At 31.5% G+C, this 71417-nt stretch overlaps 3 protein-coding genes and 1 pseudogene across 3 annotated transcripts; 3 read left to right on the forward strand and 1 right to left on the reverse strand.

Annotated features, from left to right (window-relative positions):
* Positions 1-2613: 2613 nt before the first annotated feature.
* LOC143042192 (uncharacterized) lies at positions 2614-18803 on the forward strand. The gene is made up of 12 exons (XM_076214461.1): positions 2614-2771; positions 3608-3814; positions 4961-5125; positions 5357-5422; positions 6450-6650; positions 8488-8652; positions 9208-9273; positions 9696-9905; positions 10157-10321; positions 10738-10827; positions 11950-12046; positions 17301-18803. Exons 1-12 carry the CDS (start codon positions 2714-2716, stop codon positions 17518-17520), a joined length of 1710 nt encoding a protein of 569 aa, XP_076070576.1. The 5' UTR covers positions 2614-2713; the 3' UTR covers positions 17521-18803.
* A 12375-nt stretch (positions 18804-31178) lies between these two features.
* LOC143043708 (oncoprotein-induced transcript 3 protein-like) lies at positions 31179-34185 on the forward strand. The gene is made up of 5 exons (XM_076215889.1): positions 31179-31182; positions 31895-32095; positions 32837-33025; positions 33368-33430; positions 33806-34185. Exons 1-5 carry the CDS (start codon positions 31179-31181, stop codon positions 34183-34185), a joined length of 837 nt encoding a protein of 278 aa, XP_076072004.1.
* A 1435-nt stretch (positions 34186-35620) lies between these two features.
* LOC143042190 (von Willebrand factor D and EGF domain-containing protein-like) lies at positions 35621-46444 on the forward strand. The gene is made up of 13 exons (XM_076214459.1): positions 35621-35930; positions 36285-36370; positions 36990-37068; positions 38301-38498; positions 39261-39463; positions 39896-40232; positions 40646-40801; positions 41073-41268; positions 42736-42926; positions 43775-44035; positions 44714-44738; positions 45349-45466; positions 46157-46444. Exons 1-13 carry the CDS (start codon positions 35808-35810, stop codon positions 46314-46316), a joined length of 2133 nt encoding a protein of 710 aa, XP_076070574.1. The 5' UTR covers positions 35621-35807; the 3' UTR covers positions 46317-46444.
* Positions 46445-49859: 3415 nt separating this feature from the next.
* On the reverse strand, positions 49860-50827 carry LOC143043709 (integrase/recombinase xerD homolog; annotated as a pseudogene).
* Between the last annotated feature and the right edge of the window lie 20590 nt (positions 50828-71417).

Consider the following 71417-nt stretch of genomic DNA (forward strand, 5'->3'; position numbering starts at 1 on the left):
TAACTATAACTATAACGTATTTCAAAATTAACATAACACGATTACAATTCCAAAATTCGCAGATATTTTTCAAAATCTACATACTTTTTATACCTCATTATCGCTTTAGGTGTTTCTTTATAGTAATCTAAACGAACTTAAACGTTTTTATAAAATATGCAATAGTTATTGATTTTTAGTCAGTTAATTGCAAAGCACCATCCATTTAAGAGCACATACGTTATATACCCTTATATACCTATATGGAGTTATTTTCTTTCAGAACGACAGGTCATTCTTTTTCAGAATCAACCTGGACGATACCATGTTTCAATGATATATGCTCCAAGGCATAAAATAATGACCTGTGTGATAAACATGCAATCTATGATTTACTTCAAAACTTTATTCGTCTAATAGTTTTTTGTTGCCGATTTGGAAATTGATTTTTTTAAGTTCAATCGATGATAGGTGTAAAAGAAACCGTCATTGCAGTCCCGCATTTTAATTTTAGAAACAAATAACGTGGAGTTTTGTTAATTTATCGCTACGATAAAGAAACATTATCATATATGTCAGATGAATTTTTATGTAGACTTTCATAAAATAAGTCCAGATTTAACATTTTCGTGTGTAAGATTTTGAAAATCTTATTGGGTCAAACTGAATAGGTTGATTGATTTTTGGTTGCTTGCTTAACGTCCAGTGGCAAATATTTCATGCATGTTTAAACGATACACACTGAATATGAAATCATACTGTGACCTACATGTATTTATATTCGTTTTCGTGTTAGTTCTTAACTTTTTAAAATTTATGTATACCTTTTACTCTATCAAATGATCAACTAATAAGATAATCTTATATTCTATTGAATAACATTAACGTAACTCACGAAAGGGTCGGGTGTGGAGGGTATATAATTACATCCTGATTATCTTTTAATAAAATGTATTGCTATTCAAAAGACAATCTTTCTGAATTTTTCATTCGATTCAAGTAAAATTGTTAAAAAAATAACCACTTTTCCGCGATAGAAATAACATAACAAATAGAAGAAAAAAAAACATACCCCCTCCCCCTTTTCCATAAGCTAAGTGGTACAATAAATTACTTACAATGTGTCTTGTATTTGTCATACACCGTTATCGTATGGTAACAATACACTTGTGTCTTACTTCATGCATTTACAGTAATATTTTTTTATTGTGTATGGATAATAATTTTTAAAAGGTTTATATCTAAATTATTTAGTGAGTTTAATTTCACATTCTAAATGAGCCACAGGACGTATTAAAACCTGAACGCATTAGAAAGGAATATCCCACTTTAGTGTTGTCGGTAAAATAGGATACTAAATTTCACAAATCTTTATAAAATTAATATTTGTTTACGCTATATAAGTCAGATAATGCATATTTTAAGGTTTTTCTTGTCGTAGAACACACCTCGGGGTGTCAGGATTGTTCGAAGAAAGACCTCCCTCCGGTTGGTCTTTCATTTGACCAATCGTGACACCCCTCGGTGTGTTCTACGACAAGAAAAACCTTAAAATATGCATTATCTATAACACACATTATTATCAAATACAAGACTAAACGTAACATCACTGTTTCTATCATAAATCCTAAAATTCTAAATTGAATACTATCTCGAATACTTTTTTACTGTTTTATTTATCACACGTAAATAAGTGTGAATGTTTTTAATTGGATAATTGTACAGGCACTTATAACCATGGCTGATCAACTTAAAAGACCCTCGACGTCTGCTTTCTGTTAGTGTTGCTCTTGCTTAAGTTAGTCTGTTAAGTGTAATGTTTAGTAAGATATTTTGTTTGTGTTTGTCTGAATTCATTTACATGTAATAACAAGTTGTTCTAATGCATATATTTGGCCAACTTTTCTGTTTCACGTCTAGAAAAATACACCAAAAGGACTTTTTTACCTTTTTTTAAATAGTGATTTTCACTTGTAATTTCTAACTAATAAATAGTTATCAAAAGTACCAGGATTATATTATAATAAACATTTCCGTAAGACAGTTTGAAAAAAATATAAATAATTATTTTTCATTTGTCATCGTCTATTGTGTGCATATGGACAAAAAAGTATACTTTGTACAAAATTTAACTAAATATTTGAAGACTTTTTTGTTTTTGTAATTCTATTATAAAGATTAAACCACATAAAGGACAGCCTTTGAAATGCATCCAAGATTGTAGAAAATTTCCAGTGGTATTAATAGACATTGTGCTTTATACCACTAAAGCATGATAAGAGGAAACATTGTAACCACCCAATATAGATATTAAATGACCCTGAATTATTCATCACTTATACATTGATAATTCTAAACATGTTGAAAAATAATCATAAAATTACAGGTATATGCATCATTATGCATTACGACAAACAAGATCATTATAATAGAAAAACTGAGAAGAAAATTTGATATGGTTTATCGATTTTAAAGAACATATCGGAAAATTGTTATTGCTGGTGATCATGAAATCAATATACGTCCTTGCCAAAAGATGATGTTGATACGTTTTACCTTTTAAAAGATTTGGCTCATATTTCACATGCATAATCAATAGATTCTTTGTTTGGATTTTAAACCAATCACGTGACAAATATTAATCAGGAAGTATATGAGGACAATCAAACAAAATGTCAGACTTTAATGCAGTAGAAGTAACATAATGTGAAAGGAAAATAACTATACAGATACAATGGAGAAAATTTTAACACTATTTTTGATACTTTTCATTCGTGTTTTAACGATTAATTGTAAGTATCTATTGATAGTTTTTTTTTTACTTAATTTAAATAAAATATATAAATGGTGGTTTAAATATTACAAAATTCAGGTAAACTTCAATTTTAGTGTAAAGACATATCATTAAATTGTTCTATGTGATTCTATTTTGTATTAGATATAGGTAGATTTTGTTTAGATTTATTTCTAGGTCGAATCTTTTAATTTTATAATACATAGCTTAATAATACAAATTTAAGATAAACTATTTTTTTCCGTCAAGAAATATACAAGTATACATTGCCTAAGAATACATATATGTAACACTTATTGAAATTCATATTCATGGTTATAATTCGGAAGTTATAATGGTTTTTATTATAAATTTTTGATTGTTCTTAATGTTATAAAATTGTAATAAAAATTAAAAAAAAAGTCACCAAACATTTCATTTATTAATATGACAGAAACATTTAAACAATACGTGGAAATCTTTGTTAGAATTTATATATTATTTAGAAGATTCATTAACCCTAGAAATTAGATAATGATATTTTTTAATCGAATATGATGCGACTGTCGTACAAGTGAGGGTTTTAGCGCTTCAAAACCAGAATATGAGAGTTGTCTTTCCGTTTGATGTAATTTATCATTTGATTTTGTCATTTGATGAGACTTTCCGTTTTTGATATTTCTCGAGTTCATTTTTTTTTGTGATATTACTTTTTAATTAACTACTAATTTAGTGATAATCTGTTTAATCCTCAACCACATGTATTATTATTAATAATGAAAGTGAGTTGAAATGAAAAGAAAAAATGTTGATAACGTGATATATTAGGCGATTAATTTAATTATTTATTTCAAGGTGATCCATGCCTTACATATAAAGTTTTGGATACACCAAATGAAGACGCTAGGTCCGTAGCAAATGCAGCCTTACCGTCCGCAATATGCGACAATACATTAGAAGCTGGCTGGTATCGTGTCACTAGCTATGCGGGAGAAAGAATGCCAACAGAATGCGTTTATGGTGGAATGAGGTGTGGAACATCTATGTCAATATGGATGAATGGTAATTTATTCCTTCTTTATATGCTTGAGATATAAAGTAAATCTACAATTGTTGTTACAAGAGACGACAATATTTTTTGTATTAGATAACCCTCTTTTTAAGATTATACACAACGTGTAGTTTGAACTTAAGAATAAGATACAGGAAATTATTTCAACCATTATACATGTATGTCTCCTTTCTGTGGGTTAAAACATAGCCTGGTAACTTTGAATATGCATCAAACTAGGTAAATATAAAAAAAAAATATATGGTATAATTGCAAATGAGGCAACTCTCTAAAAGAGCCCAAATGACACAGACATTAACAAATTTAGTTCACCGTTCGGCCTTTAACGAGGAGCAAAGTCCATGTTGCATAGTCTGCTATACAGACTTGTGATTAAAGGTAGAATGTAAGCCATTTATCTATTCTAGTTCATTTTATGTCTCATGTCTTGTTATCGTACAAAAATGAGAACATTTATAGCTAACTTTTGTTATTTGTATGATATATGCATTCACACAGAACGTATGTCCTAACATAATCAGATGATAATTTGACATTGAGATATTTTAGTATAATATACACTTTTTTCATTAGTTTCGTTTTAGTATAAATAATGTTTCAGTTGATATATATATCGTAACAAGCCATGAAATACATGTCATTATATTACATAAACTCTCTTGTATGTAAAAGTAAAAATTTAAAAAGATATCAAATCAAAAAGGGATCATTATATTGATATATTAACGATTAAATATATTAAACAATCTGTCAGTCATTATGACATGGATTGAAAAATTGAGGGATATTATAGACAAACGCATATGCAATATAAATATCTGCCATTGTTGCAAAGTAAATCAGATATAAATTTGACAGAATGGTTAAAAAGTGTATGACTTGACTAAAATTATATATTTTGTCTGCTGAGTATTGAGTTGAATCCACTGATGGTCGATAATTTTTCTTATATATTATATATATGTGTGTGTGTGTGTCTGTTTGTCTGTTTGTCTGTCTTTATTCCTTTTTATCGTTTTATATCTTTTTTCATTTGTTTTTCTTCTAAAGTTTAGGTATTTCAGTTGTTTGTAAACATTGCACTACATTATATAGACGCCTATTTTTATATTTCATTCATTTTCATTTTTCACTAGGAGCGTACCCAGACGCAGGAGATGTGAAGACAGTTCAAGCATGCGCAGCACATTATGATGGAGATTGTTGTAAACACTCTTATGACATAGAGGTCAAGAACTGCACAGATTACCTTGTGTACAATTTGGTGCCAGTGTCATCATGCTATCAGGCGTATTGCTTTGGTACGTTATCACAATTAGTTTTAATTAAAGTATGATGTGAGAATGAAGAAAATATTCATTAAGTTATATGATATTCTTTTAATGTCATATATCTATGTTATAAAGATATCATTTAAAATTATCTATTCTCATCAATAGAATAGAAGCATTTGGAATATATATCTTAGTAAGATATCTCTTTGTTTGTTCTTTTTTTCGATTATGATTGTTTATAAAAAATTGTCTTTATAGGTTCCGAATTGGCATGCCCTGCAGGTGAAACATCAGACAACAACGGGTTTACCCCTGGATGTAGATGTAAGTTCTGAATCAATTGTTATACATGTTATGTCATTCATTTTGAACCATAGTCTAACTAGGGTCAATTTTGGCATCGCACTCCTTGTAAATTTAAGACGTACCCTTCCGATTCATCTTTAAATCGGTTTTGATAATACAGTTGATTGGTTCAATCACCATAAGAATGCACAGAATGACTATCAAACCATCCATTAGACATTACTTGGAGTTTACTTACGTATCATTCAAAATCATTTAGATCGATTGTTTTTACTGTACACTTAATTCTTATGTATAAAGATTTTAAACTACAAGATATGGGTTAAAATCTTTTCGATATAGTGCTGCACAATTAAGGAATAAGGCAGGACAAATCCTCTAAACCAATTTTTTAATTTAATACAGAACTGTTTTGGCAGCTTATGCCAATGTAATGCATGCCATTAGTGCTTTGTGATTTGAGCTTAGCTTGACTTTTTTCTTGTTTTTATACTAAAATCAGCAAGCTTAGATTTTATGTTTTATCTACATGAACAATATTATTTTATTTGCTTATGTCATATATATGCTTGATGTTATTTATATCCTGCTGTAATGTATGTATGCTTGTTTTGTGTGTGTCTTGTTTGCATGTGTTTTGCTTGTGTTTAATTTATCTTATTATCATGTCGAGTTTGAAGGCTCACTAGAACCTGTGTTACTTTGTTTACTATGTATCGACAATAAATAAAACCTCGATTTGATTTGATTTTGATTTGAAAGCTATGTTTAATTCTTTTTTATGTGGTATATATATTCTAATAATATTATTAAGCATGCTATTAAAAAACTAAAATAAACATTTCAAAATATAGTAATAAAGGAGAGCAAATGATTCAGCTGGACTTACTTTTATAAAAACAAAACTTTCGGAAAACATCAAGTAGTCTTAAGAAGAGGATCGTTTCTAATTTCACTCGTGTGTATTTGTAGTCAATAGAAACCTGAGTTTTGCTGCTAGTTTGAATCACCAAAAACATCCAATTCATTTAGAATTATTTTGTAGATGAGCCATGCCTTGAGGAAAACCATCTAACTTTAGATCATTGGGAGCGATCAGTTAGCAATACAGAAATAGGAAATTTGTGTGACAATGTTCTGACACCAGGATGGTACCGTCCTATAAGTGCCGTAGGAAATACAATGCCAACAGAATGTCCAGTAGGTGGTTACAAATGCGGAACCAGTTCTCCAATATGGTTGAATGGTAGGAACTTATTTCTTTTAAATTAATCAATAGGCTCTTTGGTCACATACCAACGCAATATATACACTGCGCCAAAAGTTAAGCAACACCTGATAATTTTCCAGAATCGTTTTTTACTGAATCCATAACTTATCGAATGAATGATACAATGAACTGAATTTGTGTTTTTATAAGAAAACATATATAATGTTAATTGAAAAGTGAAAGTTTGGACTGTTTTCATGATTGAACTTTTTACTGTTTCATTTTGGGCAAATGGTTTTAAAATGGCAAAATAAAATACAAGATAAAGTTTCAACTTTAACTGAAGTATTTAAAAAGTTTGCTCTGCACTATACACACTATTCCTTTCAAAACTCGAGAGTGACAATTTGTTAATAAATTAAAGAACAATTTAGGTCACTAGCGATTGTATCCTCCACGCGTCCGGAAACAATCAGCCACACGTCGTCTCGTGCTTTGAACTAAGTGTCGTAATGTTCTAACAGAAATTATTTGCCATTCATCAACCAAGGCTGCTTGTAATTCCTGTAAATTATTACTAGCTTGAACCCTGTTGTTGACTTTTTGAGCAATATCATCTCAAACATGCTAAATGGAAACCATATCCAGTGGTATGGGTGGCAAAGGAATCGTGTCAATTGCCTTCTGAAGTAAATAATCGGATACTATGCGTTCTTTATGTGGTCTAGCAATATAGTCCATGAATATCAGTCTAGTTACAAGATTGTTATTGTCAAAATGTGGCACAACGATATCTCGGATGATTTTATCGCGATATTTTTAACCCGTTATAGCCTCGCCTCATCCGGACCATAAAGGTCAATTTTTCAGTCGAACACAAATCGTACCCAAACTGTCAAACCCCTAACAACCAAACGCTGTATTTAAAAGGATGTTATGTTGTTGTATGTTGTATCCAGAGGACGACATACGCACATGTGCCCATCCATATGATTAAGAATGAATCTGCACTCGTCAGACCAATGGCCTTGACGTCATTGTCTTAAAGTCCAATTACGGTGATCACGTGACCACTGATGTCGAGCCTGACGATGCCTACGAGTCAGCAATGGTCTTTGACTGGTCTACAGGCACGGAAATAGGCACAATTTAGTCTGCGGTTAACAGTTACATTTCATTGCAATAAAGTTGGAAGGAAAAAACGTGTATGTAACTTTCGAAAACCCGTTTTTTAACGTACATAGGAATACAATTCAGACCTGAATTTTTACCGAACAATAAAACAATAGATTAAGAAAATATATGAAAACAAAGCAGTATCAAATTTAATTGTAAAACAAAAAGTAGAAGCAAAAATATTTAGGTGTTGCTTAACTTTTGGCGAGGTGTATATATTTTAATGGAAAAACATGTCAACAGCTAATTCTATTTTAAAATGGTCATTCATCAGCAAATGCAACACATAGTTCTCATCCTGAAAATGAAAACAAACATTAAAAGATCTTTAAAAAAGATAAAGCACTTTGTTATCCAATAAAACTATGTTATTATGGATATTTATAATGTTACTAAAAGAACGACTCATTTTTGTAGTTTGTTGTATGCTAATAATGTTTTTAAATGCCACAGCCGAAGTTTTCTTTTTTTTTGCTTTGACAATGAGTATGTTTGAAGCTAATTGACCATAAAATAATTTGTGATTTCATGTGTATCCTTGCAATATAACGACAAAAAAAGCAATAAATAATCGAGTGAATTTGAATTGATAAATTTGAAACACTAATAGAGATTTGGAACCGTTGCTGAAAATATAAGTATGCTTTACGTAGCCATCTTTTTCTTTACTACAAACGGTTGTACAATATATTTGCAGGATCCTACCCGTCTTCTGGCGAAATTACAAATGTTACGGCATGTGTTGGAAATTATAACGGAGGATGTTGTACTAGTTCTTATGACATCAAGGTTAAGAACTGTGACGAATTTTACATATACAACTTGCAACCTACAAGTGGATGCTACCAAGCATATTGCTTCGGTGAGAAAATTTAATTTTTGTTCTTTCAAACTGTTCGAAAAAGTATTTCATCAAAATACTGTTAAGCGATATTTTAACACAGACCATCAACAAAAGAATTTATGAAAAGCAACACTTTAAATCAATTTAAGAGGCGACTGTTGTTTAACAACGACGGTATCGGTAGTTCATTTAAACTATACCATATCCGTTATTACTACTATGAGGTGACAACGAGTGTATTGACAGAGAAAGCAGGGTCTGATATGCATTAACTCAAGGGGTAACTCGACATAATTAAAACATTTTCATGCATAATGGGAAAATTGGAAAACAAGGGGTATATCAGACACCGGTACTGATACACTGAGATCATTTGAACAGGAATTAATCGATACATTGCTAATGATAGACCAATGACATCTTTTCGTCGAAGAATGGACGAACAGTTTAATTCAAGAAATTCTTTAAACTACCAGCCACATCTAAAAAACACAATTCTCCTGACATGTATAATTATTTTACTCTGATACTTGTTTTGAATGACTTATATTATGCTATTAATGATTTTCCTAGGTACTGAGATAAAATGTCCAGTTGGAGAAACTTCTGATAACGAAGGATTTACACCAGGATGTGAATGTATGTATTACGTTTTCGTGTCCTCAAATCAATTCAGTTCGATTCTCTTTCATACATGCAATGAACAATGTATATACGTATATTTTTTGTACACTCTAAATATTCAAAAAAAAATTGTAACCAAGCTTATACATGTGTACTTCAGATGTGCCCCTTCTACAAACAAATATTAAAATATGCGCTCGAATAAAAAAGTGGAAGTCTAATAAACATTCGAAGTTAACTTTCATTGAATGGTGTTGCTCAATGCAGCTAAATTAATCAAAGTCTGCCTAAGAATCAGACTGAATATTTACAAAACAAAAGTGATTAAAAGTGTAAACCGAATTAATGCCTTGATAACCTGATAACAAGGAAAACATAGATTTATATCATATGCGGAATTAAAAAAGTTCAATAAAAAAGTTATGTAATTGTTTTAGTCGACCCATGTCATAGCAGTAACTACGGCATACTCGAAGGGGAAATGAAACGGTCATCGAACTATACACTACAGTCCGATGACGTGGCGATAGAGGACAGTCGGTTAACAACAGGATGGTACAAGATCGATAGTGTAACCGGAAATGACATAGTCAATGAAACCGTTGGTATGATGCAGTGTGGAACTTTATATCCGCTATGGATGGAAGGTGAATATTTTTTATTCAAAACTGGTGTATTGAGGACCGTTGTGTATGTTTGTATTCTATTAGTATTAACTGTTTGGTAGGTATATAAATAAGGTAATTATATGCTACGAATAGATACTTTATAATACATCTTTGTTATTACATTCATGTTAATTAATGAATATTCTAAAATCTGTGTAATAAACTGTTATTTGGTAACTAATCAGATTTAGCATATTTAAGCGATCAACATTAAAGATCTTATATTTTAGGAAGCTTACCTGATGTTTCTGACAAAACCGTTGACAGAAAAGTATGCCAATCAGGAGTATCTACCACATGTGACCAGAAGTATGATATTAAAGTTAGAAATTGTGGTAACTACAGGACCTATTACTTGACACAGTTAAATGTTGATAAATCAGCCTACTGCTTTGGTAAGTTTAGGTTCTGTATGTAAATAAATGTAATGTTCTGACTTGTTTATATTTGAATTTCTGATATTTATTATTAAATTCAAAGGGAAACAATCGTAACTTTAACTTACACAATGGTCAGGTTAATAGCACTAGTCATTTTATTTTAAACACACTAACGGGTACATACCTGTGCTAAAATATGTTGTGATAGGATTTCAAACAATCGATAATTTCTTATTCTTGTTTAAAACATTCAGCAAATCATAGCTATATTGCTTATATTAGTTTTGTTATGGATTTCTTTTGATTTTGTGAGAGGTTGAGAGGTTATACTTGCTAACTTATTGTGCGATCATATCTCTAAGATGAAAATAGTTTTGATCAAACATTGATATGAGTAATAACATTATTTTATCATTCGTTTTATATTTAAGGTACATTCCCTGTTCCTGACCCTACAACCACCACACCCACAATCACCACTACAAGGAGACCACCACCTGTAGACCACAATCCATCGAAAGGTATCGACAGTTTTTAATGATTACTTGATACATCTTAGTGTCATTTAAATGATTTGTTTTTCATTTTGAGCAATGACGTTGTCATATTTTTTTTAATTTTGAGCCACGACGTTTCCAGTTTATTTTCGATTTACGAGTTTGACTGTTCCTCTGGTATTTATCGCCCCTCTTCTAGTGTTATTACAAATAATAAACAATAATGTGTCCAAAGTACACGGATGCCCTATCCGCACTATTATTCTCTATGTTCAGTGGACCATGAAAATGGGATAAAATCTCTAATTTAGCATTAGAATCAGACAGATCATATCATAGGAAACATGTTTACTAAGTTTCAAGTTGACTGAACTTCAACTTCATCAAAAACTACCTCAACCGAAAACTTTAACCCGAGGCGGGACAGACGGACGAACGGAAAAACGAACGGACCCACAGATCAGAAAACATAAAGCCCATAAATGGAGCATTAAAAAAAAGTGAAATTCGCTCATTGAACATGTAGAAATCGAACATATACAATGTACAATAAATAATTTTATGAACCATGGTCAAACCCTGTTTTATTTATTCAAATTAGTTGATGTAAAAGTAATTTAATCATATAATTGTCAAATGTCGGCAACTCTTGTCATTATTCTGACAAAGACATACATTTACAGTGCAAAAGTCGAATATCGACGGCTCAAAGACGGCAGGCAAATTATCTGCCAACGGTCAACAGGGAAGTCCTTTAAAGCTTATATGTCTCCGATTGGCAATCTCTATACTGTCTTAAACCTGTGTGTGAGTAAAATATACCACGTTAATGCCAACAACTGCGTTTTTTGATAATCTATTCTTAAATACCATTTTTCTTTATATTTGTTGTGTTTTCATATACTTGATATAGCTAATGTTACGTCTTAACCATGTTAAAAGGCCAAATATATACTCTTGCAAAGGTTTAATCCGTTATCTCACGATACTTATCGTAGCTTTAAGCATTTAAAAAAAACTTAGGCATGCCTAACTTTTTCCTTTATGTACTGTACATATGGTCTTTACTTTTACTCAATTTGATTTGGACAGAATACTGCATCTTTGAAATGATATTTTTAAAAGGAATTTCACTTGCTTTTATAGATGATGAGGACGAGAAAGATGACAAGCCCTATATATGGGTCATTGTTGGTATGCTTGCAGTACTTTCCACAATATTGCTGGCTATACTTCTTGTAAAGTAAGTGTTAGCTAAGTATAGAAACAAGCCGTATCCTAAAGCTTAGTTGTAAAAAAAAACTAAAACTAAACTGACGTTATTAAACAAACAGATTAAGTATGTGCGCGGTATAAAACTTAAATTTTCATCGATCTTTTTGCAAAATGGTAGTTGTATTAAAACATTTGAGATACAGATGGGTGCACTCCTAACCTGTACAGCAAGTTAACTTGATAACCAGTCATTTGGACTGGTCAAAGTTAACCTGTGACCGAATATAGGACTGCTCTGACCAGTCCTAGGACCAAAATCTAGTTAACTTGAAAAGCGGACTTGGACCTAGGACTGTTTTTATGTCTGCCAAAAAGTTAACTTAGAAACAGGTCCGCTATTGATATAAGTTAACTTCGAACCAGTCCTGTCATAAGTTAACATAAGTTAACTTCGGAACCAGTCCTGTCATAAAGTTAACATAAGTTAACTTGGAAACCGGTCCTGCCACAAAGTTAACTTCTGCTTGAACAAATCCGATCAAAACCAGACCTGTTCCCAAGTTAACTTTTGACTGGTCTGGTCAACACTAAGTTAACTTGTAACCAGGACCGCTCTTCGTTGATTTAAAAAAAAAATATTTTTAATATCTTTGTTTCGTAGTATAAACATCGAAAATAAAGTAATTTGAAAATTAATACTTCCGTTTTATGAACAGGATTAAACACAAATAATTGAAAATAAGTATGCACAGAACGTAACACAAATTTATCTGTGATCTGACAATCTATCTATTATAAAAACGATCTCGGTTACAATGATAACAGGCACTGAATATATATATATATATATTCCGAGATCAAATTCAATCATATTATGTATATTTTTGAAAAGAAGTATATTTGATGTTAGGTGTATACGTCCTTGTTAGTTATACATCCTTGAACTATGCAGCCACAATCAGCAATAGTTTAATTCATTTAAATAATGACTACAAATTTTTGTTCGCCTAAATTAAGGGTGCCAGCATGTCTTCTTTTTACTCAAAATACTGATACGTAACAAAATTTCAGTAGTTTTGATGCCTCCAGTTGACTTGTACAACAAAATTATTTGACCGCATCCACCAAAACTGACCATATATGCACTTTAATTTGTAAATCTATATACCCGCATAGTAAATCAGCAATATTTTTTATGTCAGGATTCAATGTATAATACAATCATGACAATGGACAGCAAAATTGCAATATAATAACAAAAAATTTTGGTTCGCATAAATTTAGGATACCAGCATGTCCTCATTTTATTCAAAATATTGATACGTAACAAAATTTCAGTAGTTTTGATACCTCCAGCTGACTTGTACAACAAAATTATTTGACCGCATTACCAAAACTGACCATATGTGAACTTTAAATTGTAAATCTATATACCTGCATAGTAAATCAGCCTTATTTTTAATGTCAGGATTCAATGTATAATACAATCATGACAATGTACAGCAATATTGCAATATAATAACAACAAATTTCTGTTCGCCTAAATTAAGGGTGCCAGCATGTCCTCTTTTTACTTAAAATACTGATACGTAACAAAATTTCAGTAGTTTTGATGCCTCCAGTTGACTTGTACAACCAAATTATTTGACCGCATCCACCAAAACTGACCATATATGCACTTTAATTTGTAAATCTATATACCCGCATAGTAAATCAGCCATATTTTTTATGTCAGGATTCAATGTATAATACAATCATGACAATGGACAGCAATATTGCAATATAATAACAACAAATTTTTGTTCGCATAAATTTAGGATACCAGCATGTCCTCATTTTATTCAAAATATTGATACGTAACAAAATTTCAGTAGTTTTGATACCTCCAGTTGACTTGTACAACAAAATTATTTGACCGCATCCACCAAAACTGACCATATGTGCACTTTAATTTGTAAATCTATATACCCGCATAGTAAATCAGCCATATTTTTTATGTCAGGATTCAATGTATAATACACTTTAATTTGTAAATCTATATACCCGCATAGTAAATCAGCCATATTTTTTATGTCAGGATTCAATGTATAATACAATCATGACAATGGACAGCAATATTGCAATATAATAACAACAAATTTTTGTTCGCATAAATTTAGGATACCAGCATGTCCTCATTTTATTCAAAATATTGATACGTAACAAAATTTCAGTAGTTTTGATACCTCCAGTTGACTTGTACAACAAAATTATTTGACCGCATCCACCAAAACTGACCATATGTGCACTTTAATTTGTAAATCTATATACCCGCATAGTTAATCAGCCATATTTTTTATGTCAGGATTCAATGTATTATACAATCATGACAATGGACAGCAAAATTGCAATATAATAACAAAAAATTTTGGTTCGCATAAATTTAGGATACCAGCATGTCCTCATTTTATTCAAAATATTGATACGTAACAAAATTTCAGTAGTTTTGATACCTCCAGCTGACTTGTACAACAAAATTATTTGACCACATTACCAAAACTGACCATATGTGAACTTTAAATTGTAAATCTATATACCCGCATAGTTAATCAGCCATATTTTTTATGTCAGGATTCAATGTATAATACAATCATGACAATGGACAGCAATATTGCAATATAATAACAACAAATTTTTGTTCGCCTAAATTAAGGGTACCAGCATGTCCTCTTTTAACTTAAAATATTGATACGTAACAAAATTTCAGTAGTTTTGATACCTCCAGTTGACTTGTACAACAAAATTATTTGACCGCATCCACCAAAAGTTCAAAACTGACCATATGTGCACTTTAATTTGTAAATCTATATACCCGCATAGTAAATCAGCCACATTTTTGATGTCAGGATTCAATGTATAATACAATCATGACAATGGACAGCAATATTGCAAAATAATAACAACAAATTTTTGTTCGCATAAATTTAGGATACCAGCATGTCCTCATTTTATTCAAAATATTGATCATAACAAAATTTCAGTAGTTTTGATACCTCCAGTTGACTTGTACAACAAAATTATTTGACCGCATCCACCAAAACTGACCATTTGTGCACTTTAATTTGTAAATCTATATACCCGCATAGTTAATCAGCCATATTTTTTATGCCAGAATCAATGTATAATACAATCATGACAATGGACAGCAATATTGCAATATAATAACAACAAATTTTTGTTCACATAAATTTAGGATACCAGCATGTCCTCATTTTATTCAAAATATTGATACGTAACAAAATTTCAGTAGTTTTGATACCTCCAGCTGACTTGTACAACAAAATTATTTGACCGCATTACCAAAACTGACCATATGTGCACTTTAATTTGTAAATCTATATACACCATGATGAACCCGCATAGTATTAATCAGCCATATTTTTTATGTCAGGAATCATTGTATAATATAATCATGACAATGGACAGCAATATTGCAATTTAATAACAACAAATTTTTGTTCGCATAAATTTAGGATACCAGCGTGTCCTCCTTTTATTCAAAATATTGATACGTAACAAAATTTCAGTAGTTTTAATACCTCATGCTGACTTGGAAAACAAAACTATTTGACCAAAACTGATCATATGTGCACTTTTATTTGCAAATCTATATACCCGCATACCATTGTACTGAGGGCCTTAATGTCTTCTCCTGGCGCTCCTGTTCACATTTTAGTAGGACCGTAAATGTACACGTAATCAATAATATTGGAAAACCATTAATGCAAAAAATATTCTGAATAAATTGAGAATGTCAGAATTTCATCTCTTTATTTATAATAACAGTCACATCATATATAGGAGTTCATGATGGTGTACGTGTAAAACAAAACTATTATGCCACATCATCAAAGTACCAACACTGACATGTCTGAATTTATTTGTACTGTTTACAATGATTTAATAAAAAAAAGTATACGAGGTTCTCTTCTTGGAATCTATTATGTCGGTTGATTGATTTTGTTTATAGTTAAACGTCAAGTGGCAACTATTTCATTAAAGTGCGCATTGAGTATAATTTTAGGACGTCCCATATAAATATCGGCAATGACAAATCTCTCGATAAATCTGACGAATTTGACGAGATTGTTGATAGTTTTACCACATCGTATGCTTACGGACACTGTACAATTTCTGTTAGAATATTCTGCGGGAAATAGAATAGTAAATCCAATGCAAACAAGTTGAATATCAATGAAATATCCATGCAAGTATAAATTTATGCATAAAGTAAAATTTAGGAAGGGACAGGTAAACAACGGGGAACGAAGTAACGTAGACAATGTTGCCGATATCCCGTGATATAAGAATATTGTTCCGATGCGTTGGATAACCTTTCTATCCGCCTTCTAATAAAAAAAAACTCTGTGTGATCGTATAGCCATTTTTTATTTATATAAAAATACATGTATATCAAATAAAAGAGAGCATTTGTATAATATCTAGTAGAGTCTAGCGAGTAAATAATAAATGATATCTAAGGAAAAACAATGCGAATGTTGTTTACATATTTTAATGAAAGCTCAAGTCTGATATGAAAACTCTTATAACGATAATCTGTCATAAGCAGACCTGTCCTCAGGTCTGGTCAATAGCAGACGTGTCCACAGGTCTGGTCAAAAGCAGACCTGTCCTCAGGTCTGGTCAGGAGCAGACCTGTCCACAGGTCTGGTCTGAGGCAGACCTGTCCTTAGGACTGGTCAAAAGCAGACTTGTCCACAGGTCTGGTCTGGGGCAGACCTGTCCTCAGGACTGGTCAAAAGCAGACTTGTCCACAGGTCTGGTCTGGAGCAGACTTGTCGATAGGTCTGCAGCAGTCCTAAAAAAGCAGACCGTAGGTCTGGTCCACCAACAACGAAGTTAACTTGCTTGACTGCTTAAAAATTCTCAAGTTAACTTAGAAAGCAGTCAACAAGTTAACTCTAAGTTAACTTTTGTCAAGGTTAGGACCGCACCCATCTGTATTTTGATGTTCTGATGGCTTATTTGCTTATTTGTTTTCATTCATTACTATACATGTGATCGAAAAGTTTTATGCCATGAAACTGAGCTAATAACTCAGTGTATAGATGTAAAATCTTGACACTTGTTTTTGAATGTTTAAATGAGCAGTCACCCTGATTCCTTCCGATGTAATGTATATTTGAGTGTATTAAACATTTTTTTGTCACGGAAGACATTTTAACATAGAGGTAAATATGAAAAATATCCTGTTACTGTGATTAATATGGTTTTTTTTCCAGATTCTTCTTACAAAGAACCGTATCTAAGCGCGCGGTCAGCTTTGTCGATGTGAAGGGAAAGCTTCCAACTTATGACGAGGCGATACTACAAAACGAAAAAAATAATGGGTTGCAGATGGTTCAAACAGTAACTCCAAGCAACCCTGCGAATCAGTTTATAGGAAGCATGACATCAGTTCCACCAAATAGTACAAAGTTTGGACAAATGAAATTATATTAAATACTACAAGAGAAATTAATTGAAATGACTAGAGAGAACTGCTTCAAGGACACCAAATTAAATGTTATTCTCTGTAAAATGTTCTGAATTCAAAAGAAAATTCGTTTTGTGGATTGTATATTTCTGTTTCCCAACAGATCAATCGCATAACATGTCTGTTGTAATATAATCGCATAATCGTCGATTAGTGAATACTGTTTTTTTTTTAGATATTAGAAGTGTTTACAAATATGCATATTCATAAATTAAATATCCATGTCATTCAAAGGACTCGTTAAAGTAATTGATGTATTTCAATTTAATAACAAATATTTGTTTTGCATTTTGTTGTACATTACTTTAGTTTTATTCATCGAGAACTTCTACTGTGTTTCCTTTTTATAATAATACCTCTTTAAGATCCACAATGTATGATACCGTCCACACAGTTTTTGTTATGTTTGCGCGTTCCTATTGTATACTGTTAACATGATAGATGCATTTATGTGTTGTTTTAAAATATCTCAAATTGTCAAACCTGTCTTTGGTGATCTATAAGAGATAGGTATGATAACAAACAATGATGATGACTGGTTGAGTTGAGTTTATGTTTTACGAGTTGTTCATTCCTGACAAATATAGAAATGATGTAATCATTGTTTTTTAAGATTGATGATTTGCTGACTCAACATCAAGGTTAATTAAAATATGTAATCACATGTCATATCGTGTTGGTTTTGATACCTGGAAAGCTACCTATATAATGCCAATAAGATATTTGGCTTTTTATGAATAGTCAGTGTCATAAATAGGTTATCATAAAATGCATAAATACAAATGGAAGTTTGCATGAATAAATAATTCTATTGCCACTACACTAAATGTGTATTGGCACACAATTATTACGAATAATTCAAGATGAAGTTTTATATAACTGAATCAAAATTTTGCTCTTGATTTACACCGTTTGAATTTTGGATAAATATATTATGAATTAGTTTAAAGAATATAATAGAAAGAAGCTTCTGTTTTTTCTGCAAATCAGTGGAAGCGCGACATTTATTTTTGGTAGTTATGTAATGTTCCTGAATTTTCATCTGAATTAAAAAACAAAAAAGTATATCTACATTTAACTGTACCAAAGTTGATACGCCTTAAAGGATATAATCCGTTTTAATATTTACTGAGCTATTCTTTTCATTGTATGGTCATTATTAAAACGATGTACAGGTACAATACTGTATAAGATTAGACAGGTCTGAAATCATGACAATGTTGTTTTAATAAAACATTTGGTTAAATTGTGTTTGTTTTATTTATTTATAAGAACTAAACTTTAAGCAAATTGAAGTACAACATCAATTAGACATCATAAACACACATAACGGATTATGCTTCTTAAGAAAGACCTTGATTTGATACCATACTTTGTTTTGTTTACTTTTGTTATTACTATTATTAGTATACAGATCTTACCACTAGCAATTATGGCATTCCTGTGTTTGTTATATTTAAGAACAAACCACTTCAATCGGCACACAATACAAATGATCTGGAGACGAAATACAATAACAAAAGTTGAGTATGAATATGTGCAGAAATACAACTGATATTACATAGTGTGAATCTGGAAAGTAGGAGGATCTGTTCCACTGTCTTGTTGCAATTAACATGATTAACACAATACGTTGTCAAATGTCGGCATTAAACGTGTTAAACATTATTTTGAAACTCAGCTTCCTTTTTAATCTGGAAGAGAGGTGAACTAGCACAATTTTAGAAGAAACTTAAAACATCAATGACAATAGGCTAACTGTGAACACTCGATACGAGCTACAGGACTATATTATATAAAAAACATTAAACATGACGCATCAAAATAAGAGTACTAGCAGTTACTGAAAGCTAGACTAAAGCCAAATACAACGTTTAACTAAATCGTGTTTTATCAGTCTAAATTATCATTTAGTACACATCTAAAGGATTTTGTTTACAGACGTAATAAACAGTGTGAGAAACGCATGACCTTCTGTTCTACCAAAACATCGATGAGCACTATCTAGGTGAATGAGTTTAGTTAGGATAAAGACCATTAGGCACTAAATTAAAAAATAAAACAAGACTTACAAACTTTAAGGTCAAAGGCTCTTATGAGACAAACGTAAAAACGCGTCGGGGTAAAAGATGTTAAGTGCTATCCATTCCTCCCTCTATACCTTTATCCAAATTGAACGTAGAAAAAAGTTCTTTTGATTCGTTTGTGTGTTTTAGGTTTTCACATTTAATAACCTGATCACGTCTATTTATTCATTACATTGGCCAATATTTAAATATTTAAGTAATTGGAGTGCAATTAAAGTATCCGTCGGCAAACTTCCTGTTTAAATTTAAATACGTTAATTGGCCCAGTAAATTTAATATATCGACATTGTTTAAATTAAATTATACAAACAAATCATAATTCATCTCCTTATCAACGAAAACAAAACCAATAAAACAACAAGTAATCCTGTTTTGGGATGCTAACACAAAAGTCGCAAAAACGGACCCCAAATCATTGTTCTGCGGTATCTATGATGCCATATAACATGTTTGTAAAGTTTCATTAAATTTGAAGAATTTTGATTTTTGTTTTACATTTCAGTCTTTTCCATGGTAACGGCGGCCATTTCTGAAATTCCAAATTCAAAAGTCAAGTCCAGATATCAAAGGCAATATTTGTTTTAAGTTTCGTGAATTTAGAAGCATTTTGAAATGTTTCACATTTTAGCAGTTTCCATGGTAACGGTGGCCATTTTAGAAATTCAAAATACAAAAGTCAAGTCTTCATAATCTAAGCAACATTTGTTATAAGTTTCTTTAAATTTGAAGCATTTTAATGTTTTTCATATTGTTTGCTGTGTCCATGGTAACGGCGGCCATTTTAAATATTCCATAGTGAAATTACTGCTGCAACTTGTTCTCTCCTTAATTATATACTATCATATAACATTAAATGTCTCTAGAATTAATATAACATTGATGTTCTGGAATGTTCCCTGAAAATTCACTCCCCCCCTTAAATTATGCCATGAAGACCTCCTACTGAAATAAAAAAAGTTCCATGTTGTAGCAGACATGTGTCTCTTAATATTCATAGAAGTAATCGTAATCACATCTACTCTACACACAGTAGAAAATTTAAGAAATATAAAAAAAATGACTGTTCACCCTGTACTAATATATTATTCAACTATATTTATAACGAATATAACGAATTGCTTACAATTTATTTTAGAAAAGTATCGATTATCAAACAATGTATTATCATAATTATCATATTTTTCTGGTTGGTCTAGGTAAACACGGTATGAGTGTGAATGTGTTGTTACACTCTTAAAATATATGCAGAAGTAGAAAAAAAACCACTCTGTTAAGATTACTTAATTAGTTTTTGTGTTTTAATTTTCGACTTAAAAATATGATAAACTAATCAGTCTATTTATAAATAGTGATATTGACCTAAATTTGCACAACCGATCTCTAGCCTTTAAATAATGCAATTCTAAAGCTTGAAGTGTATCTATAGTATCTGTTTACAACTTCCTGTTTAAATCTTTAAACGCTGTCCCAATAACATCACTATTTAGTCATTGTCACTTAAAACTAGTAATTAATGTTCTTATTCGGTACTCGATCACAATCTTTGTGTCAGCGGGAAAAAAACTGGAAAACAAGATTTGTTTAGTATGAACTATTATGGATAAACATACTAAAAGTTGCCTTTAATTGCCTACTACAACTTCATTTGAAATTTGGTTGATAGTTGTCTCGATCTCATTGGCAATAACAACACATCTTCTTTTATCATATACAATTAATATATAATTTTGGTGACAAATAAACCTCTGCAAAAACGAAAGCACGATCTGATTTAATTTTTGAAAAGTTGTGAATGGATAATGGGTCAAATGAGCTTTTCTTATTACTTGGCGTCTTCCGTCCGTCTTCCGTCGTTCGTCATCGGCACCCTTTGCTGTCGTCGTTATCCGTTAACTTTTACAAGAGTTTTCCACTTTGCAACTACTAGGCCAAATTCAACCAGACTTTGACACAATAATAATTTGGGTATATATTTCCAACAATGTGTCTGACGATCCTGCTTGCCAAGCAACATAACCGATATCGCTTAAAATATAACAGGCAGATTTGTGCTTATAAGAAGCTTAGAGAAGGCGCAAACATGTTCTTCAGGTTTATATCTATTCGCCTTAAATTGTCAGTCGAATCAGATTACCAAGTGTTGGTTTTATCTCCCAGAATTACTAGTTTTAAGGATTTTAAGCATTTTTTAGCACAATCTTGAATATCATTAGAGATAAACTATATAAAGCAATAACATGAATAATGTTCACTTAACTGAGATCTTCATTCAAGTCAACCATGAACAAATGATCAATTGTCTCTAAGGAGGTATTGCCATTTATAGTAAATTTGTTTACAATTGTTTTATTTTTTTTTGTATTTATTGTCATCGTCAGTCGCAGTTGCATCTTCTAACCCTGTATGCTAACATTCCCATGAAAATTTTAAAATTGTTTGTACGTACATTGAACGACAAATTTATGTGACGTATAAAATTTTCTAACGTCAGACACTCAAATCAATAAATGTGTTCGTAGATAGTAGATGTTTTTGTGTTCTGTTAAATTGTTCCTTTTAAAATTGTTAAACGATGATGACTGATGTACCCATATTTTGACTATGATATTTATTGTGTCTGTTTATTTAACGCATCAATGTAAAAATATCGGAAATTGATGAGACTGTCATTAAAGTGAGAGGGTTAGTGCCAGGTTTAATCCACCATTTTCTACATTTGAAAATGCCTGTACCAAGTCAGGAATATGACAGTTTTTGTCCATTCGTTTTTGATGCGTTTTGTTATTTGATTTTGCCATGTGATTATGGACTTTCCCAATTGATCTTCCTCTAAGTTGCGTATTTTTGTGATTTTACTTTTTTTCTTTTCTGAAACTACTTAGACAAACAAATTGACTACAATCATAATTAGTATATCTTATTTTAATATTTGTCCGATGATCCCGCATACAAAACAAAGTGGCTGACAGATAGAATAGAACATAGGAGTGAATTGCAAGTTTAGTCTATCATTTTTGAATCGTCAAAAATAGAGAAAATCTGAAAGGAGTAAAAATGTTCAGAATAATATTCTTTCCAAATTGTCTTAATAATTGAAGAATGAGTTATTGTCCGTAAACATGATAAATGACAAATTTTACTATTTTGCTTTCACTTTTGCCAATAATCACAAAAATTATGATTTTTCGAGAGAAACTTTTTTGTCCTAATACAATTTAAGATATATAAGATAAATAAATCACACAAATGATCAACTAGGCCATGTAGGCAGATCTGTTTTTAAAAAGATAAAAGTTTTGCAATATATTTAGTAGACTATCATTCTTTTTGAAGTGTTTGCCTTACAATGAGCCTTTAAATCTTCCTGTTTATTTGGGGGAAAAAATAAAGAAGATAGTGATGATCAAAACGCTCAGTAATAAAATACCAACATACGTAATGTCTATTCTCGTCTACAATGTTGGAGGGTGTCCTTTGTCCTTTGCATAATATGCACATAGACCAAGGTAACGACACATGCTCTTTAGGGCCTCTCGTTTTAAATATATAATTAATTTTAGCTGTCAAAATGTAGTTTGTTTTCCTTTTGCACACTATACGGAAAAACCTCATAGGATTTTTAAACGTTAAACACTAGTGTTTTTATTTTGATTATATTTAGTTTTCAAGGAAGATTAAACACTAATGTTATTGACTGAAGTTCGCTTTGTTTGTTTAAAACAAACTCTTCCCGGTTCCTTTATGTGTTTAAAGAACTCGACCCGAATAACATGATCATGATGACAATTAAACTTTTATTAGCTAAATTAAATTTAAATTATAATAATGCATACATGTAACAAAATACGATTGCAGTTTTCAATGATTTATAGCTTTTATACAAATCTTCAATACAAATTTAAGTTGGTAAATGAAAGCGAATTGAAAACAAATAGGTAAAGCAATATTGTTCTTTCAAAAAACAGAAGCACATTTTTATCAATAAAGACGTGTACAAAACAAAATATAAACAAGAAACGATATAAAAAAAAATGGAGAGTTTGTTGTTTGTATTGTTGCTGTTATTTTTTATTTTTTGTATGCTCATATGCATGGCATTCTATTATTTGTTAAAATTCTTTATTTTGAAATCTATAAATACCTCTTGACAGAAAACACATTAGAAAGAAATACGTTACTTCAAGTTTAAAATATTGATTTTCTTAGGAAATAGATACACATATATTAATGAAGCTATAGTTGTCGAAAAATTTGTTACCTTATGTTTATAGGAAGGAATTCACATTTTTGAATGAAGGTTTACGCATCAAGCCATCACGAGTTGGTTGACCGTTATGACATAACCGTTTCACAAATGATATTGGATATGTTCCTTACGTCGTAACTTCAATTCCCTTCCCTTTCATGAATGTGACCTACAGAATAAGATTATTTATCGGATTTCTTGTAAAATAAGCAACGCGACGGGTACCAGATGTGGAGCAGGATCTGCCTACCCTTCCGGAGCACCTGAGATCACCCTAGTTTTTTAATAGTTGATTATTCTTTAGTTTTCTATGTTGTGTTTACAATTGTTTGTCTGTTTGTCTTTTTCATTTTTAGTTAGCCTTTGCGTTGTCAGATTATTTTCGATTTATGAGTTCGACTGTCCCTTTGGTTTTTTTCGTCCCTATTTTACGTCTTCTTACATGTTTTACACATAACCAAATACTATTGAAATCATTCATTTTATTTAAATTCCCAACAACAGGAATAAGGTTTTCCAAACATAATTTTCAGTGTTTAGATTATTATGTTAATATTATTCTTGAAGAGGTTTTGTTGTTACTCGCTTCAAATAATGAAATTCACAAACATCGTCAATACCGATGAGGTATACGTATTGTTTATATAAATGGTGACAGTGGCATAAACATGATAACAGTTATGTCAATTTAAATTGTTCTTGTTGACGAACAGATATTACTCCGATATGGGAATACACATATACATATACTTAATAAAACCTTGGCAGATATTAACTTGGACAGTAAAGAATTCTATAAAAACAACTCTCATATTTTAAGTACATTGCATTTTTTACCCCCCTCCCTCTTCCAAAAATAAAAAGAAGAAAAACTTAAACAAAACAAAACAAACTTACAAAAACAGATAAATGAACAAATTGATATAAAAAAAAAACTGAAATTATTATTTTTTTACAAATTGTTGTACTGGATCCTTCAATCTATATCACTTAATATTTTTTTGTTAAATCGACAAATATGTTGTTCATCAAAATGACAACTTAAAATTGTCTGAGGCGCTTTTGTGTATTTTTTATCAATCGTGACTACTGCAAATCAAAGTCAACGCTTCATTGGAACCTTGAAGAACAAATCCAACTGACAAGGAGTAACATACACAATCTTCCAATTGAGTACTTGAAACAGTAGTTTAAACATTTTCTAAATTCATAATTATATTAAATATGTTATAAATCATGATCGTTACAAGCTGTTTATGACAGTGTACATGCAAGTTTCTTTCACCAGTAATGTAAAAGAGGGGCGAACGATACCAGAGGGACAGTCAAACTCATAATTCGAAAATAAACTGAAAACGCCATGACTAAAAATGAAAAAGACAAACATGTAACACTCGTAGTATATTTATTCTATCGTCTGACGCTTTCATTATTTCAAGCTCAAAATCATCTTGAAATGGTTTACATAAAATTAAGCTGAAACAATGAAGTAGAAAGATTTTACTTTGGACCTAAATGATATGTTAGACAATAAAACGCTTATTTCAAAAAGGTTAGGCTATAAAATTGAACATGTATGTTAAAGTCCAAAGTACTTATTATGAAAGATACTATTGTATACATAGATCATAAGAAAAGACATAAAAAAAGATTATTATTATCAATTGAAAAGTTATACTCAACATTTGATCAGTTAAAATAGTATTTTCTTGATAAACAATAATATTTTGGTAATTAATGTTCAGTACAACAATAATTTTAAAATTAATCTAATAAACATCTTCAGGTACGTCAGGGTTAAATGACATAAAACATGAAGAATATCTAGTCCAATTGTTTGAATCTATCTTTAACGGTATTCAATTGACATGTTTCCAACTTCCTGATACATTTCTAAAAACAACTAAATAATTTATAACATAAATTGCATGATTGCACATTGTGTGTGTTTTCCGGAAAGTGTTAATTTCAACACTTGATATCATAATCATTATCAACAAAAACCTATATTTTTATCCGTTACTTTTAAAGTCTAATAACTATATTGACTTTGACATTTTTTTGTGTTTCGTTTACATCTATTTATAGTGGTGTAAGATTAAAAGTATTTAACGGATATCAAATCGTTTACCGTGATAAAGCATATAACTATAATTGATAGCTATTAAAAACGAAAAAAATAAGCAAAATTTCTCTTTTGTCCACCTTGAGACTAATGAGTTGTCCAATTCATTCAACATATCAAAACACAAACTAGCAGAATCGAAAAAATACTCATATAAGTGTTTTTTGTTCCTCTGCATGGTTAAAAAAAGGGAAAAACAACCGATGTTACCCACAATTCAATGGAAACCTAAATTTTAAACAACAAAGAAACAACGAAAACAAATAAAAATGTCAGCAGAAAGATAAACAGAATAATTAGTTATCAAAGGTACCAGGATTATAATTTAATACTATAAAAATGAAAGTGACAACGGTGAATGTGTAAACGAAGCAATTTGGAACTAACTGATTTTAAGATAGCAATGCAATGGAAACTAATTGAAAAATTAATAAGTAGCTTCTTTTTCAACAATAGTAAAGACCAATGTAAATTACTAAAACCAATGCACTTTATTGTGTATATTTGATAATGCGAAAACAAGGACATTTTAAATGGATATACACAAAATCTAAATTAGTCATGTGACAAGCTACTGAAAATTTTCGAAACAATGTAGTATTAACTATGTTTATATTTTGGTCTTAATGTTCCTTATATCATATTACAGGAATATTTGATCAGTTTAGATTTTTTTTTCAAATTTAAGAACAATTCATATTGATATACTGCCCAACGCGACGATAACTTTAAATTCTATCTTTTAAACATCTATTACTACTTTTTGTCTCAATTGTGCATATATAATGAATAACTAGACTTATCATTTGACACTACGTGTATCTGCTTACATGTTTCCAACTTCCTGATTTGTTTCGGAAAAAAGGAATTAAATCCAAAAACAGATCAGCATTTTTATGAATTGAAATAACTACTGTAAATGTACTGATTTAAAGACGAAACCCCTATATCCTGTCAAAAAATAGAGGATTTTATCCAAGTAGTTTTTATTGTCAGTATATTTTATGATGGTTGTAAATACAATGAAATGTATGGTTTCGTTAATTGAGACAGCAATTTAACAACAACATGCATATGGAATATGTAAAATATCTGAAAATGGCAAATGCATTTGTACGAGTAATAACAATTGGAAGAAAAACGAGGTTCGGCTTATATTGATTTGATACACCTGCTTACCTGTATTTGTATCGTGAAATGGTCGATTGCAGGATAAAACATGTATCAAGTGAGGCAATATTGGACAACGTTTGTATTTAAATATGACACAGCATTCTATGCAGATGACACAATAACAATAACATGTAGATTTTTACTTGCAGTCTTCAACATAACAACAACTTTCTTTCTTTTGATTTTTTCCTACCGGTGATACCACCATAACCATTTGTCTTGACGGTAGTATTTAAGAATTCAACACAATACACAATGCACGGCCTACGTGCTTTTAACTGACAGGTGAGCATTTTAACCTGCTCATGACTGAGTTCTTTAACAATGTAAACAATTAGTGTTTGGAACAAAGTCTGGCATCTCAGGCAAACAAACAGCCAATATTATTGGTCTTATCAAGTTAAAAACCCATCTTTGCTTTGAGAAAAAGAGGGACGAAAGATACCAGAGGGACAGTCAAACTCATAGATTGACAATAAACTGACATGGTTAAAAATTAGAAGACAAACAGAAAAACAGACAAACAGACAAACAAAAGTACAGAAGACACAACATAGAAAACTAAGGACTAAGCAGAAGGAACCCCACTAAAAACTGGGGGTGATCTCAGATGTTCCGGAAGGGTAAGCATATCCTGTCACAGGTGGCACCCGGTATTGTAGTAACGTCATACGAAACATATTCGATATCATTTGTGAAACGGTTATTCCATAACGGTCAATAACTAAATGCGGTTTCGGTTATGTCATCAGTGTTGGTAGTACATGTATTGCAAGACATAACTTATACATATATACCTTGTTGATTTGTTTTAGAACGACAGGTTATTATTTTAATGAAAAGGGAAAATTACAAAAATACCACTGTCATATTTCTGACTTGGTGCAGCTATTTTCTTAATATGTAGAAATGGTGGGTTGAACCTGATTTTATACCTTTTTTGAATATTGGGTCATCAATGCTCTTCAACTTTGTACTTGTTTGGCTTATGATTATTTTGATCTGAGCGTCCCTGATGAGTCTTACATAGACAAAAGCTTTTATAAGTATTTATAGCTAGCTAACATCTAGCTTGTATGACAGTCGCATCAAATTCCATTATATTAACAACGATGCGTGAACAAAACTAACAGACAAAATAGATAAAAATATCAAAAATAGGGATACAGCAGTCTATCATGTCTATTGTGTTGTAATGTTAATCAATATAAAAACAAACAAATATGAAACAAAGAAGCACACAAAGACATTTATCAAATTAAACAAACTCGTTCGTAGCATTTTTGTTAAACGATTATAGAAACCTACCCGGTGATATGAAATGAAAAAGGCATAGAAGAACGACTTATGTTTTATCGTTGTTTTTTTTTCTTACAACTCTGACAATCGTTGACTCAGTGTTTTAATTTGATTGAATGAAAGAATATTTTATTTGCGAAAGTATAAATAACATTCTATGGCAATACATAAACAAGTATATACAATGTAAGAAAACATCAGGTTTCGGAGAACAATACATTACATAATAAAAGTACAATCAATTCACAATGCATGATCACATTGTTCAAGCATATTTCATATAATTACATAGTTCAATTATGATTAATGTCAATTTATCTTGAAGCAAATGAAAAAATTAAAACTTATTTGGACAAGAACAATAATATTTTAGTACATGTTCTAGTCGCACAGTTCTGTAGGCTGTACATATACATTTATTTGATATATGTGATAAGTATTGTGTTTTTTGTCAATTATGGTGTTACTTTCCAATATTCAATTTTGATTTGTTTTATCAGAAACAATACTTTCCTTCTTATATAAACTGAAATTCAGGAAGACGCCGTTAACGATATTAACTTTCGAAACTAAAAGGTTTTGTTAATTTTATTGCCGACTATAAGTGACATTTTCAGAGATTTATTTATAACACAAAAGTGTTTTTCATAACACTTTAAAATTAAGCCAACCTGAATCTCTTTCATGTGTCGAGTTTGAATAAACAAGAGTATAACACTATTCATTATCTTGTTTTAACTTTATCTTACCGCGGTTTTTTATCAATAGATGTTTGATTTTCGTGTAACATGTTTTTTACAATTTTACAGGTGCCAGTTTTTGATTGGTTTTACTTTCAACTCCATCAAAAGACCTATTATTCTTATTGTTATAAAGGAACAGCCACGTACCTGGTAATTTTGTTTTGGAGAGGGGATTAAATTTTATCCAGATTGCCGATGATCGAGAACAACACTGTATTGCTAGTCAAAAGAATTTGAAAAAATGAAAAATAATCTGCTTTCCCGCGGTCGAAGCATCTAGTACATGTATACATATTTTGATTCTTTTTTATGGTTAATTAGTCAATTTACATAAAAGTTGTGATGAATAAATATGTAAATATAAAAAAGAAGATGTGGTATGATTGCCAATGAGACAACTATCCACAAAAGACCAAAATGACACAGACATTAACAACTATAGGTCACCGTACGGCCTTCAACAATGAACAAAGCCCATACCGCATAGTCAGCTATAATAGGCCTAGATAAGACAATGTAAAACATTAAATAGACATTTAAATTAAAGAACTGTTCCAAATCTTTACATGTATGTACAGTATCGATTGATCTTATTGGTTGTCCATGAATGAATAGGTGCTATTTAAGAACATGTTTATAATCATAATAATACCTTAAGTCATGGCTGCATATCACACCTGAGAAGGAATATTCATTTCTAAAAACAATGTGGAGTACAAGTGCACATACAGTTGTTATCACAGCAATAATTTATCTTCCACAAGTAAATACAGGCAAGTAAACAATCATTACCATACTATCTGTATCATATATCATAAATTATCTATTTTGACTTTTAACACACACCAGCTGTTCATTTCAAAGTATTTTGAAAAAAGTAAGTTGTCCGAAACTAATTTGATTAGTTTGTAAAATCCGGACCTTTAACCTATAATATTTTCTTTTGATTTGTTTCGAATACGAATAGTGTTATCATAATAATTATACTTTCGTATATTTAACTCAAAACATTCATTAAATATTATATAGTGCAAAGCTAGTCTTAGATAGCCCGGGCTAATGAGATACAGTAAAACACAAAACTGTTCATAGGCATTGTGTCCTTTTATAAATTCATTTCGTACAGAGATCGGAATTAAAACATAGTATATTTTGAAGTTCAACTTTGACTGAATGTTGTCAAAGTGTAAAATAAATAGAAATTAACAAATTTGATTAGAAAAAATGATTGAAAAGAGTTTAAAAATGTTTTTTTCTTTATGCCTGTTATAATGTTGTCTATTAATATCAAGCCAACGATATGATGAATGCATTTCTAAATTAATACGTTAATCAAAATAAGAAAAAATTATATTAAAAATCAAAGCAATATAAATGAGACACAGCGCCCAATAAACATGTTCAATACAATTTTAGTACATATGGATCCTTCTTAAATCATTTTGGATGGGTCATGTTTAATCTGAAAAGGTAAGAATTATCTGTTTCACTCTTTCCCTTAGAACCTCTGAGATTGTGTTTTGATACTTTCTCATTTATTTCTACAGCCGATGCCTCTTTCGTGAGTGTAATATTTGTTCATCAACATATCGATAAGATAGTTGTAAATGAAATCTATATAAGACTTTTTGCCCTGGGTTTGTTTTCCTGTTATTGCATCTCATTTGTTTGAAAGAAATCATACACAAATGTTGTTATTTCGCAGGATGATGAGTTTGTCAAATTTAATAGAAGATGAGAAAGATTATTCTTATTTGATATATTTTCCCATCGCTATACATCGTACATGTCTAATATAATTTGGGTTTACTGAGAGCCCATCGTTACACATATACTGATGATTTGAGATCATAGAGCCATAACTTTGGAATTCTAAATGTTAACCTTGGTTATAATAACATATCTTCTGATAATAAAATAATGGCGGATATAAAAGAATAATTGCGAAACGATGGGTTATTTGCGGTAACTACGAGGGCGTTTATTTTTTTGTTTGATTCGTGTTCCACATACGTAAATGTTCGATGTTGTGTTTTGTGGACATATTATCACTGATCTAGTACATATTTTAGTTTAGCGGTCAGATAAAGCACGACAACGGTTGTGGGATTTTTTCATTTGGTTAAAGATCGATTGGTGGCTTTCGACTGCTATTTTTGGTCGGGTTGTTTTCTCTTTCACACATTCTCCATTTTCATTTTCAATTTTATTGATTGTCCATCAAAAAAGAGGGAGGAAAGATACTAGAGGCACATTTAATCTCATAGATCGAAAATAAACATGACAACGCCATGGCTTAAAGAAATAGTAAAGCAGACAAATAAAAGTACACAAGACACAACATAGTTGTTATTCATTCTTTTCAATGGCGCTGTTTGTTTCTCTCTAACTTTTAAAGTTCATAATGTCCCTTTAGTACATTGAAGCACCATCGTCTCCTTTTCATAACAAAAACATGTGTAGCATCTTTCGTATTTAAAATGAGAATGATGAGTTTTATGAACGTTTAGTATTCTATTCGGAATCAAGTTAAAGTTTATGTTTAAGCTGTCAACAACTGGGTAACGGTGTCAGTTTGGTATTGACATATGAGTTTTAATGTCCCATTGCATTGGTATCTTTCGCCTTTGAGTTACAGTTAACGAAGAACGTTCATTTATTTTGTAGCTGATCCATGTGACACAACAGAACATATAACAGACTGGCAGCGATCTGTAGCATTTGCAACTGATACTACACAGATATGTGATAATATTCTTGCTGAAGGATGGTATAGAGTTATAAGTGGTGCAGGAGAGTTGATGCCAACAGAATGTCCAGTAGGCGGATTACGATGTAATACCGCCAAACCAATCTATCTATATACTGGTGAGATGATAAAGCTGTAATAAAAATGATAATCATTTAGCGATTAGTTTATAAAATAATACTCAAATCTAGAAATAACATAGATATAGGAATATGTAGTATAAGTGCCAATGAGACAACTCTCTATCAAATTAACAATTTATATACGAAATGTTCATTTGATCATACTATTTGATGCCTGGCTTTCTTCGTGAATTTCCGATTTCTAATCGAGCCACAATGATGAGATTTATGTTAACAGTACACTTATACATCGTGTCATATAATATACTTGAGAATTCTTAAGCTGATATCCAGAAAACATAGTCTGGAGCAATACCGAAACAGACCTGGTCTTTACCAAGCTATTAGTCCGCATTTTACATGTTTAAGGAGTTATTTGTATTAACTATTAAAGTAGTATTTTTTGTAATTTTTTTTTGGAAAGACTTATAATGTGATACCTACCTCATAGATTACCGTAGCCATATTCAATACAGGTAAAAAATCACTTCTTTTGTTTTCAAGGCTCTAAAGGTTCAAACTTCAATTTGGACGTCCAGTAAATGTTTGCAAGCTAAATAGATGAGTCGCATAAGGACGAAACACCAATCTGCCGTAACAAATGATACACCTGATGCATTTGATGAGTTTTATAGACTCTTTCTAATCAATGATTGGCTGAAATTTTCATTAAGCACTACATAAATATCTTTATAGTTGGCATCCTTAATTCAAGAATATATGTATTCATGTTTTAAGATGATTTACCTGCTGGAGAGAAAGCCTACCCAGCTGTTGGTGTAACAGTTACAAGAACAGCATTTGCTTCCAACTATGATGGTAATTGTAAGCATACCGAATACGAGATCCAAATAAAGAACTGTGATGGGTACTATGTCTATTTCCTCAAAAGTATAACGGGTGGATGTACGTCAGCCTACTGTTTTGGTAAGAATTATTATGCATTTTGTTAAACTGATTTCTCAAAATAACTCTTGAAATTGTTATCAATATAAACTACAATTTTTAATTACACTTTCCTTATCTCCTTCCCGGCAGTTGAGGTTCCGTTATAAATTGAATAACCGAGGACATTTGGTTTTCGATGACAGGCAAGAGGAACTATTTCAAATTGTTATTCAAAAGCTTCTAAACGAATTAACGTATTGTGTTATTGTTCGTTTTTATCACTAAAACAAATCATTTGTGTTTACCTCTTTGAATTCACTTTAGAACAGTGTCCATACTTATAAATGTTAACTGTCATACTTTTTTTTTATTATATTTTAGGTAAAGAACTTCCATGCGAAAATGGCACGACATCTGAAAACGGATTTTCACCAGGATGTGATAGTATGTACATATAACAAGTTTGATTAGTTAAAAATGTAGCGTTTTTGTAACACCCTATAAGCGTTCTCAATTGTAAATATAGAGAAATTATTTTCTTTAATTGACATGTGTGTGCTAAAACTTTTTTTTTTAATTTCTTTGTAAATCTGCGTTTAGCAACGATTTTAAACTATGTTTTTTACTGAACATGTTTTTCGATTTCACTGGCTCACCCCCGGTTTTGCATTATGACTTAATTTGTTTTTGGCCTTGTTCATCATTTCGTCATCATCAGTTTTCTTCAATGGCAATATCTTATTTTTCACTTGTGAGTTTTGAAGGTCCATTTGGTATATTCTTTTGTGTTGACGAATGTGATCATTATTTTCTGTTTAGCGTTTCCCGATGTAGATGTGACACCGTTTGTTAAAGCTACACTTACTGAGACAGAGGCTGATAGTGGGTTTGGGGTATTAATGGTTTACAGTAAGGCAACTTTTGAATGTCATGCAAATGACTTAACAGATGGATACAAATATAAAACACGATGGTATATCAATGATATTGAGATGACAGACGCCGTTGTGGAAGGATTGTCAAAAACAGATGTAGAGGCAGGTTTAGGTCGTATGTTAGAAGAACACTGGACATCGGCTTATAAGCCTAATATGATAGTCAAGTGTGCTATACAAGTAGGAGGAGACGGATTTGGAACATATGGACCACAACACAATTCAGACGTGTTTTTTGCAGGTTTAAAGGTTTGCATAATTTGAAATTAGTTGAAATTAAAGTTTTCAATAAACATTTGAAATATATGTAGTTTAGAAAAAAGAAAGAAACAAAAAACGGAAGAAAACGAAAAAAAAACCGAGCTCTTAAGAAAATTAGAAACGATATAAGTCCTTAATGAAATGGCAAAATCAAAAGCTCATACACTTCAAACGATTTGAAACAACTCTTGAATCTGATAATAGCATTTTGGTATTAATCATTGTAACGTTACAATTTTTTAGGACCAACAGAAGCACAATTACCTAGAAATGAAAAGGGAGTAAATTTATAATATGCTATTTTTATATATACATTTGTACATGTTTATATGGAAACCCATGTCTACAAATGCGAGCACATCATTCCACATGTAAGGTATATTTTTACATAACATCGTGATTAATACTATTCAATAAATTGCTTTAATTGTTTAGATCGACCCATCATCCTCCAGAGATTATCAAGTGTTTGAGGGAGAAGAGTTACATATTCCAGCAGAACTTACCATGCCTTTATCATGCTCCTGGCCTAAAAATGCGTATGTCTAATAATTAACATAAAATTTCAACACGAGGAAAAGATGAATAATCAAATTAATCTGTATCAATTATTGTGAAAAGTAGGCTAAAAGCAGAATCGACGGTATAAAATTATAAAAAAATGAACTATAAAATATTTTAATTAAAGATTTCAAGACTAAGGAACAATTATGAACAATTATGAATTGTAAATTCGATTTTAGGGCACGTATTTCCCTCAAAACAGTCCATATTTATAAATTAAAAACTTACAGGCTAACATGAAATATCCCGTTTATGGTACTTTGGGATATATACACAACTAGCAGATATCTAACTATTAAAAAAGTGAAGAAACAGATGGCTTTGGCTAACTGTTTCACAGCGATTAGACCTTTTTGTTTTCAATCGTCTATACCAAATTTGTGTTGAATAGCCAATTCACTGTTTCGATTGGATTCCCACCGATAATTCTGTTGTTCAAAAAGGATACACGTCTTTCAGATTTTAAGAAAAAGACGATACTTATCTAATGAAAATCAAATTCAATATAAAAAAGAAGATGTGGTATGATTGCCAATGAGACAACTATCCACAAAAGACTAAAATGACACAGACATTAACAACTATAGGTCACCGTACGGCCTTGAACAATGAGCAAAGCCCATACCGCATAGTCAGCTATAAAAGGCCCCTATAAGACAATGTAAAACAATTCAAACGAGAAAACTAACGGCCGTATTTACATAAAAAAAATGAACCAAAAACAAATATGTAACCCATAAACAAACGACAACCATCGAATAACAAGCTCCTGACTCAAGTACACTATAGAAATAAGTTGTTTCTCTAATTTTTTTCTTAACTTTACGTGTCTTTCTGTTCTATTTGATTTTTATCTACACAATTGCAGACCCCTAGATATAATAGATAATATCAAACAGAACGATTGTGTATTGGTTCTCTTAAATGGTGTACCAGATTATCAACTAAATGGGGAGGAGTGTATTAATGGGATAACAAAAGACGGAATAATATTCAACTCCGAAACATGTGGTATCAAGTTTTCTCACAGTAACTGGCAGGAACAACAAATTATCAAAATAATGGGTCAAACAGATCAAATGGTTAATGTTGCTGACAGAATAGTGTTGTTACGACTTTACAACTCAGATGAAGTAGTACCTCACACATTTTATTGGAAAAATATTCACCTTCCAGATATTAAGGTAAAGTATCTTTTCCTGTTCATCACCTACAACCTTGTTTTCATAACATGATCAATATTCTTATAAATTCGTAATAAAGAAATGATGTATAACACAAAAGACGAATAGGTCACTGCTGTTGAAATCTCGTAAATCTATTTCGATTCATTTTCAAACTATGGTGAGAAAGCTGAGAAAATAAGAAATGGTTAAATGCTAAACCTGATTGTTTATATACTAGTAGTAGATACACACACAAAACAAACTCAGAAAGAATAAAAACAAACTTGGTTTTATATTGGACAAATTCCATCTATCCAGTCTGCATTCGATTCATTAATGATATTATATTTGGGTATTTTTTTATAAATTAAGGTGTATGTCAAAGACAACGATATTGTGACATTAGGTAGAAGCTGTTACTCACATAACGATCCCCATATGAGAACCTTCGATCAGAAGTAAGTGTAGATTAAATAATGTATTTTTATACTCCAACATATAATTATACAATTATGTCAACATGGCGCATTCTGAATCGTGGCGAAGGGTATGGTAGTATGTTTTCCTTTCCATGTTTTGTTTATATAAAGATTGTACTTAATCTACAGAAATTAATTGATACATAGTATTTTATTTTTGAAAGTCATGACCCGCCTATGATAGTAAGCTGCAGGTGCTCTGCTCTTTCGCCCAGTTCGCCAACATTGTTTTAATTAACGTTCTGGGTAATGGCATCTTAAATTAAGTCCCGATCATATCCACTTAGAATTAACAACGATATGAACATAACAAGTAAGCCAAATAAGGTACAACTACTGGCTATGTTATTTAATTGACATTTTATTTTCTTTTCAAATATATTGCATTTTTTCATAAAGCACCAAAAACAGTGTTTCTTCACCTTTATTGGACACGTGTATCCCAACAGCTATAATAAAGACTTAAATCATCATCAGTGATAAGCCTTATCATTAGGAGGGACAGGAAATATTCTAGTGCTACGTATATTGAAAGCATGATAAAATACTTTACCGCAAGCATTTTCTGTACATTATATAAATATATACTCATTTTTAGAAAATATGAACTCCAGCTCCACCAAGGACTAACAGAAGGTGAATACATTATGTACAAGCACGACCGCTTGCCACTTCAGGTATTTTAAAAGAATACTATAGAGTACTGCAAGTACGCTTTGACCACTTGGTAACAATAAATAAATTTAAAAACAATATTGTGTCAAGCGGATATAAGGCTTATACGTAAGAAAAGGGAAAATATTAAGATGCATAACGTTAATAAATGATGGTAAATAGCAATGTTTGAAAAGTTTTGAATATAAATTGAAATATATCAGATATTTTATATACATGATTGATGAAAATTATAAAATGAATGGCAACGTTTATAAAGATAGTACGTCTGATTAAAAGATCCATTGCTTAAATGTTTTTGCATTAAATGATGTTCCTTTGATAGCACAAACTATCAAAAATGCAAATCAAGTACACAACTGTTGACACATATTCTTTTTCATAAATGCTAATTGATAATATCATAAATCAGCATTTTCATTCTGAATCAACAATGCACCCCCAAGTACAAAACTGTTGACACATACATTCTTTTTCATAATTGCAATTTGATAATAGAATAAATCAGAATTTTCAGTCTTAATTGTATTCATTTTTTGGAACAATGTATAAATCTGATAAATATAATCTGCATTGGTTTGCTTGATATGTAAAAGAATACTTAAACTTGAAAGCATATAAAAGAAATGTTTTATTGATTATTTTTTGTTTTTTTTTCAATTTTTAAATATATCCGCCAAATTCAATAAAGCAGACAAATAGTCCTGATATAAAATGAATTGACATGAACAGATTCGGTTTGGTTTCTTGCATTCAATCCGATTATCTTGATCAACTTCCATCCATAACGCCCAATAAGAAACACCTAAAAGTCACGGATGTATAATTACGTGAAAACGTAAGGAAAAGAATTTCCCATATAAGGATCTAGAAAAAAATCAAAATAAATTTTATCCGATTAAATTGAAACCTTGGATCTTTGATAATTGCGAAGAAATGATGAGGCAAATATTTCAGCCTAGAATATGATGAATTCTTAGACTGAAATATTCTTATGGCATCATTACAAATATTTTTTTTCTGACAGATAGAAATTCCATAACTGTGAGTTTGGTGCCATTGTTTTATGATGTATATACTAGGCAGATACATGCACGAAAAAGTAGAATATCATAAATACAGAACTTTTGGGGAAATTCTAAACGAATACTTCCTAGGTAAATGGATTTTTGTTTTAATCGTAAACGGGTTGATTCAATATTTTTTTCTGAATTTGTTGCTATTGAATTGATAGGTTAGCGCCTACTTTAAGAAGTGCTATAATACGATTCTCTGTAACTGTGGAATTGCCGTTAGAAGTGGTGACAGTCTTTTCGTTGCTAACTACTGTGAAACAAATTATAAAGGCCACAGAAAGACGAATCGATACATGACCCAAAGATTATGTGACGACCAAAGTCTTACAGTATCAAAAACGGGAACTACATTTTCGGTAAGAATAAATAAAGGACAATAGTTTTGTTTATTATGACATTATTTATTACTAAATGTATTGATAAGATGTATGATAAAATTATTGTATACAGTTGAAACATATGTAGTTTAACTTCACACAATTTTTTAATGTAATGTGTAATTATACTGGTTATAAAAAAATTAAATTTATATTAATCATTCATTTTATTTGACACGCGGCATTTGTTATATTTACTAAGCCCAGTCTATCCATAGCAACATGTAATGACGGTAGCAAATGGTGTTAATGTATTGAATGTACATCCGCCTGTTCCTGTTGCCAAATCAGAACAATAAACGTACGCAACGACTGAGGTTTACCGATTTTTATCTTTACATCATTTCTGTTGTGTTGCTGTTGTACATTGTTAACTATCTTAATTTATGAATTTATTTGTTTTACAATAGTCTTTCTGATAACATAGTGCACACTTAAATTATAAGGCATTTATCATAATAGAAAACAGACTGCCCCTGAATAAAGTTGTTCGGTGATTAAAACTCTTTGTTTTCCCTCGTGTGTTTATCTCTAAAACCATCATCCAAGGAATAACGTTAAGGTATAAGTTTATGTCTACAGACGACTATATATATTTTTAAAGATTTATAGAAAAAAAGAATCTAGGTTTCCACGTTGTATTTCCCGAAAATGACCAATAATTAATTAACTACTTGTGTTTTGATTTTGCTGTTTATATTGCCTATATTTTGTTTTCAAGATTTATTGTTTATTACACAGATAACTCTCCCTACTGGAACAAAAGTCACATTCAATTATGGTTCTAGCTATGTAGATGGCATCAACATTATACCGTCAGTATTAGATACGGGTATGACAAAAGGGCTGTGTGGTATTTACAATGGTAATTCGAACGACGATTTTATACCTAGAGATGAGCTAGCTCCAGTAACAGATATCAAAACGTTTGCTTCGTCATGGCAGTAAGTATTGATTGGTTTAAACAATACCTATTATCTATTGTACAATATGTAATGTGTACAGAAATTGTATTTTTTATATCATTCCATTATCTAGATGATAATAAATATAAAAAAAAGATACATTAAATTTCATGAGTTGATGATATTTAGACAACGCACAGGCAAAGGTGATTTCAGTTTTTTTTTAACAAAAGGTGTATGAAGAATAAACATATATTGGTAGAAATACACTCCAAATAAGTCGACGATGCATGGATGAGGTTAAAATAATGAATATAGATAAATTCAGAAAGTATTTTTTACAATTTTTATGACTATTTATTGTGTAAAGTTTATGTGTCATGTGTAGAGTAAATTAATATTTACATTTCAAATAAAAAAACTAAAAAAAGCAATGATATTTTATGAAATTACCAATTTATGATACTGCAGGGTTAAAGGAGCTTATGCTGACGAGACTTTGTTTGACCCCGAAGGAGAGTTAAAAGAGACAATATATAATGGTCAGCAGTATTGCACATGTGTATCCCCCGATGATGTCTATCCACATGGTAGTCCAGAATTCAATTGTGAATTGACAGCAGCCATGAAACCATGTAGAGATACAAAAACGCCCTTAGGCGTTTTTACAGCTGATTGTGCAACAGTAGCAGCTCGGAAAAAGAGGTCCGCCTCTTATAAAGGAAAAGCAGCCAGGCAAAAGAGATCTACCTCTGATTATGAACCTCCTTCTTATCCTATGGTATCTGACGATGAGCCTTCAGTAACAGTAAGATACTTTGCTATTATTTTGTTCCTTAGTTGAGGTCAAAAAGGTAAATCAATATATAGTTTTTAAATTTGTTTTTGAATATATATATAATATCTTTACTTTGGGATAGTTATCTGTACTGTAAGACAATGATACATATATATACAGCTGTTTAGGTTTCGATCTACATACACACCTACCCTCTCAGTTTATAATTATTTTAAATTATAAAATAACATACATAATTATTCTTTCTCCAAACATATATAATATTTTCACTTTTTGTAGAAGTATTGTGTATATAAAACTTTTTAAAATTCTCCTTGAATTAAATCTTAGTATTGTACGACAACTATTTCTCCTTTATCATTCAATGTTATAAATGTATTTTCAAATCATCAAAATGATATGTTGTTGCTTTAAATTCATAGATGACAGAAGAATGGAAAAATGATTGGACGGAAGCATTAGCAGAACAACATTGTATTTATCATTTTGAAAAGGCGCCGGCTTTCAATGTTTGCTCTGAGTATGTTCCTTATGTAGATAAAACTCCATTTATCAACGGATGTGTCAAAGATATAAAGGTAACTGCTAAATTAACCTGCAAATAGTGTAAAACCTAACTTTGGTTACACGCAAATGTTTAAAACGTCAAGAATGACCTCAAATGTTTACTGTGGTATAGACAAATTGGTATCTGAAAATTAAACACCTTTACTCTATTAATAGGCATAAGCTTGTTTTAACACTCATTTTACACGATACATACACACTGTTTATTTTCAGACCGCTCGAGGCAGTTTGTGAAAATTAAATGTTTGCAATTTACTATTCCTAAAAATTCATCCTTTTCAGTCTACTGGTGGGGATGATTGGTTGAAGGTAACACTAAGAAACTTTGCAAGTGTATGCCTTCAAGAATCAAAACGACTCGAAATACTCACAGTCACCAATAGTACAAATTCTACTGGTGCAGATAAACCAATCGCCTCTATTATTGAAGAGTCGACATGTCCAGATGACTGTTCTAACAATGGACTCTGTATAGATGGTAAGTTGACCTAAAAATCAAGTCTTATATTTTCTGTTTTCAAAAGTATTAACATATTGTGTCTGAAACATAAATTTTCACCGTTAGTTAAATTATTATTATAAAATATATATTTTTCCTGGTTTTTTAAAGTTTGGACTTGAGCGAACCCAATAAAGTCACGCAAGGAAAGCACTGACTCAAACACTCCAAAACTTTGCGGGTTGATTATTAGTCCCAAATGGTATCATCGGTTCAGTATAAAGTACCTATGATTAAAGACATATATTAATAAAATTCACCATTAATATATCTTGAAATTGCTACGAAACTGTGGTTCCAACTCCTTCCGACAAAGTTTGCATAAGCTGTATATTGCTATTCTTATTATGTATAATGTATTATGTATTATCATGTATTTTTTGTTTTATGTTATATTATACTAGTCAAATAAGTATACAATGGAAAAGTTATATTAAACTATTCAAAAAAGTATACTATGGAAAAATGTAAAAACAAAAAAAAAAACATCGTCAAGACAGTTTGGTTGAGTTCGATGTCAGTTTTCCTGAAAAAGTTTGACGTTTTGTAATCTCAAAACACAACACTCCCGTAAGACAACTTGACTGCAACCTGCATTTGAATGACATATTACAATTACTCACTTAGAACTTGGAACATTGAAGTTGTGTTTACAGAACTAATCTAAATTCAAAATAGCGTTTGGAATAATTATTTGGGTGAATGATAATTAAAAAGGGCAAGTCGATAAAAAAAAATCCTGTGGATAAGTTTTCAAAATAATAATGTGAACTTGATTACCAGACTCCTTTTTGGTTTAAATGTTTTAATTTATTCTACCATTAATGACATATTTAAAATCCCTGGTTAATGTAAATCGCATTTAAGAAATAGATTGTTTATTCGATCTCTCTATATTTGGTTAAAAAAACACTTTAAAAAGAGGGAAATTTTCGATAAGCCAGTTGAGACATTCCGTTGTCGAACTTCCTCAGTTTCAAGTTGACATTTCTCAGCACATTGTTTAATTTCAACTTGACATTTTGGAGTATCGAATTTGACATTCAAACTTTGAACTGAAAAACTTACTCATGGAAATGAGAACAATAAGATAAAAAAGATTTCATATTTCTTTTGATGTCTTTCCAAACGACACTTTATTCTTTAAAAGCTATGCTTCGCATATGCAATATAAACAGAAAAGGTCCCAACTGTACACCAAAAATTTTACTATTCTTGTACATACAATTTTCATAGGATAAATGTTAATTGTATACCGTAATAATGTGTTAATACAATTCGAGTCGTGATAAACTATCCCTTAAACAAAGCACCAAATTAGTCATTCTTAAAATTCTTAAAATGGACAAATACAATTACTTAATGTCATTACATTGGCTAGATTAAAACAAAAACAATTAATAGATGAGACTTAATTCAAGATTACAATCGTTTTACCTATTACAGAAGAATGTCAATGCAACAATGGGTACTACGGAGAATCGTGTTCCATTACAACTTCCCAAGCACCTACAGTGATTAAAAATGCATTTGAAGATCTATGTGATTCATCGAAGAAACCATGCAGAACTTTTATCGTCCCTGGATATGACTTCATCGATGGAGCCGGTCTATCATGCAAATATACCTCAATGGCTGTAAGTTTAAAAAATATGTTTTATGCAATGTAATATTCTTTGCATTGGATAAAGCGTAGCATGTTATTTGACCAAGGTTTCCAATGCTGTTGTATCTTTAGCAACTATTTACTTTCAAAAGTAAGTAAAACACCAGACTGAAGGACTACATAAGGTTTCACATCAATTATTGTCATTTGAACATCGTCGTCGTCGTTCGTTAACTTTGACTGAAATTCAAGTTTTGTCCATTTTTGAAAAAGTTATAATTGTAAAAATCTGACTGAGGATAAAACATAACATGTTTATATTAAGGCTGAGTTCAAGCAATTGTCCATATATTTCAACAAATTATTAGGCAACGTCTAATAGAAGTTATGGCGCATAAATGTCAAATTGAATACTTTGCATGCTTGCCTTTCATCTTGAATACTATATTAATTCAGATAGAAAGAAACTTTAAACTGTAAAAATGATAAGCAAGACACGATCTACAATTAAGACGAAATAGAAGAAGTCGTCTTCCTTATGAGTTATTACCCTTTAAATGATCAGCAATAAAGATCAACAACAACAAAAAAGTAAACAAAGAAAAATCATCCACAATATTAAGAGTGTCCGTTGTTGGATAAGCACAGAAACCAAGACACATTATGCATGTCGATGTAAATATATTAGCAAAATAGTTGTCAAAGTATGTACATTTTATATTTAAATAGAAAGAATATAATTACACTTTTTAATAGTTTTTTTTGTTGATATAGAAAATATTCTAAAAAATATACTTGGCCTAAACTACATGAATGATCAATTCAGATTGTAATGATTCATTAATGTGAGTTTATAAGATAATCACTGTATTTTTGTAGCTGAAATCTAATGGCACCACAACATTGCTTGAAGAAGGAGACACATTTACCCATCCTGGCACTTATGCAAGCTCATTTTTTATGTATTGTAACATGCCCGGATCGAGGAGGAGAAGATCTGCTGATTTTGATATAGTTGCCACTGGATACCGAATCGCAGTTTCGAACAACGGAGAAAACTACACGGAACCACTCATTAGTATTGTCTTTGACTCTACGTGCTATGAATGTAACACAACAACTCTATCATGTGAAAAATTGGTAGGTCAATATATAAAACTGTGCTACGTTATAGTTGTCATATGTACTACAATAATTAATGATGAAGATAAAATGTGTAATATTTATAGACTGCACATGAAGGTACAATAGTCCATTAAGAAAAACGCTATTATTTTGTAAAAAAACAGAACTTCTGAATTTGCAAGCAAGGTTCATTTTACCAGCCGATTTCCGTTTTTAAAACTACGACAATTTATCTATAAAAAGAGCCGAATTAAATACGTTCCAAAGCACGTGTTGTCTATCAAATATAAAAAACCCACAACAAAGGAAACATTATTTTGATCCAATTTGAAAGTAGTGCTCAATGTTGACAATCATTAGGAATTCTAAAATCTAAGGAGTTCAAAGCCAAGGAAGAATGAATACCCAGAAACATAAAGAGCTCTATGCATTCTACAGTCAAACTATCCATGTGTTTAATCTAATATTGCTCACACGATGCATAGTATAATTACAACTATTAATGTATATTTAAATAATAGTTGCAGAAAAAAGCAAAATAACTTTAGTTTGTATTTTTAGAGTCTACCAATCGATGTAGACCAAGTCTTTATCAGCAAAACTACACTTCGAAATTAAGATAAAATTAATCTTGCATGATTGCATTTAGTGTAATGTATGGAATAACATTTCATTCTATCTTCTTATTTACAGACAACTTGTCCTGTTCAAGCTGAAAGTAAGTAAATCATTACTTAAGCAAATAACCTAACTTGTCTTATATTTAGGCATATACATACATGCATTGTATTTTGTCGCTGACACTCTGTCGCAGAAACATTTTAATTTCTGTTAAAAAAAGAAACCTACTCATGAGAAATGCAAAAGAAAAAAACACATTTTTTCACTTGTATATAAAAAAGAAGATGTGGTATGATTGCCAACGAAACAACTATCAACAAAAGACCAAAATGACACAGACACTAACAACTATAGGTCACAGTACGGCCTTCAACAATGAGCAAAGTCCATACCGCATAGTGAGCTATAAAAGGCCCCGATAAGACAATGTAAAGCAATTCAAACGAGAAAACTAACGGCCTTATTTATGTAAAAAAATGAACGAAAAACAAATATGTAACACATAAACAAACGACAACCACTGAATTACAGGCTCCTGACAAACATGTTAGCGGGATCCCAACCCTCCCCCTAACCTAGGACAGTGGTATAGCAGTACATCATAAGAACGAAATATTGAATTGTGTATATTGAAAATAGTAACTCAGCTGTTCACTTTTTTGTACATGTTAATACAGTAAAATATCATTTTGATAATAAATTCACAGAGCCCCTAGATGATGAATCAAAGACGAAAATTTGGATGATTGTACCGGTAGTTGCAGCTGTTGTCATTGTATTGATAATTATTGCTGTACTTATCTTTAAATGGAAGCTTAAACCAAAGTAAGTAATGGTATATGCAAATCATGTTTAATGTCTCCATCTGTTTGGTTTCATATGGGTATAAGAAAATAGGTACAGAATGATCTTTAAGATAGGAAGGGTTTTTCGAATTGAAATATTTCTGATGAAGGATATTGTCCAAGTTGATGGCATTGAGACCTTTTTTTGCAAATGAAAGTGTAAAAAAAGGTCTTTCTTCTTCTCATCTTTTCCAAAACAAACTGGTTTGGAAAGTATGTGAATGAAAAGAAAAAGAAAAATCTGCAACCAGATTAATCATACGACAATTAAAATAAGGATAAGTTAATTTGTTAGAAACTAATGAACTCTTTAAATTGAATAAAAATGGAGCATTAGAACATTTACCAGCGTCCAAGTTTTTTTTTAACCTTTTAATTATATTGGTGTGTAAAATAGAAATATTTCACCAAAGCACATTTTATATGTACATGTAACTCTTCGTATTAAAAATGAGGACACGATCAAATTTTACCAATCTATAACATTATAAACGGGTGCATTCAATTCTTTTAACTACATTGTACATACTACAACCATGAGTATCAACCTTTTTGTTTGTGTTTCAATGCATTATTTCGATATTGTCACGGTTAGCATGTGCGTCTTATTCTTTTTTCAGCTTATTACAATTAAGATAAAAAATAATTAAATGTTTTATTTTCATTTCAGGCAGTCTTATATAAGAGATTCAACAATAAGCTTACCAAACACAACACGACAGATTGCGCCAAAATCTCATTTTCTGACATCTGAACATATATTTCTATCTGAAAAATTCCGATCTGAATCTGCAACTGACTTCAATGAATCAAAGTGTGGATGGAAGTAGTGACATAAATAACAGATATTGCAGTGCAATTTGTATCACTGCTGTATTAAAACCCTTATGAATGTGCCAAAATTTTGATTATTAAATATAAATGTATGTGTATACTCTATTGTAAATGTCCGTGATAAAATGTATTATTTAATTTATGAATAATTATGTTGTTTTAAAAAATAGTTGAGAGTTGTGGTGTAGTGGTTAGTGCATCGGACTTCTAACATAAAAGTTCCTGGTTCGATTCCCGTTCGGGATGAAAGTTTTAGGGAGTGAATTTTCGGCTCTCCCTTGACAGCATTTGCGAGTATGGTCTTGAGGAAACGATGATAGTCCGTCGGAAGGGGACGATAAATGGCTGACACGTGTTAAGAGAGCGCCGTATCTCTTGCACGTTAAAGACACCCTTGTAGATATCGAAAACGAGCAGGCTAATGCCACAATAAGGCAGCACTCGCACCCGCTAAGTGGAAAGGGATTAATATAAGTTGTAAAACTTGTTTCCCAATCCACTATAAATAAATATGTTTAAACTAAAAGATAGATAATAATGTATAGAAGAGGAAAATATACGGAAAAACAGTTGGAAATTCGTTGGCTATTAACTTACTGGGGTTGTGTTGTATCGTGTTGTGTCAGCTCCGAGCACTAAATGCTGGGGGGGGGGGGGATTTTTATTGGACCCCAGTCTGCAATCTAAAATTTACTTCAAAATTGTATTCGTCTGATAGTTTTTTGTTGCCGATTTGGAAATTTATTTTTTAAAGTTCAATCGATTATGGGTGTAAAAGAAACCGTCATTTCCCGCATTTTAATTTTAGAAACAAATAACGTGAAGTTTTGTTAATTTATCGCTACAATAAAGAAACATTATCATAGAGATGTGAGATGAATTTTAATGTAGACTTTCATCAAATAAAGCCAGATTTAACATATTCGTGTGTAAGATTTTGAAAATCTTATTGAGTCACACTGAATAGGTTAATTGAATTTTGGTTGCTTGCTTAACGTCTAGTGGCAAATAAGACACTACACACTGAATAGGAGATCATACTGTGACCTACATGTATTTATATTCGAATTCGTGTCAGTTCAGTTCTTGACTTTTATAAATCTATGTATACCTTTTACTTTTTTAAATGATCAACTTATAGGTTAGACAATACTTGGTCATGTTTTATGAAGATTTAAGCCCAAGGCGAAGCCGAGGGCTTAAATCTTCATAAAACATGACCAAGTATTGTCTGACCAATTTAGAACATATTCACACTTTCGAGTGACCTTACAAAACTATCCTTTCCCATTGTAATAGTCAAACCTAAATAAGAGTTCACTTTTTATAATGAACTAAATATAAAACATAGGGACATGTAATGATCATTTCAATGGATGAAATGAAATAGTATTGACATAGTTTGTGAAGGATAAATTGTTTTTCTTCTGCTTCAGGTAAAATTTAATACTTATATATCTTTAGATTTTTATTTTTATTTTAAAAAGCAACACAATGCTATGAAAATCCCCTTTTTGAAATTTGATTTTTTTTTATAAATATAAATCGACGTACTCTCTGTATGAATATTTGAATTCAGACCATTCAACATTAAATGCTTACTTTTATTTGATAAATTTAAATGTATTGTGTTTCTCCGAAAACAATCTTTTGCTTTATATATCAGCAGTCTGGCATTGTGTATTTTTGAAAGAAAAAGACAATAATTCCCTCAAATGTAAGGTATATAAATTAAATAAATATCATTTTATTTATCCTTACCAATTTTTTTTGTGTATTCTATATATGTGTTCCATTAACAAATGCATAAAATTTTGCAAAATTCATTTTTTTTTAATTTAAATCTTTGCTCTTTCATCTTTAATCAGTAGGCTATTTTCCCAAGGAAAATGCCATAGGGGATTGAACACTTCGTTAGTGCAACTAGTAAGAGTTCACTTTCATAATTAACCGACAATGAAAAGTCATTCATGTATAGCATTTCATAGTGCATGGAAAACCATGTACTATGAAAATTAGAGGGCAAAAAACTGACTTCTCATTGGACGAGAAGGGGTGAGTATGTTCTAATAATAAGATAATCTTATTTTCTATTGAATAACATTAACGTAACTCACAAAAGGGTCGGGTGCGGAGGGTAAATAATTATATCCTGATTATCAGTTAGTAAAATGTATTACTATTCAAAAGACAATCTTTCTGATTTTTTCATTCGATTCAATTTAAAATGTTAGAATAATAACAACTTTTCCGCGATAGAAATGACATTACAATTCCCGCTTTTCCATAAACTAAGTGGTACAATAAATTTCTTACAATGTGTCTTGTATTTGTCATACACTGTTATCGGATGGTCACAATACATTTGTGTCTTTCTTCATGCATTTACAGTAATCTTTTTATTGTGTATGGATAATAATTTTCAAAAGGTTTATATCTTTATTAATTAGTGAGTTTTATTTCACATTCTAAATGATCCGTAGGGCGTGTTAAAACCTGAACGCATTAGAAAGGAATATTCCACCTTAGTGTTGTCGGTAAAATAGAATTCTTAATTTTGCAAATCTTTTAAAAAAACTTTTTTTTGACAGTATATAAGTCAGATAATGCTTTTAGATAATGCTCTCAGTGCAGCAAATACTTAAATGATAAGTGAAGATTACATACTTCATGTGCATGAATTCGTTTGACGTGAACTTACAGACCAGATATTGTGTCTGCTGTAACAAATAAAAGAAAACTTAAAAAAACAACTCTAAACAAGAACTATCTTTAAAAAAAGATATCCGACGTATTTAAATTTGAGTATATGTTTAAAACTATCATTTCGATAACCTTCAGAAGCACAAATATACCATTTAAATAACGTTTTCTCTGTTTGTGTTCAGTGTTATCGGTCCTCGTATCTTTCTGTTTAAATTCTCCCTCATGAATTCGTCCGAATTTAAAACATTTCTATACTAAATACATGGCTAAATAAGAGACAAGTCATAATTTAGGTTTGTTTGCTCACAGTAACTTTCTTATTTTCTCAGCGAAACAACATTTAATATCTTGTGAACATTTTACAATTTACAAAAATATACCACAATTCCATCTATATACATTCACAATGTCCTCTAAATACATATCAATACAAACATAACTGTAATATATTATGCAGAGCTTAACGTTAACTTCGTCTATCAAAGTTACTCGAGCACATCGATAATAATCAAACGTAATCAGGACTTATATATGCCTATAAAACCCCACCCGTACTACCGCCCTCGAAATATTCGTGCAGAAAACAACAGTAACATCAGACCACTTCTGATTTACATACTAGCCAAACTTGTACCACAAGTCTAAAGACAGAAATAGAATAGGGAAATTCCAAATATAACGGAATAGAAATAAATTTAAATTCTCCCTCATGAATTCGTCCGAATTTAAAACATTTCTATACTAAATACATGGCTAAATAAGAGACAAGTCATAATTTAGGTTTGTTTGCTCGCAGTAACTTCGATAAAACAAAGGAATTAATAATTTGAGAACTATATGCCAAGATTCAAGGAAACAGCCATTTGAGATTTTAAATTGTCTTTAATATACCCATCTTTGGCTTTATCAGAAGCCCATCTACCGTGGACTTTAAGTAACCTATCAGAGACTCCTCTATTAGCCCCCGTAGAAGCGCCACCACTTCTCAAACTATGAAGCCCAAACTTAAGCTTATCTAAACCAATATCTGATAAACACCTAACAAAATTTCTCTCGCTCTGGTATAGGACAATGGACTATTTACATTACATAATTTATAAACATCTTTCGATTTCATAAAAGACAGTGCTCTGAAAATATAGCTATCAGAATTTTTACTCAATTCAGCTAAATTGATATACTTATTTAACCAAAAAACTGGACATAAATCTGTACCTGTTGCAGCTATAACAACAGAATTACCCCTTCTGTATAAATCAGTTTTGCTTTTATCAATGCGAATTTTAACATGACTGACTTGAAACTCAATATTATTCATCTTAATGTTAGCCAATTCACTATACCTCAAAAATCCAGAAAATCCTAACAGAAATAATACTACTACACGCAATGTTTTGAGATTATTATGATCTCCGAACTTCAAAACAATTTTCCTTAATATATCTGGCGTAATAGGTTCTTTTTTGTTTATAGGTTTACTTAGCAATCTCCTTCCTCCTTCATAAATAAGACCAAGGAATTTGTCTGAACAAGGATTATGTTTGAAATTAAAGTCATGAAACCATTTTATTGAATAAAAACTTGCATCTAAAATCGCAACACTGGATCCCTGTTGAATGAGTCCACCTATATACATAGAAATCGTGGTAGTTGTCGCTGGTAAACACTCAAGTGAACATGAAACACACCATTTTTCAAACTTTTTAAAATAGCACTTGTATTTCTTAATTGTAGAATTTGATCTAGACGATTCGACAAAGGAGGGTAAATCTCGTATGATACTGGCAAAATCTTGAATCATTGGCATAACGCTCAAATTGTTTCCATTGATCTGTAAAATAAACATAATAATGAATACCAAGTAATAACTATAAACAAAGTAAATATAATTAACATTACTACTATAAATGAATGCGGCATTTCCCTCGCAAACAACCCAGTGCGGCATTTCCCTCGCAAACAACCCAGTGCGGCATTTCCCTCGCAAACAAATGAATGCGGCATTTCCCTCGCAAAAAAATGAATGCGGCATTTCCCTCGCAAACAAATGAGTGCGGCATTTTCCTCGCAAACAAATGAATGCGGCATTTTCCTCGCACACTTACTGTGGCATTCAACCTCACAGTATTTAAAAAAGTCATATACTTATATATATATACAGTGGCATTAACCCTCACTGTATTCATAAACAATTAATCAACAATGTTAACAATGACATATCTAATTGTTGCAGTTAAAACATCACAATGTTAAATTTAACGTTCTTTCGAATATAGTCTCATATCTGATAACTGCGGCAAATAACCATCGCAGAAAACTAAATCAACTACAGTCTGTATACAACATTCAATGCATAAATCTCAATACTTCGAGAAATCCAACAACAAAACAGATACATTACTGTTAAAAGGTCTCTGTGCAAATATACTCTTTTCTTGTGAACCTTTTGTAAAAAATTTCATAGGTTTTACATACTCTCTAAAGTCTATAACAAAAGATTTAAATCTGTCTGAAAACCTATTCACTAAGATAGGCCAAAATAACGCTGATGGCCATTTAGGTACAACTAAAGTGCCTTTAGCTTTACATAATCGCATGTGATTTAAACACTTGCTAACTAAACAAACTGGTGGAACTAACCAGTTATTATGAGCAGACCAATCATATGCGAAAGCATCAACCCCGGAAGTATCCGGTGAATAATATCTAGAGTTAAAATAGTCTCATGTGAATGGTCCCCATAATTTATCAAAATATATAAAAATTTGATAGGAAACACCCCAATCGTCATAATCAAAAATTTTGCTCAGATAATCTGCATAAGTATTTTTATCTCTAGGTATCCATTCAACATCCAAGAAAATATTATGTGACAAACAAAAATGAAATAAGCTTAAAGCAATGTCTTGTAATTCTACTTTCATGCTACCCTTTTTAACAATCTGTACTACATTTTGGTTATCTGTATAAAGTTTAACAAATTTTCCTGTTAAATCAGATTTAAAAGAAGAAATATTCTTTTCTACAGTTTTCAATTCTCTCCATGTAGAACTTTTGCTTCTTTCATGACCATCAAACATAAAATGTACAATTTTGTTATCATTCATTATAAACCCTGCTCCGGCATACTGACTAGCGTCAGTGAAAATTACACGCTGTGGTATTCTATTTATAGGTACAATGCGTTGGAAAGATAATGACTCGCATTCAAAATACCAAAATTTTAGTTCCTTCAAAATGTTGTCATTTATAGGGATGACATCGTCCCATGCAGATCTACAACAGACTACCATATGCATATGCTTCGTCATCATTTGACAAACGTTACCAAGAGCAGGAATCATAGAAATGATTTTTCCACATATTTTAGCAATACATCTATAAGTCAAAATAGTTTTTCCATCTACTACGCTCGATATTACCAGCTTTAAAGCAAATAATTTTTTAAGCGATATTTCTAAAGTACAATCTTTAAAGTTCCAAACAAAACCTAACCAATCAATATTTTGTACTGGTTCCCAGACACTCTTTTCTGTATTAGCAATAAAACCGGAAAGCAGTATATAATTTTTTACTGTTTTCGATAATTCAAAACATGTATCAAAATTTTCTGCTGTACCCATACCATCATCTAAATAAACCACCATGGGAAATCCTAAAGATCTCCAGTATTTAACTAACACACGTACTGTCTTGGTAAATATATGACCAGCTGATGAAAGTCCAAAAGGCAAAACCGAAAAAGTAAAATAACGCACTGTATCACCATATTGCCAAGAAAATCCTAAATATTTTTGATGATCAGGGTGAATTTCTATATGGTGATAACCAGACTTTAAATCAAATTTAAACCCAAAACCGCTAAAATTTACAAATGTCATAGCTTCTTTAACCCCTTCAAATTTAACTTTTTGTTTCTCGACAAATTTATTAACATGTCTCAAATCTAAGACTAATCTTTCTTTACCCGTACTATTTACCGACACAGTAAGTGGATTAACGACAAATGGTCGATTTACTTCTTTTATACATTCTTTAGTTAAAAGTTCTTCAATAGAATTTTCCACAAATTCTGAGTGTTTTAACGCGGATCTATTATTACTTAGAAAAATAGTCGGTGGTTCACTCAGAAAAGGAATTCTATAACCAAAATTAATAACATTCATTATAAAATCATTAGCGTTAAGTACATTTTTCCAAAACAATGCATGTTTTCTTAAATTTCCTTTCACATTTATAAGATTTTGACCAGATTTTTTCTCATACTTGTTAACAAATTGAAAACAATACTCAACTTCATCTATGTCTGTATCTGTTTTGTTACTGGGTCTTTCCTGTGTTCTGTTCCTGGAACTTTGTTGCACCAACTGTCGCTGTAGGAATCCTTTTTTCGGGGCAGTTCCTTGCAAAGTGCCCGGGCTGGTTACAATAGAAACACTTGTAACTTTCTGACTTGCCTGCTTTGGAGAACTCGGTATCCCTGACTTGGCCAAGGCCACGAAAAAAACTCCTAGAATTGAAATCTCCTTTTCCGGAACCACTATTGGAAGATTCTGGTTTACTGTACGGCTTGGAACTTCTTTTACGAGAAGCCCTGGAAATAGCAGCACGCAAATCACTAGCATCTTCTTTATTGTCGGCCAACGGACTATCCAAGTATTCTTTAACCGTGTCCCATCCATGCTTGACGGCTATCTTTAGAATTTTGTTACGCTTACGGATGATTTCCTTTTCCTGGGAAATGATTTCACTAACTTCGGAAGCGTTTCCAAGCTTTATACAACTAAACGAGCTTCGAAATGATTAATCAAGGAATGTTTTGCTTCTCTAAAGCATTGTTTAAAGCTGAAGTGAAAAGCGAAATAGCCCCGTCCGTACTTAACTCTGTTTCGTTACTATTTTCAGCATGTTGAGTAGTAGCACGGCGTTCATCATGGTCGGAGCCTTCCTCGGACATATTATGCAGAGCTTAACGTTAACTTCGTCTATCAAAGTTACTCGAGCACATCGATAATAATCAAACGTAATCAGGACTTATATATGCCTATAAAACCCCACCCGTACTACCGCCCTCGAAATATTCGTGCAGAAAACAACAGTAACATCAGACCACTTCTGATTTACATACTAGCCAAACTTGTACCACAAGTCTAAAGACAGAAATAGAATAGGGAAATTCCAAATATAACGGAATAGAAATAAATTTACATTCACCAAAACCCCGCGGAAATCTCACATGCGTAGGTGTGTTGTAAAATTCATGTACGCTCGTACAACAAAGTTTACATTAAAAATTATATAATTGTCCCGAATATACAGCTGTCACGGATGCAAAGAGCTATTGGAGAAACAATTATTTTAATAAAAATATGAATCTTTGTAAGATCTAGTTCAAATATTTATAGTTTTTCACTTGCTTTCCATCACGATATAATTAACGAGACGTTTTTTCAAACACAACCAAATCACACACCATGACAGCATTTTGTCCAATCACAGTAAGGATTTTCGAGCATGCGTATTCTGTTGATTATTTTAATAAAAATATGAATCTTTGTAAGATCTAGTTCAAATATTTATAGTTTTTCACTTGCTTTCCATCACGATATAATTAACGAGACGTTTTTCAAACACAACCAAATCACACACCATGACAGCATTTTGTCCAATCACAGTAAGGATTTTCGAGCATGCGTATTCTGTTGCCATAGTTAAGCGTCCTTATGTTCAAAGGGCACAAACCGAAACTATACCGACTACGTCGGGAAAAAAAAACCCAGAAAGATTCATGATTAATAAACGAAGTTCAGTGACAAATATTTTAGGCATACTCTCTTCACGGCATAACTCCCTTATGCAAAATCGATGAAATGACTGTAAATTCTAATGCTGTGGAACAGTTACACCAACCAAAACGCCTTTACATGATAACTTTAACGTTCTTCCTTAAAGTTCAACTTTCAGAGTCGCTTGAACCTGAAAACAAAAACCATAAAGACATGATCTTCCTTGTACTTGTACAGCCGATTGCAATGAGCGTGTAGGCAAAGATTTTATCTTTGACTACACACTAAATAAAATCGGCTGTAATTCAAAATTTTACTTACATGTGACAGGAATATATCTATCTTCATTTTTTTCTATAGATATTTGATAGTATTTGATTGGAATTTTAACAAAATTCCCTTCTATTTAAAACCGAATTACATTGTGTAGCTTGTGTAATTCCTTGCAATTTCTGTTATTGTTTCAGTCACATGAATCCTTTTGTTGGGTGTGTTTTAGGGTTAGGTAAGAGGAGTTTTCTAGTGTAAGGTGAGTATTTCAGCTTCCCACTTGTGAACTTGCCATTTCTTAATTTTCTGCAACATTGCAGCAGCGTCTCCCAATTGATACGATATTCCCGGGCTTGTATTTCCTATCTTGATTTACTTGATAGAGGGTTCCTGCAGCTCAGAAGGAAGCTATAAAACATAGAGTTCCAAGTGGCAAATTTTGAATCGTCCCTGCATTAATTTTACTGACGTTACCACGAGTTGGTTGACCATTATGAAAAACTTTTTCACATATTTTATCGGATATATTCTTATGTCGTAGCTACAATCCACTTCCCTTTTCACAACTAATGTGACCTATCAAATACGATAATTTTCCGGGTTTGTAATAATATGAGCAACATGGCGGGTGCCACATGTGGAGCAGGGTCTGCTTACCCATCGGAGTACCTGAAATCATTCCCAGTATTTGGTGGTGTTCATGTCGCTTAGTCTTTAGTTTTGTCTTCAGTCTGTTTGTCTGTTTGTCTTTTAGATTTTGTCTGTTTGTTTTCGATATGTGAGTTTAACTGTCTCTTTTGGTATCTTTTGTCCCTCTTTTACAGCTCCGTCTGATATTAGGAGAGGGTTTGGATCCCGCTAACATGTTTACAACTGCCACATAATTTATTTCTATATCTTACGTCAGAAATCTATAGTTCAGTGGTTGTCGTCGGCTGTTGTCTATTCTATTTCATGAATTTGTTTTTCGTAAACAGTTTTGTTATAAATCAGGCTAATAATTTTCTTAATTGAATTGAATTCATGTCGGGACCTTATATAGCCAACTATATATTATGTTTTCTTCTTATTGTTGTAGGCAACACGGTTGCATATACATTTTGTAATTGCTAACATACATCTTATTTGAAATTCGGTAGATAATTTTCTAAGTGACATCTTAATTTTAAATTGAAGAACCAGTACCATCATGTCACCTCAGTGGCATGGCGAAATAATAAATTACTTCGGGATTATAAACATTAGAAAGCATAGACATTTTAATCCAGGAAGAGATGCATATCATAATGTATACGAGTCACCACTAAATAGCAGTTCAGGATGAAGTCAGTTAAAGTCAATACATAGGAACTTATCGTATTTGATGAATTATTTTCACAAATGGCATTTAAGCTTAAAACAAAATGAGTATGGAGTAACAAATGTTGAACAAAATAGATAATTTGTTAAGTAACGAAAAAGTTCAAAATTTTGTGTAATAAATAGGTCATTAAATTAAATTTTCCACATTCGGACGACGGTTTTTTTCATTGGGCCTCGTTACACATTCGTAAACAAATTGAATTGCATTGCACTCTCCATACGACATTATATAGACATTGTGCTGCCTTCGCGTGACCCGCGTTAATAAAAATTATTTTGGAAGCCTTGGTGTGTAATTCGGGTTTTATCATGTGACCTTCTGTAGATGTTATACTTTCTTCGGCAGATGTGACTGCTGACCAAATTCAGGACCATTTTCGCGCGACACACAGAACTGTCCACCTAGGGACAATATGGCGACAATGTGACGTTAACATTTAGTCATAAGTTTAATGTTGCTAAAATCCAAACTTATGTTTTAGTTACATTCTTAAAATAAGGAAGCATTTTTATTAGTCTGCACATATATTTTTAAACATGTTCTTGGATTAATTTGCACTTCTCATAAGTGCAAATTAGAACCACACTTTTTTTTGTCGTAGAATCATCAAATTTGGCAATAATGTACCTCTGGGGATAAATAACACAAAACAAAAATAATTTTGATATGGCTCGCCCGGTTCGGCAACTGGAGCGAAAACAGTGACAAAATCCTGTAGGATATTTTTTTCTTCCATAGGATTTTGAGAAATCCTATAGGATAAAGTCATAATCCCGTAGGATATTTTAAATATCCTATGGGATATATAAATCCTATCGGATTTATTTATCCTATAGGAAAATTTATCTCCTATGGGATTAAATTAATATCCTATGGGATTTAAAATCCTGTAGGATTTTCAAAAAAAGTGTTAAATCCGATAGGATTTTTTTTATCCTATAGGATTATCATGAAAGACTTTTTGACAGAAACTAATGTCCCTTAGGATATTTTTTTCTCCTAAGGGATTTATTTTGTCCTGTGGGATGTTTTTTCTCCCATGGGATATTTTTTTCTCCTACCGGATTTTTTTCTCTCCCTTAGGATAAATTTTGTCCTGTAAGATATTTTGTTTTCCCTTAGGATTAACTTTGTCCTATAGGATTATTTTTCTCCCATAGGATTAAATTTTGATACGTTTTGTCATCTAAGATGGATTCGTCAGTTTTGTTGGTATATTACAAACGTTAACAATTGTTGCTACATAGATATTGATCACTACGTAGCTACTACGATATTGAACTCAACCTTTGTATTTAGCCTAGCTGCTACATAGATATTGATACCAGGGATCAGTTCAATATCGTAGCAGCTACGTAGCGACTATGTAGCTGCTATCAAAATCTAAGTAATAACTAGTCTATAGCTACACGTTCAATAGTCAATATCTACGTAGCACTACGTAGCTGCTACGATATTGAACACGTCCCAGGGTTGGGTTCAATATCGTAGCAGCTACGTAGCGGCTACGTAGCTGCTATCAATATTTATGTAACAACTAGTCTATAGCTACACATTCAATAGTCAAAATCTACGTAGCACTTCGTAGCTGCTACGATATTGAACTCGACCCATCTACGTAACCGCTACGATATTGAACACGACCTTGGGTTGTGTTCAATATCTTATCGGCTATATAGGGCTATGTAGATTTATGACTTTTGAACGGGTGGCTAGCCTAGCTGCTACATAGATATTAATACCAGCTAAGCTAGCTTCTCGTTCAATAGTCATAAATTTACGTCGCACTACGTAGCTGCTACGATATTGAACGCAACCCTGAAAAGGGTCGTTATAGTTTCAATAATTATCGAAACGGATACATGGAAATATTACTTTATAGGATTGTGCAAATCTTGCCTTCGTATATGGTTTTCATGATATTAATTATTAATGAGTCTGTTTAATAAATGTTGTTTGTTTTACGTCCTGTGGCAAATATTACATGTATGTTCATAACGAGAACACAATAGGTAGGCTTTTCATAGCAAATATAAAAGGTCGACTGAGAGAATGGACATGGAACTTGGAATGGTAATGCAAAATGAGGATATATTGAATAAAAAACAGAGCTGCCTCAATTAATTGTGCAAGAGTACCAAATGTGCAGAAGTCTTCCGTGCATGAAATCTATGCTTAAATCGACCATCGTTTTTCAAGTACAGTTTTTAATAATATCAACTGGTTAAATGCATTTTGATGGCTGAAATAAAAGGGAGAGTTCTTTTAGATTGGATTATTTATAGCACTTTAGTTTTTTTGGTATGATACTATATTTCAGATTTCTCTTGGTTATGTTTTTGCACTTAGTGCGGGAAATCGTGGGTTCAAATCCCGGTCTGGTCAATCCAACTACGTCAACATTTAAAATTGCTGTTCCTCCGCTAAGCAAGTGGAATAAATAATTTAATTACACCTCTCCTCCATTACATGATATATCTGTAAAAAAAGACTGGTATGCTCGAGTGGCTAAATGATGTCCAAATGCGGAGTGTTACCTTGTGAACTAGCACGTTAAAAATCTTTCTCGACACTATCAGTCTAGAACAGGGTTCATATTCAGTATAACATTTGGAACTTGAATTTGTCTCTGGACAGGTCTGGATATAAGGCATATTCAACGTTCATTATATATCTACTAAATCGTTAATAAATAGAGAAGTATTTTCCTTGTACTGATTTTTATTTCATGTACTTGGTTTGATTTCCACGAATTGATATTATAAAAATGGTATGGTTAAACTTTTCACAAAATATGTATGTGCCTTTTGTGATATTTTTAATGGCAGGTAATATGAAATTAGCTCCTTACTTTATTTATACATGGAACGTTTTTGTTTGGCTTGATAAGGTGTATAGGGATCTCTCTATAATAAAAAAAAAACCCAAAAGACTGTAAAAAAAACTTTCAATATCTTGATTGTCTGTGTTGTTGGGTTGTTGTCTCATCAATATTTACTCTTAATCCCTTTTTTCGAACCCAAAGGGTAGACTTGAGCACAGAAATATTGTCCACTCTTGACTTCATCAGCTCGACTTTCGACTTAACCTTGCTGAAAAAGTAAAGCCCCCCTATTCCTACCAACGTGAAAATTAGTTAACAGACTAAGATGGCCACTACGATGCTTTATGCTGTTGTTTTTTAATCGCTGCCTATTGCAGCTATCACTCCCGGTTTTGGACAGAATAAAAAGTAGATGTGGTTCGATTGTGAATGAGACAACTTCAAACTATTGCTTTCCACCAAGGTCCACATGAAGCTGATGAACGCAAATCTATATAAAAAAAAGAAGATGTGGTATGATTGCCAAAGAGACGAATGACATAGAAATTAACAACTATACATGTAGTTCACCTTACGGCTTCCCACAATGAGCAAAGCTTTTGTATCTAATTTTATTTTATATGATTAATGTATTGCCTTGTGTCGTTTCTTTTGTTTACTAGTATATTGAATGTCTCTGGTGGTATGAATCTTACTTCATGAAATCTAAAATTATACCCTTTTTCAATAATAGGCTACCGCAATAAAGATATAAGCTTAATAAAATAATTATTTCAGATTTTCACTCGTTCAGGAAATGTCATACGGGACAAGAATGAGATTTAATGGCGAAAAATATTTTTTTAAACAAATGTGCATGTGTAAGCTATTTTGTGATGTTCTATTCTATCAGGAGTTTCAGAAAAGGGGGAATAAAAACAATTATGCCAAAAAACTGTTTAACTTGCGAAGCTTTCTTTGGTATTCAATGTTACAAAAATAGTTATTCTTTTGTAGATTTAGAACTTTGAACACAATTAAAAAAATGTCTATTGAAATTGGTAGATGGCAAAATAGTTAAAGAGAACATTTTATTTATTATATATACTTTATGTAAAATTAGGTGAAATTGAGGACGAGTTTCATTATAAAGTTGAAACAAAACGAAAAGTGTATTTAACGTTTTTTGTAAATAGCTTCTCAAATATTGAATTGATTTTATCAAAACAAAAAGTATAAGATCAAAAATTAAATTTTCTATCAAGATTCTTTATTTCTTATAAAACCAAGTTTAATGGTACAAGGAACGATATTTTTACATATAATAACATACAGATTTTGCGCATGACAAGTTTGCACAAAACGAGCAACAAGAATGAGAGATTGGGGATCAACCTGGAGAACATACGTCTATATTGATATTTCTAATTAATTTACACAAATTTTTCAATACACGAATATTTTTTGAAATAAATAAAGTGCCGAATGCATATCTATACCACATCTTCCTATATCTCACACTCACACCACATCTTCCTATATCTATAACTTGCCTTGGGTATACTTTTTATGTCCCTATTCGTACAGGAAGTCCTGTGTTGTTATTTAGACGTACCGGTCCACAATATCTGACACACATTTGCAAAACAGGTCATTTGTAATATAAGCTGGAAAAATTTCATAATTTTAGAATAAAGCGGAGCATCGCAATTGCGTTAAAAATTAATATTTAATTTCCTACCAAAAGATATTGGTTTTTGTTTTCAATTCTTTCTCAAATTTAGATATAGAGTTGACACTGCAATGTTTTGTATCAGGTTTATTCCACTCAGGAACTATAGAAGGAATAAACGATTCAGGGAAAGCCTGCAAAATGGAACCACAATTCAAAATTTTGGTGTTTACTTTGCCTTTGTTTTATTTTGTTTCTAAGGAAATTGCTATGTAAGCTTCTTTGTTTATTTAAAGAAGCCAATTTTGAGATACAAAGTGAGAAACAAAGCTTTTGCGATTTCATTTCCTTATTTACAACACTAGAGTTTACAGACTAGCATTATACCTTGAGAGACATATGAGAGTATGTGGCGTCCGTGGGGTTTCTCAAATTCGATTACAGAAGTAATATAGAAAAACTCCAAGGGGTAAATACTATATTGCGTTTTTAAAAGAGAATATAAATCATAACTGTCTTCTATGAACGATAACTTTAAAACTGATGTCAATGCTTTTTTTTTTTAACAATTCATCTTTATTCAACAATTGAAGATGAATACCATTTTATTGTATAATGTAATAAGCAGTGATGTAAGAAATATAATTCACAATGTGCATGGGAGAACTAAATAATTTAGTTAACTTAATCATATGACTCTAAAGCCCGTTCTGTCATTATTAAGAGACGCTAAAGAACTGGACAACTGTCGAAATATAAGATTTTAAGATTTGGAAATATTGTATTTGATTTTTTTTTATAAATATATATGATGCTCTTATACACAATTATTAATGGTTGTTTTACTTCGCTTAGTTATAGCATTTAACAAATAACTCTTCGTATTCTTATTTTCGGCATCAAATAAAATTTATAATGGAATATTTTTTAAAAGACAAGGAAAATGAAAAAAAATATATACAACAAAAATAAGCAAAAGGAGATGTGGTATGGCTGTCAACAGTCAATGAAACACCTATCCACAAACGTTGAAATTGAAGTAGCTGTAAGAAATAAATAAGTCATATTTACAGTCTAAAAATGTGTGTAGCCGGGGCCTGAACATCAAATTACACATATCTATACTTGTAATGCATTTGTAAACAAGTTCGTACCCTAAATATGTTCCTCTCCTAAACATGTCGAGGAAAGTGTTTAACCCTATATGTATTTAACCTGACCACATGTTAAAGATAAACATGTTTGGTACTGCCTCTTATAAATAAGTGAAACATTCTCAGTAAATCACATCAGAACTTAGATCAGACTAAAACCTCACTTAAACTGAATATATTTGTTTTTGTAGAACAGGAGTTTAGTATCCCATAAAACATAAATCATTATATAGAGACCTTGGCAGCAAAGATAGTCATTAGAATCTTTTTGCATTTGCCTGTGTTCTATCCTTTTAAAAACCTTGCGGTGAGGCATGGTTTCTGACATCAGAAAAAAAGTGAAGTATAGGCCACTGGACGTTAAGCAACCAAGTATTAAACCTCACCTTTCCGTGAAGTGTTTACAATTATTTGTATTTAAAAAAAAAAAAAAAGGATAAACATTTCCCAAAACTGAAAATATTTGAGAAGACGCTATCACCTTAGAAGTAAAAAATTTACCAGACAGAATAAACACGGCAGAAACAAACAAACGAACAAAAACCAAGAGAACAATTTGAAATACCATATACATGTTAAAATCGGTATATACAAGCGGATTATAAACGGGACAGGGTTGAGCGAACATGAATTTCTACTGATTACACTAAAGGTGGCAATCAACCGATTGAAGCACGTGTCGAGAAAATATTAGATAACTTTCTAATTAAAAATGACATAATTATAAAATTTGATTTTATGATTTTTTACAAAGTCTTTTTCTAGATGCCATATCCGTTGTGATAGTATCTTTCCATCAGGTCATTAGTGTACAATTTTGTTCTTAGTGCACTAAGGAGGTCCTTTGTAGTATTTCTACGAATCCCATGATTTACATGTATGCTGAGGGAAAAGTCGCACATGTTTTTATAAGTAGGACGAAAGTCACAAAAATGTAATCAAAGTGTACACGTTGGGAAAAAGTCTGTGAGAAAGATTTAAATAATTTTATTTAACATCTTCATATTTTTTTCTGCGAAATCATAACTTTGCTAGCCGTTAAGACGGAACGATATTCCACACCGCAGATACCATTTAATGATAGACTTTGTAAATTTTGTAGTTCGAACTGTGTGGAAAACGAAATACATGTTTTAATGGTCTGTCTTTTATATACAGACTTCCGATATGAACTTTTTAAAACATCACGTGAACATATTTACTTTGACAGAATGAACACAGAGAAAAGATGTATTGCTCATATGAACTGTAAATACAAACAAAAGTTTTTAGCTCGTACAATAAATAGTTTTTTTATTAGAAGAAAAAAGTTTTTATGAAATTATGATTTACAAACAATATATCTTCAGTATTATTTTTGTCTTTCTTTGTGCATATTTGTTTCTTACATAAAGGTTACTGTGATGTGTTTCAAATAAAATCCCAAGTTTATATACCTTTATTTTCTTTTGCAAAGATAATTTCAATTGACAATTTTATTATAATATCCATCATCAGAATATTAGCATTTTAATAAAGATTTTATTCGTTTATTTTGTTACTTATATCAGGGACATATAATACATATGTATTATATGTCTCTGCTTATATCAAATGTGGATATTATTATTTTAATTTCATCAAAGATTTACTAAACAAATCCTGGATTTCATTGATAAAGATGTGTGTGTAACTATACAAATCCTTGTTGTAACTAATTCATAATTGTATATATTTTAATTAATTTTATTGTAAATTTAGTGTCTCGTAATTTTATGAAGGCTGGCTATCGATCTTTGTTTTAACTGTATGTGACCAATGTGCGACACTATAATGAAATAATCATTATATTCATCTTTTATATTTAACCTCTGTGGCACCGTTAAAGTCCACAATTCCTCTAAAGTCCACAACACCGCTAAAGTCCACAACAATTTTCCGCTAAAGTCCACAACGCCGCTAAAGTCCACAAAATTTCCGCTAAAGTCCACAAAATGACCTCCGCTAAAGTCAACAAGAAAACACCGTTAAAGTCCACAACAACAAGTTCCGCTAAAGTCCACAAAAAAGCACCGTTAAAGTCCAAACATTTTTTTTTCATTATCAAAAGACAATTTTCTGTTTTTTACACCCGATATTATAGATCTAATTAAAAGCAGGGACTTTTGTTCTTAGAAAGTATTTCTTGTCAGCATAAATTATATTTTTGATGAATGAAAAAATTATAGTATTTGCTTTATCGATTTTTATGCGATTTTCTATCAATCAAACAGACAACATTTCTGAAAAAGTTATCTTTATAAGTTTTATACTCTTTTCTTTTTTAGTAAATATTTGTTCATCCACAAGAAACTCCAACATAGCGTTCTCTTTATGTATATGCTGGAGACATAATTTGGAGCCTATATTTGATATTTAAATTTCCTTTGCAATATCTATAAAACATAAGCAAGATTTCCATTAAGTGTCTGTTAGGTTCCACAGCAGCCAAAACGGTCCGTAAATCTCAAAAATAGACTTGGATCCATTATGTTCTTTTTATAAATGATAAAGAATACCACACATTCATGCATTTTGTGGTGCTCAGCAGATTTCCATCACTCTTTGGTTTGCATATACAAAGGAAGATATGGTATGATTGCCAATGAGACAACTGTCCACAAGAGACCAAAATGACACAGACATTATAAACAACTGTTTGTTTTGTTTTCAAAAAGGAAAATAAATTTGTTTCAGAATGAAAGATGAATTAAATAAATTATACGCGGATGTGGTTCTGTATTGTGTATTATCCATGATGAGTACAGGTATAAGTTTTTTTTTCAACAATGCTACATGTATATATGTTCCAGACAATATGAGTATATCTGATTTGAACCCTTACGCGTACAATGTGGACCATATAAATATACCTGAACGTATACTCGTACCGTATGAGTATATTCGTATGGTTTAGTATGAGGTCGACCATACATGTGCATTTGTCAAATTTATCAAGAGTCAGAAAATGAAATAAAAACTTTAACCAAATAAACTAGAGTCTCTAAAGAGCCTGTGTCGCTCTCCTGTATTTACTGATCCTTTGGAAATCATGTAAAATAAGGTTAAAATCATAATTTATAGTATAAGATATCATTAGATACTATAATAATATCTAAGATAATAGCAAAGAACTCAGCGGCAGCAACCCAACAACTGGTTGTCTGAAAATTTCAGGGCAGATATATCTAAATCTAATGAACATTTTTGCCACCGTCAGATTTGCTCTAAATGCTTCAGTTTCAGAGATATAAACCAAAAACTGATTTTACCCTACGTACTATTTTTAGCCATGTCTGTCATCTTCGTTCGCGGGCAGGGTCATCGGACACATTTTTTAAACTATATACTCTTATGATGATTGTGGATAAGTTTAGTTACACTTTGTTTAAGTAATTTCAGAGGAGAAGATTTTTGTAAAAGTTAACGATGACGACGACGCCGGACGACGCCGAACGCAAAGTGATGCGAAAAGCTCACTTGGCCCTTTGGGCCAGGTGAGCTAAAAAGTGACGCTACATTTTTTAGTATGAAATTAAGTTCAAATGCTCAAAGTGCAATTGAAGTTATGGAAGTACATACATGTATATTTTGGAAGATAAGTTTTTTGAACATTTAGGAACGTTGTACTTCAAAAACCGATAAGCCAGTAAAGTAAAATGGTCAGAAGTATTTGTCACCTATAATTAGTTGTTATATATATCATGAAATCTTCGGGTATTTTTCATAACAAATATTTAGGAACTATTTCATGTAAGATTTTAATCAAAATTAGTACCAATAGAAGCAGACCTCTCATAGGTTTATTTGTTTATTTGGTAATTTATCTATTTTGAAGCGTTAATTCTCAATTTCTGATGATATAACACAAAGTTTATATCCTATCAAAAAATTTGATTTACACCAAAAATGAAAAACAAAACTAACCGAAGAAAAGTATGACCAAATAAAAAAAAACTTGCCGACGTATTTGTGTGTTGAGAAATCCAGAACTAATGAAAATAAGTGTCTATGAGCATTGGAGGGTGTGGATATAGGATAAAGACAGGATGTGGATATAGAATAAAGGCGATAGGAACGTTCATCTTGCATTGAGCCCGAACACCAACAATTGTTGAACTATCCTATAGTCATATTGATTGATAAAATGTACGTCACATCAAAGTTCACGATGAAATTTGAAAAAAATAGGCAGGACAGGAGTTTTGAGAAAAAAAAAGGCAGGATGAAACACTTGTAAAAAAAAAAGTCAGGACGACAATTTAGGTGAAAAAAAGTCAGGATAAACTAAAAAAAAAAGGCAGGAACGAACAGAGTGAAAAATAAAAAGGCAGGACAGAGATTACAGCTAAAAAAAAATGCAGGACAAAATTTTTCATCCTAGCCCCCCCCCTCCCCCCCCCCCCCATAAAAATCAAATGGTAGCTCCCTAAGAGAGAAAAATTACTTGTTGAATGCAGTAATAATAAATAACGAATTTACAAACTTTTTAAAAATGATGTCCAAATTGGCCATCAAGATCAAAATTGATAGAACAAAATCATATACCGATACTGTACTTTTTTCATGTATCAAACTGATAAAAAAAAATACTACCGAGAAGAAAGGCCAATGCTTTGTATTGTACTAACGGGATAAAAATAACGAATAATATGTTTTTAACAATAAAAAAATTGGTGTGGACTTTAACGGTGCTTTTTTGTGGACTTTAGCGGAACTTGTTATTGTGGACTTTAACGGCGTTTTCTTGTGGACTTTAGCGGAGGTAATTTTGTGGACTTTAGCGGAAATTTTGTGGACTTTAGCGGCGTTTAGGACTTTAGCGGAAATTTGTTGTGGACTTTAGCGGTGTTGTGGACTTTAGAGGAATTGTGGACTTTAACGGTGCCACAAACCTCAATTACCAGATTAAAATTTCACACCTAATTGAACATTGCAGATGTACGCTGACCACTATGTGTATATACCAAAAAACTGCTAGGTGTGAAAATAAGATGTGTCAATTGTATGAGGACCTGTACGGGGTCCTTAATTCTATAATTGTTCAGTCTTTTTCTGTGTTCTTTATATATATAAGCACTTCGTCATTCTCTATTCCTTATCTTTTTCTCTATGTTTCTGTAGTCATTATTTATTTTCCTTTATTCGGCACTTTTAACCCATTATTCACTATTCACTGGTTTGGAGCTGGAACACTTGTTTATACAAAAAATATTTCAAGATTCACTGGGGTAAAGCTGATGACCGTAACTGCATTCACGGTCATCCCAAGATGTCGGATGAAAAATTAGGTCAGTTTCTGTATTGTCTGTTAAAGTGTTTCTATATCATTTTCTTTACAAATCATACATTGAAACGATGTAAATTTATAAAAGAATCACTCGAAAATCACTAATTACTTCCGAGAAATGTGCATGAAACGGGAAATTCGATTTGAAAAAATCGTTAAGATGACCGTAAATCATAATCAAAATATTTTCAAGATGACCGTAACATAAATCAAGGATGACCGTGATTGGTAAAAAGATGACCGTAACTTGTAAAGGATGACCGTAATTTGTAAAGATTGACTGTAATTTATATAGGACGACCGTAACTTTTATAGGATGACCATCAATTCTAAGAAATATCCGTATTGTATTCAAAGCTTTTTTGTTGAGTTTGTCGATCTCAGGGGCTCGGTTAGCGAATATAAATATGTTTCATAAATTTCTTTTTTTAAACTATAATATAATTGGCCATATTTAGGATTTATAACAATGATAGTAAATTGCATATTTCTCGTAAACAATGAAATATTTATTGATATCGACGTTAAAATTTTAACACAAATTGACAGCGATACGACGAAAATTTGATGAAACATGAATGTGTGCTTAGTACACGGATGCCTCATCTACACTATCATTTTCTATGTTTAGTGGACTATGAAAATGGGATAAAACTGTAATTTGGCATTAGAATTAAAAAGATCATACCATAGGGAAAATGTGTACTACGTTTCAATTTTATTTAACTTGAAGCTGGACAAACGGACAAACAAACAGACGAACGGACGAACGTACGCACAGACCAGAAAAACATAATGCCAATAAATGGAGCATTAAAAACATGAATAATACATACGAATATTTGGTAATCGAGCTCATGTGTATGGTTCCAGAGGAAGCAGATTAAAATCTTAATTTGTCTTGATATATGCAGGCGGAAACACTTTTGAAATAGAACAAAAGAATCGAAGCTCTGTGTTTATCGAGAAAGCGATAAGTGTTAACTGTAATGTTTGATATAGTAACAAAATTTAAGAAAGTTAAAAGAAACAAATATAACGACAATTTTCTTATTTTAAAAACACCATTTGCATAAGTTTAAATGTATCTATTACATAGTAATGCAAAACAATAAGATATCAAGTCGACGACATGGTTCTTATCGGGGCCTTTTATAGCTGACTATGCGGTATGGGCTTTGCTCATTGTTGAAGGCCTTACGGTTACCAGTGGCGGATCCAAAAATTTTCATAAGTGGGGGCCCACTGACTGACCTAAGAGGGGGCCCGCTCCAGTCACACTTTAGTGATTCCCTATATAAGCAACCAAATTTTTTCCCAAAAAGGGGGGGCCTCTGGTTACCTATAGTTGTTAATGTTTGTGTCATTTTGGTCTTTTCTGGATAGTTCTCTCATTGGCAATAATACCACATCTTCTTTTTTATATATAGTATCTATAAGTTGGATGTAGAAAATGCATAACCTTTTTTTATCACGGACGGAGAACATATCAATCTTTTAGTTCAGAAATTTTCGTGTCTGCCCTTCCATTATGTTAATCAAGAAAAAATTCCCCAAAACAGGTAACGATTGTATCGAAAAGAGAAAAATCGAGTGCACCTTTTTATGTTAGGGCATGTTTGGAGTGTATATTTTGTCTTTAAAACGTACAAAGCAAGAGTATTTTATATAGCATCTCGCTTCAGATTCTATCATTATTATATATCAAAGCTACAGGTTGACTTTATAACGTAAAAAAATGACAGTACGAAAAGATGAAATATATGGGTCAAGTGAGATACCTATCTAATGAATCACAAAAACAGAGTAGGTGTGTTCGAATAGCTATTTTTTTCTAAAAGTACTTGACGACAGTCTTTTAATTTGGATGATGAAAATGGATACCTTAGTCTGCCCTTCCACGAAGTATTTAATTAGAATTTTTTAAAATGCTTAAGAATTTTCAAAACTTCCATCTGACATCCGAACAGACAATATTTTTAAGTTGAATCAATGCAGACAAGATCATTAACTAATGCTCATTAGCTAGTAGATACATTTGTCTTTTAAAATATAACTGACATATAACGATCGATCGTAATGGTGCTATGTGGATAAATTTATCAGTTTTCAAGAGCAAAATTGGCAGAGCGTCATCCCTACAATGGCTTCCATTTCTACGATTGTGAGCATGAACTGGCGTTATGGGGAGATAATTTTGAAGAAGTAGAATCTTGACTGTATGAATAACATTTCTGTATATATACAAATTGACAACGTTGGGGAACTTCCGCCTTGTGATACGCTTTTCGTACAATACTATGTTAAGGATCTACTTTGCTGGAGCTCACCATTCACTAGTTTATTTGAATGATATTTTCAAAATATTTCTGTTATTTTATTTGCACGACAAAATGAAAGACGATATAATATGAATGGGTGTACATGCAATTTTTTGGCATTTTTAAAAATGTGTATTTATTATATGTCATTAAAAGGAATCCCAGAAACAAACAAAAAATCTTTTGTCGAGCAGTTGAAGGCTGTGCACCGCATTTGTTTCATTATGCTTGTAAGGTGTCATTTTATCGCGCTTCTGTAGCATGTTTTCCCTTCCTGTTCATTTGCATGTCTTTTGGCAAATTCATTTTAAAAATTAAACCCTCTACTGTAAGAAAGATACATATGGTAATCTTTGCATTTGAAGCACGTCTTATTTTCTTCTACCTATAGGATAAAACTCTCATATTAATATGTGTATACCAACACGATTAATCATTTGATACAAAAAGATAGTTATATAAATACGGATATTTCTTAGAATTGAGGGTCATCCTTTAAAAGTTACGGTCATCATTTACAAATTACGGTCATCTTAAAAGCAGTTACGGTCAGCCTTGTTATGAATCGCTGATTCTGTTACGGTCATCTCGATTGTGATTTACGGTCATCTTGGCGATTTTTTCAAATCGAATTTCCCGTTTCATGCACATTTCTCAGAAGTAATTAGTGATTTCCGAGTGATTCTTTTATAAATTTACATCGTTTCAATGTATGATTTGTAAAGAAAATGATATAGAAACACTTTAACAGACAATACAGAAACTGACCTAATTTTTCATCCGACATCTTGGGATGACCGTGAATGCAGTTACGGTCATCAGCTTTACCCCAGTGAAGATTGTGGTTTCTCATACATATGGGAGTCACAAAATTTTGTTAATAAAGAATGGTTAAAAACTGTTATAAAGCAGAGATTGCTAGATCAATATATTCAGAACTGGAATTCCCTCATTCAAAATTCACCAAAAGGTATTAACTACAAAATTTTTAAGAAAAACTTGGAATTCGAAGAATATTTTAATATTTTGGACTTCAAAGACGCTATTGTTTTTTGTCGATTTAGAACGACTAATACTAAGCTGCCGATTGAAACAGGAAGATGGCAAAACGTGATCAGAGAAAACCGCTTTTGCAGTCTATGTAACAATCGACAAATAGGTGACGAATATCATTTTATATTTGAATGCAATTTTTTCCATCAAAAACGCAAAGAGTTTTTAACTGCATATTTTACAAAACGGCAAAATACAGTTAAATTCTCTGAACTTATGTCAAGTACAAGAAAACCAGTTCTGAAGAAGCTTTGTTCTTTTATAAAAAATATAAATACTAGTGTTTGTACTCCTGGCTTGTAACTTTTGTAACCTCTCTCGCTTGTTTTGTACATATTGTAAATATTTATTGTTGTATTTGAATGTTATCTCTGTACCGATGTAATGCATTGGCTTTAGGGAGCTACCATTTGATTTTTATGGGGGGGCTAGGATGAAATTTGAAAAAAATAGGCAGGACAGGAGTTTTGAGTAAAAAAAAAAAGGCAGGATGAGCAACTTGGTAAAAAAAAAAAGGCAGGATGACAATTTGTGTAAAAAAAAGTCAGGATAACTAGTAAAAAAAAAGGCAGGACCGAATAGAGTAAAAAATAAAAAGGCAGGACAGAGATTACAATTAAAAAAAAAAGCAGGACAAAAATTTTCATCCTAGCCCCCCCAT

The sequence above is a fragment of the Mytilus galloprovincialis genome, chromosome 8 (genome assembly GCF_965363235.1).
Source record: "Mytilus galloprovincialis chromosome 8, xbMytGall1.hap1.1, whole genome shotgun sequence".
NCBI lineage: Eukaryota > Metazoa > Mollusca > Bivalvia > Mytilida > Mytilidae > Mytilus > Mytilus galloprovincialis.

What these genes read in the sequence shown, in the direction of transcription:
- LOC143042192 (XM_076214461.1), top strand. Translation starts at nt 2,714, where the DNA reads ATGGAGAAAATTTTAACACTATTTTTGATACTTTTCATTCGTGTTTTA. An exon ending in TCGTGTTTTAACGATTAATT is followed by an intron (nt 2,772 to 3,607) that starts GTAAGTATCTAT and finishes ATTTATTTCAAG; the next exon opens with GTGATCCATGCCTTACATAT. An exon ending in AGACCACAATCCATCGAAAG is followed by an intron (nt 10,828 to 11,949) that starts GTATCGACAGTT and finishes TTGCTTTTATAG; the next exon opens with ATGATGAGGACGAGAAAGAT.
- LOC143043708 (XM_076215889.1), top strand. An exon ending in TACGTCAGCCTACTGTTTTG is followed by an intron (nt 33,026 to 33,367) that starts GTAAGAATTATT and finishes ATTATATTTTAG; the next exon opens with GTAAAGAACTTCCATGCGAA. An exon ending in ATTTTCACCAGGATGTGATA is followed by an intron (nt 33,431 to 33,805) that starts GTATGTACATAT and finishes TTTTCTGTTTAG; the next exon opens with CGTTTCCCGATGTAGATGTG.
- LOC143042190 (XM_076214459.1), top strand. Translation starts at nt 35,808, where the DNA reads ATGGGTCAAACAGATCAAATGGTTAATGTTGCTGACAGAATAGTGTTG. An exon ending in ACGACCGCTTGCCACTTCAG is followed by an intron (nt 37,069 to 38,300) that starts GTATTTTAAAAG and finishes TTGAATTGATAG; the next exon opens with GTTAGCGCCTACTTTAAGAA. An exon ending in ACGTTTGCTTCGTCATGGCA is followed by an intron (nt 39,464 to 39,895) that starts GTAAGTATTGAT and finishes ATGATACTGCAG; the next exon opens with GGTTAAAGGAGCTTATGCTG.